This window comes from Lynx rufus, unplaced genomic scaffold, assembly GCF_022079265.1.
Source record: "Lynx rufus isolate CCGP_SWC_20201006 ecotype Redwood Valley unplaced genomic scaffold, mLynRuf1.p SCAF_1, whole genome shotgun sequence".
NCBI classification, from domain to species: Eukaryota; Metazoa; Chordata; class Mammalia; order Carnivora; family Felidae; genus Lynx; species Lynx rufus.
Window position 1 is genome coordinate 208,251,008 of NW_025814823.1, and position 71,725 is coordinate 208,322,732.

Sequence of the window (71,725 nt, forward strand, 5' to 3'; positions counted from 1 at the left end):
AATGAAGACAGTGAGGGTATTTTCTTGACCCAGACCATTGCAAAGACCAAAGGGTGCCAAATGAGAACAGGTCATTTCTGTATAGTAGTTCTTGAAAAAAAGAGGAAACAGAAAATGTGAATGGAATTAATAACATTTTCTCGTTTCTATTCGGAGGTAGTTGTCAAAAATCACGGTCAAAGACTGATGTCTACCAAGTAGGAGTGCTGTTATCCTGACAGTAAGTTAAGAGTCCCTGCCAGTCCCGCTCTTGCCTCGCATGCAGTAAGCTCAGTGGAAAGGCAGTTGGGATCTTCCTGATCATTCACGTGTCTACCTTTCTAAGGTCTGTGCCCCCAGAAGAGTTCATTTTACTGCATCGGCGAACTACAGATTATCATCGCTTCAAGGCAAGTCTAAAATCTGTTTTACCCTCAAACGTCTGTGATTTTTTTCATTAAACACACCCGGAATAACATTGACACTTCATGCTCTAGTATCGAATCTTCTGTGGCCTTTATTAAAACCTTAAATCTAGTTCCTTTACCCTAAAGATACTGGACGTGGGGGTAAAGCTTAATGGAAAATTTCCTCACTAAAAACTGAACTTGTGGGACCACAGCCCCCCTGTCCAGTACTGAGGGTCTGGGGTCTCTCTATGTCAGGTTCCAGGCCTGCTGTTCGAAAGGTGGGCCTCGAGCACACCAGCAAGGGAGCCTGTCCCCAGGAGCCTGCCATGTCTACGGCAAGCCTGCTCCAAGGAGGAGTGCTAAGTTCCATAGCTCCTGACCTCTCAAACCGAGCCGGACCGTAGTGGTCTCACACGCCCCCCCCCGTGACCACTCGGTGGGTTTACGTACCGAGGCATCTGGTGACAGAATGGTGCCGCCGAGCCTCCTGTTCGTGTCTGTGTAGCAGAAAGGCATGCGACGGGTACATACTGATTAGTGGTCATGCTCACCTTCATCTAAGAGGGTAATCGAGGGAGGAGAGGCCAGACCCATGGGAATGGCCATTTGCGTTTTGTACTCTGAACACAGTGCTGGCTCTGGTGGATTTGTGGGGAGACTGGACTTGTCTCCACACATGGGTGAGGCCAACTGGGACACATAATTCAAATTAGTTTCTCCAGCTGGTATTTCTCCCAGGGAGTTGACGTAGTTTTTTCCTAGTGCCTTCGGTACATTTTCAGATGATGTCAACAGTCCCAGCTGACTTGGCTGGGCTTTAGGGGTTACTGGGACGTGGCCACAAGAAACGGAGTCAGAAGCCGCCTGATTATAGGTAAAGTTCTCAAAACAGATGCAGGGACCAGGCCCGGAGTGGCTCTTCTCTGTTGGGAGGAGGTAAAGGTAGGTGGGCTTGGTGGGTTCAGTTTCTGTCAGTGACTTCCTAGTGCCTTCCTGCTTGTTTATGACTTCAATAGCATCTGGAATACAGTCCTTGACATTCATTATTGTTAGGCGGGGGTTCTCCTGGAACAAACAAAAGAAATGCAAATAGTGTGTGTGTGTGTGTGTGTGTGTGTGTGTGTGTGTGTGTCAGAGTACATAAAGTATATGCGAAACGCACTCAGGGCTTCAGGTTTTGTGTGTGTGTTCTCCTAGTCACAAGTTAACTGCATGTGCTGTTGCAAACCAAAGGATTTCCCCTGACGGAAGAAATCTCAAGGCTCCATTCACCCATTTCACAGCCCTGGGAGACGAGGTGGCCGTCGCTGTTATATCTTCTAAGGAAGTCTAGAAAAGTACTATCACAGCCCTAACCTTCGATTAGTCTTTAACAGATACATGGTATACGTACAATCTCCCAGCATTTACCTTGGATTTTATTAATGACAGAACGCTGCTCTTGTAAGGATCTGGAATGTCAGGGTAACACTTCTCCTTCATCCTAGAAAACAGTGAAAATTAGACTGAATTTTGCAATATAGTGAATAGTTTAGAGAAGTCTGCAGTCAGCTTCCTGGGTGCTCACCCTCGCTCTATCACTGACTGTGGGACCTTGCCCAGGCTATTTAACTCCGCTATGTTTACATCTTCTCATCCATTCAACGGAGATAAGGCTCTTACAAGTGGCGTGGAGAGGATTAAATGAGCCGGAGGCAAAGTACTCAGAATCACTTAGAATACTGCCAAGCACACACTACATGAAATACCATAATCTTAACTAGTGTTACTGAACAGGCTTTGCAATCTTTTCAAACGGCTATTGTCTTCCTTATGTCTTGACCTGAAAAGCAAAAATGTTAACAGAATTTTCACATTTTCATCGAAGTCTCTGTCCTTCACCTTTGTAGCACCTTCTCTCATTTTATTCCATGTGATTTCTATCTTATTAAACTCTTTTCTAGATATTTCTCTTTCTTCTCAGATAAAATCTTCCCCACGCACTTACCATTGACTTTTCAAGTAGCATAAGATCATGATGAGCAAAATGGAGAAAATCATGGGGAGTATGATACGTATCAGTATATGGGCTGGAGAAGAAAACAGAGAAAATTTTCCTGAGTACTTTTCCCTCCTCAAAGGAACAAAGGTAAGTTTGAGAGTAATTTTACATAGTTATTAATCCTCAAAGGTCTAGTTATGCAAGATTCGATCTGAATTCTGGCTAATGGGGTGGGGGGTTCCACCTCCCAACCAACACAGGGACCGTTCACCGTCAACACCTAGACTTGTACTTGGTCCCTCCTCTATGAGACCGGATCACTACTCCCAATTCTTCACCCCCTCCCGCCCCCATATCAGACTTATTACCCCCCCCCCACCCTTGCCAAAGCTTCACAGTGAGCGTACTTCCCTGTGTCCTGACTTGGGGCTCAGCCACGTGACTAGGTTTGGCCAATGGGCTGGTAGTAGCTGTAACATGAGCAGCTGCTTTAAGTGCACACACACAGCCTGCCTTGCCCTCTAGGCCCCTGTGATCCACCAGGAGAAGGATCTGTCTCTCACAACTGCTGCCCTTTTAGCCTGAGCCCCAGAGTGAAGCCATGGAACCAACCCAAACCTGACGGAAGCCTCGAGTCCAGCCTGGCACGGCCCCGCTGAGATCAGTTAAGCCAAGAGCATGAACAGAAATATTCGTTTTTGTATGCCACGGAGATTTTGAGGGATTCCGTTACACTTCAGAAATGAACTAATGCACCCCCCACTTTTAGTCAGTCTAGGACAAAATGACCTGAATGTGCCTTAACCTGGAATAATTATCCATTTTGATTCCTCAGATAGGTCATTTTCTTAAACACCCATCTTTTCTGTTCCCACTGCCTGCAAGCCCAACAAATAGTAATTCCACTGGGCCAGTAAACACCGTCTTTTGCAGATGCAAATTGCACGGGAGGGGGGTTGGTGGGCTAACGGTCATTCACACGTACACATGTACGTATATTTCTGTTCAATATATCTGCTTCCCTGCTCCCCCACCCCAGCCTCCCCCCCACCCCACCTGCTCACCAGCCCTGACACCTGGCTGTCCTGGAAGGAATGAGGTTTGATTTTGGGCTGGGAATATGGTGGGAAATGTTGGCATTTTGTAAGGGAGGACGGGCCTGGGTAGATGCCCAGCTCAGTGCTATGAGGCAGCACAGGGGTCTGAAGAAAAGGACACACAGAGAGGTAAGACGATGCCGGAGCAAACACCTCACCAACTGGCCTGAAGTTAAACCTGATGGCAGAAAGGGGGAAGAAACTCTCTTCCTGACTCCACTAAAGAATACTTTGCTCTCAAGTCAGTACTTTGGACTACTATAACTGGTTTTAAGATTCGGTTAAGTTATAGACTTCTAACTTACTTAAGAAGCCCGGGGACCTAGCCATGGTAGTTTCCAAGTTTCAGACTGGTTTTGCTAAACTTTTTTAGCAAAATGCATGATGAAATGCATTATATGCATTCAGAAAAGTGCTCATAAGAGCACAGCTCAATGCATTTTCACAAGTGCCAACACACGTGGCCAGTACCCAGAGCAAGAAAAGGAACATCAGCTCCCCAGAAAGCCCCCCTGGTGTCCCCATCCAATCATCGTCCCATCCCAAGGTAACCACCATCTTGCCTTCTAATAACACACATGGCATTTGCCTCTTTCTGTAGCGGACTCTTACAGCAAGGGTCAGGGCTGGCTTCTGTCACTCGGTATGGCAGTTGTGACATTCGCCCGTATTATTTTTGTAACTGCAGAATGTCATTCTGATTGCTCTAATTACACACTTTATTTTCCTTCTTAATAATAGTCAATAAGCCAATAAAGAGTCACAGCTGAGGCTAAGGAGGTTTATCATGAATAAGGGAGATAGATGAAATCTAGAAAATATACTTGAGGTAAAGATAGTTATTTGTATTATGATGTATGTGTACACACACACACACACACACACCCTCTACCAGCTAAATAAATACCAAGGCTGGAATAACAACAGCCTGAATATAAATTAAAATTTTTTGAATTTACCCTAAAACAGTTAAGAGTGCTCAAATAATATAAATCCTTGACTGACATCTGAGAGTTCTGACCTTCAATTTGGAAACCTGGGGCCACGTTGCAGCTGACAAGTGAGCAGCCCTGAGTGCCCCGATCTGCCGGCATAGACACAGATGTCCTCACCCCTGGTCAGCAGCTCTACCTGCTGTGGCCACCATGTCCCTACGGCTCCGCCACCAGCAAAGGGACCCTGCACCGAGGACCTAGGATCGCTGGTAACTTGAGGCAGACTTTTCAGCCTGTTTCCCAGAGAGGAGTGTCTGCAAAGGTCCCTTCCAGTGGGGACCTTCCATGATACACAATTTGATACTTGCTTTTCCTCTTCTTCTCCATCAGTATCTTCCTCCCCCTGCACCCCCACCCCCACCTTCCTGTTTATTGGAGGTCAGTGTTTACCACCAGAATCTGATTTACCATTAACTGGTTCCTGCTGCCCTTCTCCCTGCCCTCTTCTTTCTCCTTCTTTCAAGCCAAATGCATTTTGAAAAGTGGATCTCTTTGTCTTGTTTTTCCCCCAGCAATCGGCAAACAGCAGGTTCATGAAGGAACCTGCCTGATCCCAGCAGACCCCACCCCATCTCTCTCAACTGCCCCCCAGAAAGGCAAAGTCAGGAAGCGGCTGGTTTGCCACTGAGGGAAACCAGCCAGGGAGCCGGCTGCCGAGGGCAGCTCTGCTGAGAAAACCACCCGCCCTCCTCTAGACAGTGGGCCTGGGGCCCCGGGGGCCCTTCTGAAGTTGACAGGAAACTGCCATCTGTGATTTTCCAGCCATTTTGGGACTGAGTTTAAGTCATTTTGGGCCCGAGTGGCTCAGGGACCACTGCGACAGACAGGCCAGAGGAAGGTTCCAGGCCATAAGTCAGTCAGACTCTTGTCTGTTTAACGTAGTTGGATTCTGTGTGACATTTTTTGTGTGTGTGTGACACAGAATCCCATCTAGAGAAAGAGAAAGAGAGACAGAGAAGAAAGGTTTAAAAATTCCTGATCTCGACAACTCACAGTATTCATCTGGAGTTGTGACCTTTGTGAAAGCGCCCTGGGGGCCCTCGCCGACACTGGTGTATGGAGTGAGGAAAAACTCATAGAAAGACGCTGGCTGCAGGTTTTCCACGACAAATGTCTTCTGTTTGGGGTTGTCAATTTTGTATTTGCAACATATTGAATCATCTGTAATTTAAAAGAAAAAACAAATTTTTTTCAAGAAAAAAAAAGAGCATGAGAGAGATCTTATGACAGGGTTGGGCACCAATAATCGTCTTGTTGACTCAGCACCATCAACATCCTACACCAATCAAATACTAAATCATCATTTCATCACTCTGGGTCATGGGTGAAATCTTGAAAACATGGCAAGAAAAGTTGGTGATCCAGAGAGAGCACACAAGTATGGGAGAGACAGTAAGAGCTGGGGAGAGACTTAAAAATACATTGTAATAACCTTTAACAAAGTCAAAGGGAAAAAAAGAAAAAGGGCTTAGCGAGGAAGCTTCGTAACCGGCAGGTTTTCCCAAGCAGCTGATGGTATTTCAAATGCTTCCCAAAATACCGGGCACTCTGTTTTAAGTAAGTCAAAACACTGACCCCCTGCCGTCTGGCCCACTAGTTTGCTGAAGAACACTCCGGATCAAAAAGCATGCGAGAACAGGATTCGGTGTGGCCGGGCTCAGACATGGCCGCCTCGCTGGCGGTTTTGAAGAGTGAAGTCTTGAAAGAGTAAACCAACCAACAAACACACGCGTCACCTGAGAGGACTGCCTTTTCAGATCCCGGGAGGCACCGCGCGGCCTTGGACTTCAGATAGAGGGAGTACCCTCGTACAAAACCGGGCTGGGACTCGGCGGCATAGTCCTTCCAGCTCAGAGTAAAGGAGTAGGAGGTCAGGTTACTCATGAGCACTTGAGGGTTGTCTGAAGGCACTAGGAAAGGAAGTTGGGGTAAGAAGAGTCATTACTCGGAAATCTTCTCAGAGGGCTCACGTGAACTAAAAGTAGGGCCACAGCCAACCCCAGAGCCTGTGGGCACTTACATGCCTCATTCGGGAGTTTTCTCCACTTCCCCGGGGGGATTTATGCCCTGACACAGTTTGTGAGGCCTGGGAAGGAGGGGACCCATCTTCCTGTCCAAGTCTTGCCTTTCACAGATGAAGACAAGGACGGCCAGAGAGACTCAACAGCTTGCGCGAGGTCACGCAGCAAAAAGGAGAATGAAGGCCTTCTTAGACTTCATTCTGCTCTTGGATTCTAAACAGTGCTTGACGGAAGACCCTGCCAGGGGACGGACTGAAGGGGGTTTTGGCGGGACTCTAGATCCCGGGTTGTGACAGCACCAAGCTACGCAAGCGTCACTGAAGCAACCCAGGAGTGTTTGTTCTGGAGGTTTCCTGAACCTGTTTCACACGCACGTGCGCGCACACCCTGCCAGTCTCAGCCCCCTCCCACCCATGAAGGGGTGGGAAGAGGTGACCTGATCGGTGCAAGGGAGGAGAGGTCCCAAAGGGCCCAGATTTCAGTGGGATCAAAATTGCCTTCTGTGGCTGGTGGAACCACAGGAAAATTTCCAGAGGACGATTTCACGGCATGTGTCAAAAGTCTTAAAAATTGTAAAAGAAATGAGAAACTATGTAAATTCAAGCCTTGATTCAAGTATTCTAAGACCTCATTTAAAAACCATTATTGTGGATATGGACAAAGATTTCACTAGAATGATGGTGACTCGGGGCATAAGAGGTTGGGCTAAGGATAAAAGAGACTGAGCACTGCAGAGAGAAATCACTGGAAGATGCGTTTCATAGTTTATAGTTGAAAAACTTGTAATCCTCAATGTCCGACGACAGGCGATTTGACATATGCAAACAATTATTTGCAATGATATAGTTAAATAATACTTAGTGACATGCGTCAAAAAAGCACTTTATAAACTGGATAAAGTCCCATTTTTACTTAAAAATGTTTATCTGTACAGGGAGAGAAATACCTGGATATACATCAAATATTAACTCGGGATATTTGTTTTCTGGGGTGGCAAAATTAGCAATGAGTTTGTCTTCTTTTGCCATACACTGTCTTTAATGAAAATGGTTTATAGTTTATGATTAAAAATATTTTTTAAATCCAATTACCAGAACAAATGGGACCCTGAAAATCAGGAAGAGTGTTGAAATATTCCTGAACCCACAGCTCGGATCTCTGGATTGTTCTGAACAAGTCTGCCCACGGACATGTTAAGCGCTGTAGACTTACCCAGTTCCTGGGAGTATCCCGTTTTTTTCTCTAATAAATAAGGAATCCTTTCTGTAGAAATTCCATAAATTCTGAAGTTGTATCGAACCCCTGGTCTAAAAGCATCTACGGAAGAAAGGTCAACAGGTTTTCAATAACACAGAGTGACATTCTCTTTATATCTGCAAAGGAACAAATGAAAAATGAATTGGCGTCTCCTAAATGCCTTCCTCCTCGGGATTTCTGCACTTCATCTCCACCGTCTTCCCTGCTTCCGCTGGCCTTAGAGTCCACTGTCTCCAACTAAGCCTGCGGGAGCTGTCCTCTACGCCGTCCTCTCCAACAAGGGCTCTCGAACACCATCTTGTCCACGTGCAGGAAAGTGGGTGCAGAATTCAATCACGCACAGAAAACCATTTCATTTTACTTTTTAATGTTTATTTAGTTTTTGAGAGAGAGAGACTGACAGAGTGTGAGCAGGAGAGGGGCAGAGAGAGAGAGGGGAAGACACAGAATCGGAAGCAGGCTCCAGGCTCGGAGCTGTCAGCACAGAGCCCGACACGGGGCTCGAACCCACGAGCCGTGAGGTCATGACCTGAGCCGAAGTCGGAAGCTCGACCGACTGGGCCACCCAGGCGTCCCCAGAAAACCATTTTAAAGTCTCTTCTGACTCCAAGTCCCCTGCAGCGACTTGTCTTCTCTCGCCACCCCCCACCCCACCAAGCTGAGCACTGGAAGGCTTTGCTTTCACTTCCTCATTTTCCCCTCACACCCGCACCTCTGCAATCCACCTTCGGCACCCGCCATGCCACTGACACCGCCCCGGCCGAGGGCAGCCTCATTCCCTCACTGAATGCCCTCCCTGGCCTCCGTCACCCTCTGCAGGTCGACGATTCCCCACATCTTTACCTCGAGCCCAGCAGATGGCGCTACCGACACCTCTACTCCAGTGGCAAACCTAGGCTTCTGGGACTCCACTAAACTGCCAATCCTGAAATTACAACTCCAACGTGGGAGGTAAGAGATCAAATTCTACATTTGCCACCGAAAGTGAAGGAGCTGATGATTGACTCCGACAACGCTATGTCCTAAATGTGTCCCAAATCCATACACCTCTCTAGAGGGGGAGGGTTATAATGTCCCTTTGCCGTTCATTTGAGAGAACTGATTTCAAGGCACAAATTTATAAAATTGTGAAAACCTATCCCAGCCTCAGGTCCAGAGCGTGTCTGTGAAAGTATGTTTCAGGCCAAATCTTAGACCACATCATTGCAAAATGTGAACTCCTACCCCCGGGCCTGATGTCGTCATTTCAAAATGATTAGTTTAGCACCAAGTATCCATGAGATGGTCCAGAGGTCCTGGTTGAAGTTGCTGCAAGGTGCAGGGAACAAGATGGTAACACGGAGGACTCTTCTTACCTGAGCTGACAACTGTGCTTGTGGTATTGGGACCTAGGTTTTTCCACCGGAGATCACAGAGCGGGTCCCCTGGACGTTCACACCACTCCACGACGTAGCCCGTGACGTCTCCGGGTTGGGGTTTCCAAGACAGACAGAATCCGTCCTCTGTGCCCTTGACTCTTTCTTCTTCAACCTCTTCTGCACATTACAAATACAGCCATGCTTCAGATGGAATTCATTGTACATTTTCGAAAAAGTGTTTGAAGAAGAAAATAAACTTGAACACGTACTGTCTCTGACAGTTAAGGGCCCCATCACTTGAGTGGCTACAGAAGCTCGGGGATGGGGTAATGTTTTCACAGGTGATTTCCTGCCTCTCACCTCCCAGCAAATATTTACATCTGCCCTTAGGATACCTCTGTTCTAATCTTCTGAGACCCAACGAGACTTCAGCCCCAAGACAAGCGTCAGTGAACGACTTGCCATCAGGCCAAATCCAGCCTCCAAAGCTTGTTTTATGACCCTTGAGCTAAGAAGGGGTTTAAGATTTTTAAAGAGCTGCCAAAAACAAAGAATACAGAATATTGAACAGAGGCCGATCATACGATCATACGATCGTACGATACTGAACAGAGGCAGATCTGTGAAGCCTGAAATATTTCCTATCTTCCCCTTTACTCGAAAAACTGTCTGACCCCATGTTTGGCACTTGATCTACCTTTTTTTTTTTCTTTAAAGTTTATTTATTTATTTATTTTGAGAGAGAGAGAGAAGCAGAGCACACAAGAGAGGGAGGGGCAGGGAGAGAGAGAGAGAGAGAGAGAGAGAGAGAGAGAGAATCCCAAGCAGGCTCTGTGCTGTTGGTGCAGAGCCTGACGTGGGGCTCGAACTCATGAACCGTGAGACTATGACCTGAGCCGAAGTCAAGAGTCAGACACTTAATCGACATAGCCATACAGGCACCCCTTGGTACTCGATCTGCTTTAAAAAAAATTTTTTTTAACGTTTATTTATTTTTGAGACAGAGAAAGACACAGCATGAACGGGGGAGGGGCAGAGAGAGAGGGAGACACAGAATCGGAAGCAGGCTCCAGGCTCTGAGCCATCAGCGCAGAGCCTGACGCGGGGCTCAAACCCGCGGACCGCGAGATCGTGACCTGAGCTGAAGTCGGACGCTCAACTGACTGAGCCACCCAGGCGCCCCTCGATCTGCTTTTAAAAAATATCTGTTGAACAGATAAATAATGCGCCTTAATCCCCCTACATGATGCTGGCTGCTCCTGAACTATTACGTCTGTGATGTTAGGGGTAGAAAGCGAGTGAGAACAACAAAGGACAGAGTTCAGATACGTACTAAGTTGGACTATGCAGGGACGTGCACACTGCTCATGACCAATCTCAACACACTTTATAAGCCACGATAGGTTTAAATTGGAAAAAAGCGATACGATCTCAACGGACGACAGTTCTAGTGATTTCAAGCAGACTCCCCCTGCGCCTTCAGGGATGAGAATTTCTCCTAGTTCCCGAGGCTGACCTCACAGCCTGCCACTGTTGACAGGGCAGTGGTCCCAGCCAGTCAAGTGAGACAGACCCAGACCAGGAGTGGCCTGCAGACAGCTGCTCAGAAAAGCAGTATTTGCTCTGAAAGGAGCAAACATGGCTTGGTATAGACTTCTGCTAAAACTTGACTCGTTGTTCACCTGCAATTTGAATTTAACTGGGCATCCTGTATTTTATTGGGCAATCCTAATTACACCTGAACATTGATGTGAAAGCACAGTGCTATTAATTTTTCTAGTTATTATCCAGTGGGGGACACCCAAAGGGATGTGTAGCTCTAGGTATAAGATAAAGGGTTCCCCATGAAGGCCTTTGTATACCCCACCTATGTGGCTTCCCTGTCTTCTTCCGTTAAAGAAATAAATCTCGTTTGCATCAAAGTTGACATTTTTCACTCTTATTCACACTGGCTAAAATTTCATCCCAAACTTAGAACCGTAACTCTTATCAAGCTGCTGTTTGAAAGCTGCAAATACGTTTTAAGAAGTGGAGATAGAGGCAGGGAGAAAGGGCATCTTTTTTCAGTCATTCACACTCTAGTATGAATTGGCTTAACCTTAACAGTCGGCCTCATAGCACATTGGTGATTTTATCCACTGAACTGATTTAAGAATGTGGGCCACTGGGTGGCACCTAGGTGGCTCAGTCAGTTGAGCGTCTGACTTCGGCTCAGGTCATGATCCCACAGCTCGTGGGTCTGAGCCCCGTGTTGGGCTCTGTGTTGACAGCTCAGAGCCTGGAGCCTGCCCCTCCCCCACTCACACGTTCACTCTCCCTCTCTCTCCCTCAAATATAAATAAATATTAAGAAAAAAAAAAAAAGAATGTGGGCCACTTAAGGAAGACTGGATACCCTCACGGGGGAAGGCATGGAGGTCTGAGAGGAGGGCATAGGGAAGGAAGGTTCCGTAGGCACCCACAGATACAGAAGACCCCCAAACAGGTTACAGTGCTTAGTGTTGTTTGGACCGGGACCCATTCAAGGCCGTCTTCTTTTATCTATCAGCTCCCCCAGGGTGAATGAAATGCCCACTCTTCCTGCTTTGTCCTAATGAAGACAGAATACAGCTTTTCACTTCCTTCTCTAATGCAGTTCTTGAGAAGCAAAGGTCACGTTAAGTAACTCCTTAGTTTTTCTTCTGTGCCCAAGCTTAATTTCTTTTTCTTACTTGACACACCGGATTGTTCTTTAAAAATAAATAAAATAAAACCAAGCAACACTTCTCTCTCATCGAGCCTACTTAACCTAAATTGAAGCCTAGCTTGAGTAAGAGGTATAACACAACGTGCTGTAGCCCCATGAGCAGGACCTGAAAGTGTCACAGCAGAGCCTGAAGAAGAGCATGATCGACAGGTGCACAAATTAGTACACGACGTCGACTACTTTGTGCCCAAGCGTGCATTGTCTCCTACGCGTTCCTGTGCGTGCGTGTGTTGGCAGGAGGGTAGTATATCCAACCTCTTTCTACAGCTCTCCCAAGAAGGTAATTCATATGGCTACTGACTGTCCATGTAAGGTCACCTCTACCTTGTCTGGTCTCTCACAGGCTGAGGGATTAGCCAGTTGCCATCTTTCATTCTACTTCAGCAAAGCCTTCCAGAAAGATGATGCCAGTCAGTTCTCCCTCTCACCTCTGGCAATGCTAATGGGCTCTTTCTGGGTGGCAAGGACTGACAAATATTTTACAGTACGATAAATGCGACCCGCGATTTCATAAGCTACAAAGCACGTTTACACCAACCCCAGCTCTCAGCGAAGACTGCTTATTGGTGTTGCATTTACTTGAGCAAATGTGAGATAATTCTCTGAATTTCTTGGAGAACCTCAGGGCAGCAGTGTCCTGAGCTGTAGCTGAACTCTCACACCAAGGAGGGCTGTCCCGGGAAACACACAGCCATGCCTGGACCAAAAGAAAAGACTAATGGCGTTCAGGAGCTAGCTCTTTTGTCCCGCCAGGTTACTGCCTTTCCAATGTGTCCGTTGCTACTTAATAACATCACCTGGGCCACAGAATAAAAACAAAACAAAACTCACTGTTTCCAGGGTCTCCGGACACGGCGATGACCGAAGCGGGGGACGTGCCCACACTGTTGTTAGCTGTGACGTGGATTTGGTAAGAACACCGGTCGAGGGTTAGTTCTGTGCCATTGGCCGGAGCAGGAATGGAGAGGAGTTTCAAGGTGGATGGTCTGTCTAGATTTTCTAGAACTACATTATAGAAGAGAATCTTCCCATTGGCCTGCAATTTTGATAGTGGCTGAGAGAAAATACGGATAATCATTTCAAAATGGGTTTTCGGGGCACCTGGGTGGCTCAGGCAGTTAAGCGGCCGACTCTTGATTTCGGCTCAGGCAATGATCTTACAGCTTGTTGAGTTCGAGCCCCACATTGGGGTCTACACTCATAGCGGGGGCCTGCTTGGGATCCTGTCTTCCGCTCTCTGCCCCTCCCCCACTCTCTCAAAAATAAATGTTAAAAAATTCAAAATGGGTTTTTCTTTGAAAGGAGTTTGCATCATTACTTTTTCATCTTTCCTGGCCCCCAACTGCTTTACACACACACACACACACACACACACACACACACACACACACCAGCAAATTAAAAAACAGTTTAATAGAGAAAATAACCATCTAAAGCAAGCTTGAAATCAGGCATTCCGCGGTAACTGAAGTGGAGTACAGAACAGGACTACTTGAGCTCCTCAAGAGCATGTTGTATCTAGAGAAGCATGACCAAGTCAGGAGAGGAAGGGGCTCCTTCAGCCTGGATAAGAAGGGACTCAGAGGGCACCGAGGGGAGAAGACACGAGCAGACCTGGGCAGGAGGGGCCTGGCCCCTGGCCTCCCTTCCCCCTCCAGCCATCTTTCCCTGCGCAGTTGTGCCCTGAGCCATTCACGGAGCACGCGGTTCCCTCTAGACCATCCTCCAGGTCGAAGAGAATTCCCTGCCCACAAGGTCCCAAGCCTGGTGCCAGGGGCCGTCCCCCCCCAGCCTGCCCTCTCAAGAACAGCCGGTGCCCCTGGTGTGAGCACCCCCAGGTCTGAGAATGGGTGCAGAGAGCAGCTGTCTGTGGGGCTGTGCCCATGTGTGAGTGCCTGGGCTCCCTGCGGAGACGGCCAGTGTGGAGGTGGGAAGGACAGCCAGGTGGGCGGTGGCTGGGGGCCAAGCCATCCGGTACGGTCATGTTTGATACAAAAACACGAGCTGAGGAATCCGGGAGTTTCAAGCACAATCCTGGACTTCCAGGTTGCCATGGAGGCCTTAATAGACAAGGCACAATGACAAAATGGATTTTAGTTTACTTTTTTCAAAATACATGTAAAGTATTTTTTAGCTTGACCCCTAACTCCTACATGTAAGTTACTGTACGTAAATAGTCGTATCTTTCAAATATGGTATGTGCTTTTCCACTTACACCGGTGCCCTGGGCCTTGCAAAACTTAGAGCAAGGCTGGACAGAAGTTACAGAGCTACAGCTTCCAACAGTCAGAACCCGCCATCTGCGCCACCGGCTGTCCAGGAGGGAACAGTCTGAGCATCAAGGAGACGGGTGGGGCGGGGATTCCCCCACTGGGTAAGACGTTCTGCTGGACTCATGTTAAGATCCCTGCCAGCTGGAGCCCTGCGCCGGCAGCCAGCGTCCCACGGAGGGACAGTGCCAAGCCAACGTGTCTGGTGGGATCTGTGCATCTTACCTTCCAGAATAAAGTCACGACACAATGTCCCTGCACTGACTTCACATTCCGCCAGACATCAGGAGCCTCTGAGGGAGCTGAAATCAACCAAAGAAAAGATCGTGGGTTGCGATATGTACGGAGAACGGTACGTTCACCCTTTTTCTACTCTGGTCAAAGGAGGCGAAGATGTCCCGTCCTACCTGAGGCTTGTTTCTCATTTTCTCACTCTCTGTGACTTCCACCCACGTGACCACGGCCGCATTGTTCCCTCCTCACCCAGTGCACATGCTAGGTGCCATACAAAAGGTCTGCTGCATCAAACTGAAAAGCTCTTATCAAGCCTGAGCTCTTGGAAGCCATCGGAACATTTTGGAACCATCCATCACCTAGACCAACTCTAGGAGGTTAGTTAGGTAAATTTCCCATTTGTTGAATTTCTAGGAGCAGCAGACCATTGCTACAGCCTTGCTCCCTTCGCAAAGGTTGTAACGGAAGCGTGCTAATGGACAGCCCGGAGGCTGGCTGTACCCTTCCACACCTTCACAATTCACATTGGCTGGTCTTCTCACCGGGTCCTAGCCTGGGCGCCTCTCATCGATCCCCCTCCACCGGGAAGGCCACATCCCCCGCCTCCCCACGCTGCTCTCTCCCCCAGCTCCTGGCCTGCCTGGGTCAGCTGCCCGCCCGACAGACACTCAGGGCACCCGTTCACTGCTCTTGCTACATTGTTCTGGAAAAGTGTGCATCCTTGTCTTTACCTCCAATCAACTGTAGGACAAGTGATCTGATTCCAAACATCCCCATGGAGGAAGAATTACTTTGGAACATAACACATAAAGAGCCGTTTTATAAAAATAACACATTTAGCCGTTTTATAAAAATATAGTTTACTGCCCCCGATAACTGAAATTTAAGTCCTTTTTTAGTTGCGGACACTTTCTCCTCAATTTAAAGATGACCGTGTATTTTCTTAAAAAATGTATTGAAGCAGATTTCAATTTGCTAAATAGCCCACTGGAGAAGCCAGTATTAAATCAAAAACGTATTGAAACAACATGGGACTCTAAGCTTAATGCAAAGTCTTCAGCTGGTTTATAAATTAGTCCTTGTCAGAACAGTGCCCCACAGCACAGCTGATAGTGCTCCATATTTGTGTCACATAGTCTCTACCCTGGTGCCATTTAAGTCTGCTCACTACAATTCTACTTAAGTATGGTTATAATACACATAGGCATCGACTTTTCCAGCATCAAGCAAAGTGTTATCAGAGGCAAAAAAAAAATCTATAGATTCATCACTAGCAAATTCATCTCATTTTCTTGTTCTCATCAAAAGCAACATTAATTATTTTAAGGTTTACGGTACTATAACCTAAAAGTATATACAATTTACTAAACACTCTATCCGTTTGCCACTTTCCTTTTGCACTTAACTTTCATTATAGTGTTGGAATAAACTTCCAAAAAAAAAAAAAACCAAACAAACAAACCCAAAGCCAAGCAGTAACAAAGTAAAAATTCTTTAATAAGACAAAACTGGGGAGTGACATTACCGTCAGGAACAGGGCTCTCTGCGGCAGATTCTCGAGGGGTCTATGCTCCCAGTGAGGGGAGGGGTGGGTACATCAGACAAGGAGAGGGAGCCTGCCAAGTACAACTGGTGATCAACCCTTGCGTAGGACCCGATCAGCTGTCCCTGTCACCTCTCATCTCGAGTCACTGCTTTAATGGTCCTCAAGGGGGAGTGCCTGGGTGGCTCAGTCGGTTAAGCTTCTGACTCTTGGTTTTCGGCTCAGATCATGGTCTCAAGGTTTGTGAGATCGAGAGCCCATACAGGGCTCTGCACTGACAATGTGGAGCCTGCTTGGGATTCTCTCTCTCTCTGCCTCTCTCTCTGTCCCTCTCCCACATGTGCAAGCATGTGCATTTGCTCTCTCTCTTTCAAAATGAATAAATAATCTTAAAAATAAAATAAAATAAAATAAAATGGTCCTCATGGAGAGACACAGAAAGAGCCCTGCCAGCCTATACACATAAATATAAGCAAGAATAAAATATATACATATAATCCTTCCTTTGGCAGCCAAAGAACAAGACCTGAATCAACAAGATCTCAAGGCTGTAATAACATCAAGAGACAGAACACATAGAATCCAGCTCTGGTTAAGGGTGGAGCTCTGGAGTCAGGTGGCCTGGGTGTGGGTCACAGTCAACAGGCTGACGGGCTAAGCCAATTAAGTCACTTAGCTTCTCTGTGCCTCCTGTCCTCATCTAGGAAGTGAGGATAATTACTCATAGTGTCTCCTGCGTGCTGTGAGGAGGAAAAGGGAAAAACACAGCAAGCGCCTCAAGCTGTCTGGAGCTCAATGTTAGCTGCTATTACAATTATTAATACTGTTATGTCTCTGCCATTCATTAACTTTGCAAACTAGGTGAGTCTCTCCAATCTATGGGCCCAAACTGCCTCATCTGTAAACTGGTCAACAACAGTAACTTATTATTTTGAATTGGGAGGAGAGGAAAGCAGGGCTGGGCCATCCAGTCTCCTGAGGCCTATGTGAACTGAAAGATAATGGTTATTTGTCAGAAAAACCCACCCACTGTTCCGTCAGTGGTGAGGAACCTCCCACCGCAACAGTGATCGAGAACGCTCACAGTTTGCTGTTGTTGAACAAATGATGTATCAATAATTGTTAAGTTTCCAAACACCATTACATTTCCAAACATAGCCTGAAGTTGTTTGGTATGAGATCAATGCCTTCCTCGGCAGCAACACTACTGTTTGTCCCCAGTCCTTAATTTAAAAACCTATCCTAATTTATGGAGCCCCAGATCCGATGGGAATCCAGCAACGCCAGGAGCTTATAAGCCGTTCTGGCAAAACCAAAGACGAGAGAGAAAATGTACAAAAGAAATAATGCTGAATGACCTAGGTTTGAGGTGAATGTCTTCCTGTTTACATCTAAGCATTTAATTCAGTTCTTTTTTTAAAAGATGGTATTCAGGGGCGCCTGGGTGGTTCAGTCCATTAAGCGTCTGACTCCTAATTTCGGCTCAGGTCACAATCCCAGGCTGTGGGATCAAGTCCCAAGGTGGTCTCCTCACTAGGTGTGGAGCCTGCTTAAGGTTGTCTATTTCCTCTCCCTCTGCCTGCCCCCCCTCCAACCCGCCCCCAGCTCACGTTCGCAAGTGCTCTCTCTAAAAAACAATAAATGAACAAAACAAAACAACCACAAAAAGATGATATTCAGCCTCTGTTGTAATAGTTTTTCCTTAGTTTTTGTTACAACTGAAAGCTCTCGGGGAAACCAACCCATCTCTCATGAGTCAGTTTAGATCCTTGGGTTAAAGAGCAGGGAACTGAACATACCAGCTTCAGCCGTGGTAAAGTTGCGACGAGTCCATTCACTCCATTTCCAGAAGTGGTGGGCATTAGCACAGCGCACTTGGGCCGTGTACTCTGTGGAAGGCTCCAGTTTCTTCATGAGGTGCTTACCATTCACCTTGACAGAAACATTTTGCTTCTTCGAAGAAAGGAAGGAAGGGAGGAAGGAAAAGAAGAAAATCAATGAAATGAAATGAAAAAAGGAGACAGGAAGAAAGAAGAAAGAAGACAGGAGGACAGCGAGCACACTTCATGGCAAAGTCCAATCACAGCCTGGTCCATTCTGAGGTGGGGTACGACTACTACTTCTTTGTGAAAAAATCTCGAAGGCCCTCTGCCCAATGCTAAAGCTTGTGATTAATTTCAGGGCTGTTTTTAAACAGATGACCCATATCATCTGAACCCACACAGAAATAAGATTTTAAAGAGGTTTTATTCATTAGTCTCTCTGTTCAGGACATAAAGAGATTTTTGAAAATAGAAAGTGAAGCAGTATTCTTACTTGTATCACTTTTCCTTCACCATAGAGTTCAATCTGACACAATAGTGTGGAATAATTCCCAATGGAGTGGACCTTCCAGGTCATGGTGGCATTTGTGGCACTTACATTTTTGACAAATACGTTAAAGGGAGCCATTGGGTGAACTGCCAAAAAAAAAAAGGAAACAAAATTAAAAAAAAATTCAAGCATAAATCCAAAGACTTTGGTAAATAGGCAGCTCATTTCTTATTTATTTTTGTTTAATTTTGAAAAAATGGCAACAAAACCAGACTTAGAGCACAGATGGAGTAAGCCAACTATAGCCTTTCTCTCTCACCAATTATATTAGAAACTCTGAACAAAACATAAAAAGAAACTACTGAGGACTCTTAAAATTAAACAAAAGCAGGCAGATTATGAAGGAGAATCAAAACTTGGAGAAGGGGCTCATGGGGAGAATATAACAGAACCCAAAATCTAGATAAAATAACGTCAGTAATATCAAAGGTACAATCTAGAATTATTCTACCTACAAAACTCCAGAACATGTCACCAATTTCCAAGAGAAAAGACAGTCAAAGGATGCCAACCTCACGGTGACCGGCCCATAAGAATGCAATTCGTACGGACTTTAAGGCAGATTTGTGACATAAAAGTAAACACATTTGAAATGAATAGAAGAAAAACACTTCTCAGCAGAGAAATAGAAACTATTAAAAAAAAAAAAAGAATCAAATGGAAATTTTGGAGCCAAAAAATATAATATCTGAAACGAAAAACTGACTGGATGAGGTTCAGGTCTTGAAAAAATAAAGAAAGCCCCTCCCATCCTGTCTATCCCCCTGAATCCAATTAAATATATCACATGGAGCATTCTCGAATATTCTATTTGAGAACTCTGATAGTGGCAGGCAGAGAAGACCAGAAATTCAAGTATTGCTGCATTGGTAGTGAGAGGGTAAAGGAAGGCTTCTATGTTTTACTTAAAGTGAAAAATACTAACTCTTGTGAAAGATTAATAACACATTGTAATCTCCGGGGGGGGGGGGGCGGGGAAAGGAATACAAATATATGTAGGCAAAAGCCAGTAGATAAGTTGAAGTGGAATACTAAAAAAGTATTCAAATAATCCAAAGGTGGCAGGCTGGGAAGAGATACTCAATTTTAGGGAGGTGTAGATCAAAAACAGAGGGAACAAATAGAAAATAACTAATAAAATGGTAGGCGTGCGTCCAACCCTATTAATAATTATGTTAAATATAAATGGTCCAAACATACCAATAAAAACAGAAATTGTCAGATGGGAGAGAAAACAAAAGCTGGCACGGCCCTCGCTTTCAAAGGGCAACAGAGGAGCAAGCACGAATCGACAACTACAAAATAAATGTAACATTGCAAGTGGGGTCATGACAGTGAAAGTGTAAAAGGAGTTTTGGCCAAAAAGATGGAGTTCTAGAAGTCCCTATCCTGAGCCTTCATTTTTTATCTCCTTTTCAGTCACTATCCACAGGCTGATGACTCACTCACAAGTCTAACTCTCCATCCCAGACTTGTTTGATGCGCTCCAAACTCTATATCCAACTGTCTCCTCAACATTTCCCCTGAGATATCTGAAAGACATCTCAATCTTGACTTGGTAAACACGGAAGTCTGTGCTCCTGCTCGGAGCTGCTCTTCCCCAGTACCTCCCCATTTCAGGGGATAGTTCCAATACTGGCCCAATTGCTTAGGCCAAAACCCTTGCAATCATCCTAAGGAACCATCTTAAATTCCTCTTCCCCTTACCATGCACATGCCTTCCCTCAGTAAGTGCTACCAACTCCATCCCAAAGTGAATTCACAATATGACCGCTTCCCCACCAACTTCATCACCCCATCTGGTCCAAAGTCTCTGCCTGACAACCGCAGCGGCCTCCTAACCAGCTCTCCATCTCCACCCCTGCCCCTGATGGTCCAGCCTGAGTGATCTTTTCCCACAGTGTGAGTCACATCATTTATCTGTCCTGATGAACACCTGTCAACACAACTAGGTAAGACCATCCAGTTCCACAGTTGTCACATGACCAGGACACTGCCTGCCACCCAAATCTCCTTTATCTCTGGTATGGGCATGAGGACATTCTTTCTGTCTCTCCAACAACCCAGAGTTTGGTCTTATCCCATGACCTTTTCAAATCCTATTCTTTTTGCTTCAAATGCTCTTCCCCTAGACGTCTTCTACTTCTTTCTTTCTTCAACTCCCTCATCCTGATACAGGCATTATCTCCCCTAAACCTGAATTTTACCTTCTCCATAGCACGTATCAGTACTTGAAGTACGCTATGTTTACTGTATGTCTCCACTCCCCACTCTCAACCCCTCCTACACACACTAGCAGACAAGCTCACAAGGGGCAGCTATCCAGTTTTGTTCACTGCCAGGTCCCCAGTGCCTGCCACACTGGAGGCGCTCTGTAATTACCCAGCTGACTGAGTGGTGATGAATCTAAAAGATGTGCAGGAATTAAGAAGGTGAAAGGGGAAGGAAGAACATTCCAGAAAAAGTGAACAACACGTGTAAAGATTCTGCGTTTCATAAAAGAGAAAACAGGTGGTCAAACATTGTAGATCGAAACTACCATAAAATACCACGGTGTAGCCATTAAACTGACAAAAATGAAAAGGGTGACCGACCATACCACCTTGGAAAGGCTACATGAATTCAAGGGCAAGGGTATAATTGGTACAGCCACTTTGGAAAGCCATGTGGCACTGTCTCCTACGTGGCACATTCAAATTCTCTATGTCCTCACCAATCCCACTCTTAGGTATACACTCAAGAAAAACAACTGGAGATGAGTCCTGCATACACAATGCTCATATTAACACCACACCCAAGAGCAAAACCTTGATACAACCTGAAAAACCAACAAATGAGATGCCTGGACAAAATACTGTACACTTACACAATGAAATACTTGATAACAGTGAGAATCAATAGACTATAACAACACTCAATAATATGGGTCAATATTAGCAATTCAATATTATCTACATAGTAATTACTAAATTACTACATATAGCTTGATGTCTTTTACATACATTAAAACCAAACAAAATAAAAATACAGTCTTTTTAGAATTGCATTAGAAGTGAGAATACGTACTCCCATACAGGCACACACACGTGCACGATTTAAATGATCTCAGTGGAGGAACAGGGTGTGGGGGGCTGTGGGGCAGGAGATGAAGTGAGTTACTGTTAGAATTCTAGTCTAAAGGTGAGTAGTAAGCATACAGGTGCTGATTGCATCTTCAAAACAAATCATAGGGGACCAGGGGCCATGCATGCATCCGTGAAGTGTGGCGTCGACAAGAGATATAGATTAAAACGTCCACGTAGGATGTGACTTAGGCTAACATCTACAGCACATTTCCTTGATCACACAGTGTGTGACACAACAACGAGTCAGTAACCACAGCACGCTCTGACGCTGGTCTCACCTCGATGAGTCAGGTTGAAAAGAAGATGAACACTTCTCTTTCTTAAGTAGTTTTCAGCTGTGAGTGTGAAGTTGTACATTTCTTGGGAGTCTGGAGATACTTGCCAGTTACACCAGCTTTTGTGTTTACAAAGTGTCTTTTTCCCAGAAAACCTTAAAAGAAAAACACACCCAAAACAATAATTTCAGGGTTTCCACTTCTGTCAACGCAGATCTGCAACCCTGTACCCTTGGGGCACACTTGGTGGCTTTCAAACTGTGTTGCACACAATGGCACTGATCCACTTGCATCAACAAATACCACCAAGGAAGATGTTGTTTGAACAACTTCCATTTATGTGGTTAAAGGTTTATTTGGTTTATGTAGCGATGAATTGCTGACTGCCCACCCCCAACATGGGTGGTGAGAGTACTCCTCAATTTACTTTGAGTATTCTTAAACAGTTAGAAATTAGATATACCCAGATCACCAGATGGAACAATTTATACCTCAAGATTCACCATTAACTGTTTTTATCATTTTTATGCTACGTTTTCCTTTCACGGAACTCAGGTGAAAAGCATTATACAGTTGTGACCGCTTAAAGACTTCTTTCTGACTCTGGTAGGGTGGTTGTAAACTATTTCTTCACATTGTCTGTAACATCTAAATGTGACCCTTATTGTTGGCACAAGAAGGGACCTGTCAAGAACGTAATCAGAGCCGACTTACGATTCAAACAAAGTGTAGCTTTGGGAAAGCTGTGTGAGCAAGCCAGCGTCGCTCCCGGGAGCCCAAGTACAGTTCAAAGTCTTCAAGTCCCGGGTTTCACAAGAAAAATCCTTGGGCTCTTCAAATACTTCTGGCCACACAAAGAAAACAGATGAAAGATCAGTCAAATCCCTTTATTGAGAGACAAGGAAAATAGGAAAAGCTCCCTTTGAGTCTGAGGCCACAGGGCTGAATGACAGAAGGATCACACTGGCAGCTCCAGAAGGTCACGTGTCAGGTGCCTCATCTTGGCCCCTTCTCTTCCTTTCCTTGTTCTTTTCTGAGGCATCACCGGGACGGGGACCGATGGTAGTTCTGCGGTGAGCTGTGCTGTGTCCATGTGATGGAAGTTGGACCCCCAGTGCCTGCTAGTAGGCGCTCAACAAGTCGCCAAGTGTCAGAGTCAGTGAGCGAAAGAAAGAATGAATGAATGGAGTCAGTGTTGCCTGCTGCCTCACTGTGGAAGCTGGGGCTTGCAGAGAGCCTCAGGGCTATTATGCTTGGGATGCCGGGAAGTCAGATTTGGGAAGCCATTAAACTCAGCAGCAGGGAGTGGGAGTTCTAAGGACCCGGCAGCACCACCAAGCTGCCGGAGCCACTGAGGCTCTCAGAGGCTGTTCCAAAGGGAACAGCTGCACCAGGTGTCTGGGAGCCTGGAGTCGGCCCCTGGCAGCAGAAGCAGGGACCCGGCAGTCGCAGATATTGGCCTACCTAGCGAGCAGGGGAAGGGAGGCCTCCACACAAAACACAGGAGGCCAGCGGGCATGTATGTTCACACAGACCTACATAAACAATAAAACGTTCCCTCTCCACTGGCTGCCACCGACGGAGGCACCTGACACTTTCTGCACCCACCTCAGAACAGGGATGGCCTCCATTTGCCGAATTCCTACTATGTGCAGCTACAGTGTCGGGGCCAGGCCCCGTCCGTGTTCATTCACCCTCAAACAACCATTACTGGGCCCATTCACAGAGGAGGAAACTGGCCCAGAGAAGCTAGGAAACTTAGCCAAGGTGACACGCCCAGGTGTGGGAAGATTTAAAGCCAGGTCTCCTGGGCACAGCACTGGCTGCCTCTCCGGAGTCGTCTGACCTGCCATCTCTCTCCCCACTGTCCGACTGCAGCACGGCTAAGGCGAGGCAGGACCCTTCCCAGTGGCCCCGGCCATGACCTGAACTTTCCCCCCTTTAATACTCTTGGTTTCTAGGAAGAAAATGGTTCATAAGGGCAAGAAAACAACAGGAAATCCTGCAAGTACTGCTTCAGAGGATCTTTGCCAGAGTCTCTCCTGAAAGATTCGGGAGACAAAAGAACATCCAGACCACGAGTGGAAATGTTTACTTGTCTTCTGGTAAAGGACATTCCAGCTACTCCATAGAAATGGGAAGAGAGAGCAGAGAGAACGTACATACTTACTGGATACAAAGAGAACGATGCCTTTTATAACGTCTCCTTGGTCTGCCTTACAATAGATATTTGTCCCAGTTTCTCTAATGAAAGGAACGTTCTTCAAGTGGAACACACAGACGTTTGGATCAAGTTGTTCTCCATGCATCCGTACGCCTTCCAAATAACAGGATATGTTGTTTTGATGGCTCCTAGAAACGTAACAAATGGTGACATTGGAGCCTTCTTCCACCAGCTTATCCTTAGGGAAAACGAACAATGGATCATGTCCAAGAGAACTCTGTACTACAAGACAAAAAAAAGACAGCTCAGTTAGAACATCACTCAAGTCAAACCAGCCCCTCTGTTCTCCCTTCTCAACAGATAAATTTACCTCCTCTACCTCCTCGAGAAATAGGAGCCTAAATTTCTAGGCAAACCATTAAACTTGGGAGCCTGCAGAAACAATCCTTCCCAAGATGGCTCCTGTGGTCACACGAAAGCTGCTGCTGGACAAAGACAGCACGTCCTGTCACACTGGGATTACTGGGTCATGGCTAGAATCTGGCTAGGACAGCGGTAGCTGCCCTCTACGGACTGCAGCCACGAGGGAGGATCTGCATTCAGTGGGCTGCACATGATCTCATGCCATCCTTCCCCCCTCTCGTCACCGCCACAGCTAGGTCTGAGCCCAAGCTCAGCAAATGTGGCAAAGCCACATTCACACCTGCCAGTTCTGCCCATCTCCCCGGCCATGTGTCCCTCTTCATCTCTTCTCACCTTCTCGGAAATGCCAGTCACTCAAATATCTCCTGTTCCATTGTGCCCCTTCTGTATGACCACCAGTGTATAAAAATCCTCAGGTGTCCCGCATTGTAAGCCAACTCGCCATCCTCCAGCCCACTCTGGACCTGCTCCTCCACGGTCAGCCTCCCTGAAGGAGCTGCCCCTTTCTAAGCGCTCGGCCCCATTGCTCCTGCTCACTTGGCCCACTGCTGTCACTGAACCTGCCACCAGCAACGTCACCCACACCGTGTAGCCTGGGCATAGGAGCGCTCTTAAAGGTCCTCAGGTGATTCTAATGTGTAACCATGGTTGAGAACCAGCGTTTGGGGGTTAGGAACCATCAGTTAGGCTTTCCATTTGTTCCTGAGTAGTTTGGAGGTTATAGTTTTGAGAAATCTAGTCTATCTTATCAAAGTTGTTACTAATGTTGTTCTCTCTCTCTCTCTCTCTCTTACTATCTTTTTATTTTAATCTCTGTTTTTCTTGTGTGTGTTCTCTTTCAACAGTTGGATGTGATGTGAAGAGGGCGGTCCCTGGAGCCATGCTGTCAGGTTGGAATTCTGGCTCTATCGCTAACTGGCTTGATGACCTTGCGTGGGTTCTTTAAACGAAATGTGCCTCAGGTTCCTCATCTGTGAAGTGGGAATAAGACTAATACACATTTCAAAGGACTGAGTTGAGGGCTAAATGAATATGTAGACTTAGAATATGACTAAAATGCAGATTTAATTCTATTACCAGTATTAAACTAATCACTAGGCTACTCACGGGTTAATGTGTTATCAGTTTGACTTAATAAATTTGCATAAACACTTAACATTCCTGTTCTATTGGCAGGAATTTCAGATACTCTGGCAGGGTATATAGGTTGAGAGAGAGCCAAATGCCTTTGCTTTAGAACCTGCCTATAGTTCAAATGAAGCATAAGAAACTGGAGGAATCTACTCTAAATCTTAATTAGAAAAAAAATAATTTATCAAAATTAAGAGATATTGAAGACATATTTATCTATAATCTCATTACTCAAATGAAGACCCGATTTTACTTTTCCATATTTCACCCCCTTCTCTCTACATCAGGCATCTTCGGACTATAGCCCCGGGCCAACTCCAGCCTGCCATCTGTTTTTGTAAATAAAGTTTTATTAGAACACAACCATTCTCATTTGTCTACATATTGCTTAGGACTGCTTTCATGTTAAAATACACAGCTGAATAGTCCTAAGACCACCAAGGGCTGTAAAGCCTAAAATATTTCCTATTTTGCCCTTTACAGAAAAGCTTCCCAACCTCTGTTCTAGATGCATACACATTTTGTCCTATTCTAATAACAACATGTGCAATTTATGTCCTGCCGTGTTTTCTTAGCATTGCCTGTGTCACATGTTTGGAAAATGAATATAAAGGTGTCTGAACTTGCCTAATTACCTCAATGAGCAAATTCTGAGGCAAAACCATAGATGTCTATCTCCTGGTGGCAAGTTTCACACCCACAGTTTTTAGTTCCAAGGGAAGACAAAGAAAAACAATGTCCTTTTTCTACCCAGTCTCCTCAAAAGAGACTTCCACTATTTGACTATTGATCCCCAAATAATATTAAATATGAAACACTTTAATTCTTTTATCACCTCACTCCTTACCATCTACCTCCTCCCACGAAGTCCAATTGCTCCAGAACCTCAGCTCGGGGACCTGGGCGTCATCCACCGCACCCCTCATTCTTACAGAGTGTTTTGCACATTCCAAAGGAAGCTTGGATTCCCAGCTCCAACGCAGAACTTGGTTCCGCTTCACAGTGGTGCTATAGTTCTCCTAGAAATAAAGAGAAAAACTTGGAAACATGGAGCGATGCTGCCCTGGAAAATGGCTTGACCAGTTACCCCAAAGCGCACACCTGAGAGCCCACCGAAGCTCCCAACACGCGCAAGCGTAATTCATTCCCAATCAGCCAGTCACCCCTGCTCCAATGTCTCAGCAGCACCTGCCACAGCCTCCTGTCCTTTGAGAACTCAGCTCCCGTGCGCTATGGCTCATGTGGAGGAAGTGAGAGAAAACTGAAGCTACTTACGTCTTAGGGGAAGAGAGCAGAGTCAGAAGGTAGGCACCGTGCTTGTCACACAGGCCTGCTGAGAAAAATTTTTGCAAACTAGAGAATTGAGTCATTCTTTAAAAATAAGGAAGACCAGGGGCGCCTGGGAGGCTCAGTCAGTTAAGCTTCCGACTTCGGCTCAGGTCATGTCATAGCTTGTGAGTTCGAGACTCCCCCCCCCCCCCCACCCCGCCGTCAGGCTCTGTTCTGACAGCTCAGAGCCTGGACCCTGTTTCGGGTTCTGTGTCTCCTCTCTCTCTGCTCCTCCCCCACTCACACACTCTCTCTCTGTCTCAAAAATAAAATAAACAATACAAAATTAAAAAGTATAATTAAAAAGTATAAGCAAGACTAATGAGTATTTTTTTAACATTCATTTTTAGCCAGGGTCGGATCATGTTGGCCAAATCTCAGTAGAGAGGGCAGCCCTTCATGGCACCCAGGAGTTCCACTGTCAGAAGCCGGTAGATGGATCTCCATGAGGCCCGTGGGCTTTGTTTGTCTGTTTTCTGTTTCGTTTGGTTTGGTCCCTTATCTTTGTAGACCTGGTGGCCACAGGGACTGGATCCTCTTCTTTGAGCTCCATCTGTCAGAATGTCAACCACACAGGAATGTCTTCCACTGTGGGAAGCTTGCCCACGTGGAACTACAACTGGTCTTCCCCCACAGCCTTTAATCTTGACCTTTCTAAATTACTGGTATTTTCATTCTCTAATTCCATAGGCTTCTATGGCTCCTGTAAACCATCTACAGCCATGTATATTCTGACCCCAACCTACCTCTCCCTTGCAGGAATCTCTCTGGACACAGTGCTCTACCTCGCACTTCGGGAATAGCTTTATGCTTTTCCACCTCAGCGTTTCCTCACACAGGGCCCCTGGCTCAGGTCCCCACTCTCCCTGCACACTGTGCAGGCGCAGGACGCACCCAACCCCGCCTCTCCTGAAGCCCTCCTGTACACTGTGTGTAGCTGCTGGTACTTCATCTGTCCTTGTGTCCCTGGCTCGAGCATGGCCCCAAGACCGCAGGGACTGGGCTTTATTCTTGTTCACGTCCCACACGGCTCTGGGCACGCATGCTCCTCGGTAGGCCCCTCCAGGACACCGGCTCTCGGCCCCCACAGCTGGGTGACGGGACAACAAACAACTGTGCTTCCTGCAGAAAACTGAGTCTGAACCCCCAACTCTAAGGGCCAAGTGCAAGCCCTACAATCAAGAGGATGGGGCAACATGCATGTCACACACAACCTGGAGCTGGCAAACCTTGAGGCCTGCCCTCCACTGATGCCTTCTTCTCTTCCCAGGCTGCCAACCTTAACCATCACCCTGGGCAGAAGCCAACCCAGCCCTGGGGTGAGAGTACCTCAGTCCACCTGGGTGGCACCCGAGGGTGACCGTGCTCATCCTCTATGCAGGACTGGTGAGTTACGGAATGTTTCTATCTCGGTTTATTGGATTGTTTTATCTCTAAACTACAAAATATATTTTTTATTTTTATTTTTTTGTGATTTATTTATTTTTCAGAGACAGAGACAGAGTGTGAAGGGGAAGGGGCAGAGAGAGAGGGAGACACAGAATCTGAAGCAGGTTCCAGGCTCTGAGCTGTCAGCACAGAGCCCGACACGGGGCTTGAACTCACAAACCGTGAGATCATGACCTGAGCTGAAGTTGGACGCTTAACGGACTGAGCCACCCAGACACCCCTATTTTTTATTTTTTTCTAAAGTTTATTTATGTATTTGGCGGAGGGGCAGATAGAGAGAGGGAAAGAGAGAATCCCAAGCAGTCTCTGCTCTGTCAGCACAGAGCCAGACATGGGCCTCAAACTCACGAACCACAAGATCATGACCTTAACTGATTGAACCATCCAGGAGCCCCTAAAAAAATATTTTTTAAGTATAACTTTTCAGGTCCTGATCTATGCAACTTCTACTATTTAATATGAGCAGTCTTGAGTATATTTTGATTAAATATTGTTTAAGAGCAAATACCAAAAACAAAACAACAAGATTGTATCCATAATGGAGACCCTGCTGTCAACAGGCCACAGTCTGGATTTTACCTCCTTCTCTTTGAGATTTAGCCTCTTTTGTCGTCTCCACTGTCCCCAGCCACTCCACGCACCTCTCTGCTGGACCCACCCCACAGCCCGCTTCATACGGGTCACACTCCGCCTCTTCCAGCTTCCCCACCCGCAGCCAGAGTGGACTTTTCAAACACGTCCAACCAGATCCTGTCATTCCTCTCCTTATGGCTGTCAGGATAAAACAGGAGAAGTGACCATGACCCCCAGCGTCCGGTGAGGCTCACCCCTGGGTCATGCCCGCCCCCAAGTGCTCAGTGTTTTCAGGCCTGGGAGCTCACAGCCCTTCCCTCTGGGCCTTGGCTCAGACCTGTAGGTTCTTCCCAGAACATTCTTCTCCACCCTCCCTTCTACACTAGCTTCTAATCCTGTCTCTTATTTTGGCTCAAACCATCCTTTTTCAAGTTGCTGGAGAAGGTCCGGCCTAATCCCAACCCCTCAGCGACCTTGTCAGCTGCCAGCATGGCGCTTCCCACATTTAGGACACCCTTGTTCCTGCGTTTACCTCCTCATTCCCGCTCAGCACTCACAGACCTGTGCCTTGAATTAATGGCTGGACCCAGGCTCCCAGTCTCCAACAACGCGCTGAATGATCTCATCACTTCATTAACATGCTGTGGGCTCTATTTCTTTCAGACGCTACTTGTGTGGGTTCTGTCTAACCACAATTTGTGCTGTGTGCTGTTTAAAGACTCGCAATGCAGGAGATAAAATTTTCCTTGAATGCATCAATTCAGTGATTACAAAAAAAAAAAAAAAAAAGTGATGAACTGTGTTTGGGCTGTTTTCACCAATTGAAGTGGCAAGTTTCATTCGGCCCCGGCAGACACCAGTAAGTCACAAGAAACTGGCACACGCATCGATACGGAAGTCCAACTGAGGCCACCGACTGGCTCCTGAGGTGCTCGCGGAGCCCCGGCTGACGGCTCCGGGCCTCCTTCTGGGCTGGAGCTACCACCCGACTCTGCCTTCTGCCACTGCCGGGACCATAAAGCAAGTGGCTGGACGGGCCGAGGGCAGAGCCCGGCCCAGGGGAGACCGTGTAGAGCCCGTGGCCGCCAGCAAGGCTCTGAGTGGCCTGCGCCCTCTGGGAGGTGGCTCAGGGGCCCTGGCCCAGCTGTGAGCACTTGGGGCAGGGGGCTCTTGCTAGGCCTGTTTAGGAACAGGATCATCTGAGGCACGAGTCCTAAAAGCTACTCCTTCTGCGCATGAATGAAAGTGTCCCGTCAGGCTTGCATTACAGGGAACGGCCTTACGAAAGGGAGATGGCGCTCAAGACAGAAGCAGACCCCCTTGGCTGACTTTCTTCCCTTGCACTGGAGGGGGAACCTCATGTCTTTCCTTGACTTTAGGCCTGCGAGGTTCAGACAAGGGCTTCTCACGGTACTGTTGTGGGACACACGGCCACTGACGTCCTGGGGACTGTGTGTGGCCATCATCGCTGACTGGGCATGTGGGTGAAGGAGGGCACTGCACTGACTCTGTCACCTTGAGTAGCACAACAGACCTCTCTAGGCCTTGGTTTTCTCCTTTCCCCCCATCAGGCTGAGCTGGGTGATATGGGGACAATACCTTGGACAAAGATCTTGAGTCTTAGTAGTTACAGAAGTAGGTTTCACAAGGTGCTTTACCCTGAGAAAAGAACTCTTACACGAATCAAAGGTGAAAACAGATATGAACAACTGCCTGTTAGGAAAATAGAAAATGGAACCCAGTCCATCTATGGTCAGTGTCACTTCTACTAGTAGTGTGAGGTACTAGTTTTCCATAGATTCTTCCAGCATTTCTCCCGAATTTCTTTTTCTTAGACAATTAGTCTCAATATGACCTTTGCGTAATATTTTACTGGGTCCAAATCAACAATGAGTGAGTGTATCCATCAAAGATATACAAATACAAAAATGATTAGCATGAGGTACAATAGTGGGAAGATGTACCAACGGTGGGCAGTGAGCAGCTGTCCATGAGCATTACTGCTGTTTAAAATCAGAACACCAACGAGCTTTCATTCTTGGTAGTTTCCCATGGACGTGTGGAATTGCAGACCTGGTATCAATCCTAAATTCACAGAGTCAGAGTTCTATTTAATTTAGGCCTCTCACTCAGCTCTCAAATGCAATCACGAATATGGAAAGTAACTGGAGGCTTCAAAATTAGTGGCATTTATGGGGCACCTGGGTGGCTCAGTCAGTTAAGTGTCCAACTTCAGCTCAGGTCATGATCTTGCGGTCTGTGGGTTCGAGCCCCGCGTCGGGCTCTGTGCTGACAGCTCAGAGCCTGAAGCCTGCTTCGGATTCTGTGTCTCCCTCTCTCTCTGCCCCTCCCCCCGCTCGGGCTCTGTCTCTGTCTCTCAAAAAAATAAGTGTAAAAAATTTTTTTTTTTAAATAACATAAAATTAGTGGCATTTATACCTTACTAAAGGAACTAACCATTCTGTACCCTGTACCCATGCCTCCACTGCCTGAGAGAAGATTGTCCTTCCACTGAGCAAATGGAGGTCCCCAGCAATGACACATCCCTGTGTTTCCCTTCAATTCAGGCAAATTCTCTGTTCCCCTTCAATGAGACAACATTCCATTGTACTGTCTTTCAACATCCCATGATAATGAACGAGCATGATGTATGTATAGATTAATTAAGATTCCCTGGACCACAAATGGAAATTGAAAGAAACCACCAAAGTCTCACAGTGCACTAGATGGAGAAGCATCAGCTAAATGGACACAACCATGATTTGAACCAAGGCAAGTGAAAAATCTATTCCAAAGAATTCAAAGGGAAAGAGATTGTGAAAATAAGGATTTTCACAATTTAATCTGTTGTAGAAAAAGCCCCAAGTGAGGCAACAAAGAACATCCTGTGCTACTCTCCAACATGGTAGGTCCATGAAGAACCTCTTTCTTTTTTTTTTTTTTTTAAATTTTTTTTTCAACGTTTATTTATTTTTGGGACAGAGAGAGACAGAGCATGAATGGGGGAGGGGCAGAGAGAGAGAGGGAGACACAGAATCGGAAACAGGCTCCAGGCTCTGAGCCATCAGCCCAGAGCCTGACGCGGGGCTCGAACTCACGGACCGCGAGATTGTGACCTGGCTGAAGTCGGACGCTTAACCGACTGCGCCACCCAGGCGCCCCAAGAACCTCTTTCTTTACTGGATAGAAATGTATTTCAGCATGGTATGAGCAAAGAAACTGACAAGAAGAATGTTGCCAAAAAATTATACCTTATTTAGGAAAATCTCTGGTGGACAGGGAAGAGGAAAGAGGTTGACCTTCATGGATTTTTGGAATCTAGGACTCATAAGGACAGCCCCAAGAGCCTTCTTAGGGGACAGGGCAGAAATGAAGAAATAATCTATTTTCTTAACACATCTCATCCAACCTACTGAACCGAAGATGTCATGTTACTTTGTCCTCTATCCTCTTAACTAAAAACACAGAAAGGTAATTGTTTAGGAAAACCATTTTGTGTTGCTAAGTGTTTCCATATTGGGATTTTTGCAAATGTTATAAAAGACAAATCACGGTGTCAGAAAAGGAGTTTTAAAATGTTGAGCCAAAAAGACCAAAAAATACTTACCACCCAGATGACATTAGATGTTTTAATTCTACTGATTTCTATCTGAAAAACCATTTTTAATTCCTGATGATAAGCAAGGTTGTGGACACTCCATTGTAAATGCAAACACTGACGTGCAGAATCGATGGAAACTTCCAGTGATTCAGGGGCCAATGACAAGGGTTCAGACAAGACTGAAAGACCAAAACCAAGACATTTAATACAAACAATGAAATTTAATAGGAGCACAACTGAACAGTCACAGATAATAAACTGGTCAATATCACCATTGTTTAGTTTTGGAAAATACTGCTCACACGTGCACCTTAGAATCAGACATCTTAAAAATCTGTAAGGGAATTTAGAAGCCAGTTGGTAGATGAAGAAATTAAGATCTAGATAAATGAAATGGCTTGCTCAAGAAGACACAGCGAGTTACTAAACTGATAAACAGTAAAACAAAAGGATATTTTATTGGGCAATCCAACTTGTTTAGAAACTTCTAGCAAGGCCAAATAAAGCAAGAGGACTCTTGGCTATAAATGTCATATTTCTGGAAATCAAAAAGAATTATCTCTCTGAAAGTCAATATTTTATAGTTTATTAAAAGACTATGAAGTGGGAGCACATCCTATCTCTAGACATGATTACTTATGTGTCAATGCACTAAACTTAAAACACCTCTGGCAAGAATTTACTAAACTCTTTGGATGAGACCAGCAAGGCAGTTAGTGTGATGTAAAATAGTTGTGACAACATTCTTAGCTCAAGGAGGGAACACAGCTGGAGAGGCACAAGGGGCTCAGAATAAGTAAATCCATGGAGAGATAAAGCAGATTGGCGATTGCTGGGGCTGAGGAAGGGAGGAATGTGAAATAACCGCTTAATGATTATAAGGCTTCCTTAGGAGGTGATAAAAATGTTCTCAAATTACAGAGGTGATGGTTGCATATTCTGAATATATTAAATATCACTGATTTGTTCATTTTAACCATAAAATAATTAATTTTATCTTACGTGAATTTCACTTCAATAAATTTTTTTTAATATATGTGATCATGATGATGTTCAAATAATACAGAAATTGAGTCCCCACCAGGTCCATCCTACCAAATCCCTTCTCTCTCCATTGCCAAGTTTGAATCCTATGTTTTTCTTGACCTTTTTCATACACTTTTTAAAAATACACTGAACTATACATTCCATTTTGTACTTTTCAAAGTACTTATGTTATTTTTTACAAAGCTATAGAGGGGGGTGCCTGGGTAGCTCAGTCAGTTGAGCGTCCAACTCTGATTTTGACTCAGGTCATGATCCCGGGGTCGTGGGATCAAGCTCTGTGTCGGGCTCTGTGCTGACAGCACAGAGCCTGCTTGGGATTCTCGTTCTCCTCTCTCTCTGCCCCTCTCCTCTGTCCACACACACACACACACACACACTCTCTCTCTCTCTCTAATAAAAAATAAAATAAATAAATAAAAAATTTTTAAAGAAAGCTATAAAGGGAGGTAAAACTACTCTATTTCTGGACAGAGAGGTTGAGTGATTTTAACTTGCTTTTTTATACTTTTCTGTATTTTGTAAATGTTCTTCAGAAATATGCATTATTTTCAGCGCCATATGTTAGGTTTTAAAAGAAATATTTCTCTAGGATAACGGGTTCACTTCACTATGATGACACTTTCAGAATGCATAATTTAGTCCTGTAAGTCACTTTGCACCAAAAGGCTGGGCACCAGTCACTTTTCCAGTTTTATTTCCCACTGAAAATTAATAAATTGGTATTCTGATTCTTCTTTTTTAATGTTTATTTTTGAGAGAGAGAGAGAGAGACAGATAGACAGAGTGTGAATGGGGGAGGGGCAGAGAGAGAGAGAGAGAGAGAGAGAGAGAGAGGAAGACACGGAATCCGAAGCAGGCTCCAGGCTCTGAGCCATCAGCACAGAGCCTGAGCCTGACGTGGGACTTGAACTCACAAACCATGAGATCATGACCTGAGCCAAAGTTGGACGCTTAACTGAGTGAGCCACCCAGGTGCCCCAGGAAGGACTATTTTTCATAACTGTGGCACCAGTAGCCCCGGGGAATGCCGGTGCCTGCTAAATCACCCCGTCTTTCCCAGCCCTCATCGCATCCTGTCTGCATAGTGGTTTGTTGCCGTCGGTCTCACACTCTAGATTCAAACTTCCTTGCGGGGGGGAGAGGCTGAGGCGTAGGCATCTCTGAATGGACTCTTGTCCCCAGCACTTGGCACAACATCTTCTCCACAGCAGACGCTGACCTCAAATTAGAGAGACCCAGGATCTCCACAAGGGCTCAGGAGCATGACAAGCACTGGCTCACTAACACCTCTACTCGGCCTTGGCGTTCTCTTCTCCCCAGGGCTGCTTTTCTAAGCCCTTGTTTGAACACTGATCGCAGCATGCGGAAATAGCCTCTCCTGTGTCCCCGCCAAGGACTGGGAGCTAAAGAAGGGTGTAACTGAGTCTTACTCAGCTCACTGAAACCAAGACCAGTAACGCACCTGTCACAGTGTAGACACCATGACCGCCTGCTGAATGAATGAGTCAACCACCAGCATCGACTCTTTTTCTGGAAGCTCTAGGAAGCTATCGCATGATGCTTTAGGCAAAAGAGGAACACTATATGGATGTATGCTATCAGTGAGTGTTGAGTGACTCAGGTAGTTGAGAGACATCAGTCAGAAATAATTTGGTCAGAAGCAATTGAGGACTTCCTTGGGAAAGAGTGGGAAATGTCAAGGTAAAGTCAGAGAGATTAAGGGACCTCAGAGATTCTTAAATCCAACCCCATTATTTTCCAGATGAGGAAACTGAGGTTAAAAAAAGGGAAGGGACTTTCCCAAGGTCACACAACTAGAACAGAACTCAGAGTTCTTGGCCCTTGGCCCAGCTCTCTCTCTATAATGTGCACTGGAATGGGGCCAAGAAGGGCAGACTTGGCGATCAGACAGGCCCGGGTTTCATCACAGACTCTCCTCCCACTTTCCCCACCCAGCTTCTCTGTCTGGCCCCAACACTACTTAAGAAAATAAACCATCATCCACTTACAAGTTGGGACATCACACAGCCATTAAATATAATGCTATTTCAGAAGAATATTTACCCTCAAAGGTAAAAACCCTCATCATAATGTTGTATTGTGTGAATAAGTATATAATAAAGTATGTATTACTAAAGTATACATACTTCACCCATACATACTTTCATACTTTTCCTATATTTAAGAAATTATAGAACTTCCCAGCATACATACTTATACTATACACAATATACATACTTTATACATAGTTTAATAAGTATCTATATAGTATAAATACTCCCAGTATATATAGTACCAGTTTACTCCCATAAAAAATCTATGTATTTGCATCTCCATGTTGGTCTGTATATACTTGCACGAGAGAAAAGAAGAAAATACAACCAAACGCTAGAGTCGCGATCTCTGACTGAACTGAAGCAGACATAACCCAGGGCTAACTGGAAGTGAGTCTGGGCTCTGTCTCATTGTTCAGGAGAAGCTAGGTCGTCTGCACCGGAGTCTCGGACCCGAGCCTGGCTGGGTCATCGGGTGGGAGATTTAGCAGGTACTTGGCAGATGCTGCAAAAACCGAGACAAGAAATCCAAGCAGTGTAGGCGGGGACAGGAGCAGGAAGCTGGCAGAGCAGGCGAGCTGAGCTGAGAAAGCTGGAAACACAAATAAAGACTGGTGGAGAGAGAAAGAGGTACATGCACGTCTGATCTAAATAAAAGAGGCTGGAAGTGTGTTTCCTTCACCAGAGTTCCCTCTGAGAACAGAGTGTGTTGTAAATGGAAGGCACACAGTCTGTTGTCGTTGGATCAGATAATGAGACTTCACTAGGGAAGTGAGCTGTGCCAAAAGCCTGGAATTAAATGCCTAGGATTTCCTGGAGAGCCTGGAGTGGGGGTGTGGTTCTGTCTGGGAATCAGGGGCTCTAGCTGGGCCTGAACCTTCCTATGGTACGGACCACCCACTCAGTCCAGTTGTGTCACGTTTAGCAAGTAAGATAGAGTGAGGGGGACACAGACTACAAATGAGAAGTCCTAATTCCCGTCTTTGAGCTCCAGATTATGGGGGATTATCAATAAACTATGAATTTTAAGAAGTCAGAAAAGTAGCATCTTCTCATGTAGCGTGAACCTAAAAGAAACAGACCCAGACCCAAAGAATATCAGAGAACTGAGCTATTATAAGAACAAAATCTCCTTTTTATTTCTAAACATCTTTTCATGGAGTTTTAAAGGAATAGAAAAATTCTATGGGTATTTCTTGCAAACATCATTTTCATGAATCGATGGAAAGGAACTGTGTGAATAATCACTCAGAGCATATGCTTGTACTTTGTGTTACGAAGGGAGTATAGCAAATAAACCCAGAATGAGGAAAATGTAAAGCTTTGTAAAATACAGGTGAAAGCAACACAATTTTTTTTAATGTTTATTTATTTTTGAGAGAGGGAGACAGAGAGAGAGAGAAACAGAGAGAGAGACAGAGCATGAGCAGGGAAGGGACAGAGAGAGGAAACACAGAATCCAAACCAGGCTCCAGGCTCTGAGCTGTCAGCACAGAGCCCAACACGGCTCAAGAAGTTGGATGGATGCTTAACTGACTGAACCCCTCAGGCACCCCAACTAATGTTATAAACCAATAGACTCGCTCACGCTTGACTGTCAAGCTAGTTCAAAGTAATATACGAAGTATTTATAAACATCCTACAAGTGTTGAATTCTTACTGACGAGATTTACAAAGTTGGTATTTTGCAAAACCCCTTCATTGGGAGATTAGCTAAGTAACAAACACCATTTCTTCATCCATAAACAGAATCTCTTTACTTAGCATACTGTCTTGCAGCAAAGAGCTGCTCCGTGAATGCAGCTGAAGGACATCACAACTTGTTCTAACCTGGTGGCCAACACTGGGCTAGTGTGCCCCGTCTCCACATGGCAAGGCGCAGAAGGAATTTTTCTGGCAATGGCCACGTAGAGTGTCTATACCATGAAGTTCTGCCAGATTAGATCCACTCACAAGTGCCTCGATGACCAGTGCACTGACCAGGAAATCAGGGTCACAGTGTGGCTGATTACAATGAGCAATGAAGACCAGGATAGTCAAGACTAAGGAAACCATTACTCCTCACCAATTCCAAGTGATGGAGTGAACGCCTCACCAATTCCAGGTAATTGTCAAAGAAAAGAAGACTTGTTCCACTTTTCTCCAAAGCACCAATTACCTTGGTTTTTTTTTTTCTTTACCATTCTTTCCACTTCTTACCTTCACTCTGGTAAGTTTTCAAGGACAGCAATGCCAAGAGGAATGTTGTCTGAAAGGCTGAAAAGAGAGCCATAGGTTCTGGTTTTCTGAAAAAGATAAATTATACACAAGGAAAATTTTATTCAATTTTAGCTCTGAGCAGGTTTCTTTGACCCAATTGTGGTAGACGATGGTATTAAGGGCTCCCACTCTCCTCTCCTCCCTACGTCCATACCCCTTGTCAGGTGAGTCTGGAGTTCCCCCTACCCCGCAAAATAAGAGTGTAGTTCCCTGCTCCGTGTGACTGACCCATAATAAAACAGAAGCAGTGGGGTGCCAGCTTGGAGCCTCGACCTCAAAATGCCTTGTGTAATTCTGCTTGCTCTTCTGTGTTTCTTTGGCACGAAAAGAGCATTTCTGGGCTCCCCTCCTGGACCCAGGAGGAGAAGGAGCAACACGGGAGGCAGAACTGAGTCACCACGGCTGCTCCCCCAGGGGCCAGCCGAGCTCAGCCAGCAGCCGGCCAACAGCAGCCGATCCCTGGTGCAGGAGCAATGACTGTTCACAGTGAGTGTGCCACCGAGGCTGTGTGCCAGTAGACAAGTGACCTACCAATTTCTTCAGGCCAAGCGAAGGTTGGTAAAGAAGGGTAAAGCAAAGAAACGAAGTTAAATCTTAAAAAAAAAAAGGACCATGGTCAGAGAAGAGCTGTATTTGAATTGATTACTTACAGAGGAGTCATCTCCCTCAATAAAATTTCACCGAGGAAAAACAAGCACATTCCACCTAGAGAGATAGGCAGTGTCTCATTGTTCAAAATAGTTTCCGGCTTTCCTTGCTTTAGAGGAGGCCTGTAAACGGCAGGTCAAAGAACTGCACTGATTCATCGGGTCCTTTGACCACAGGCCAACCTGAGGGCACAAAGAATGAACCTCGGTGACCTCAAGAAGGCCAACATGTTCTTAATTTATAATAAGAGGGTTAGTCCACGGAAGCCTTGAGTTTCACTTTTTTACTTCAAAGTCTGACTCATCCCAGAGAGAGGCAATTAAACAGTTCAGAGCCCGTTTTGCCTCTGTCTAGCCACCTGGACTTCATCAAAAGCCAGAAAATCAGTGAACCACATCACCCGTTTTCACTACCCCCAACTAAATGGGAACAGCAGTGAAGACAGAAAAAGACTACACCAAACCATTCCATTCTTCTAGGGTAGTCAAATCTGCTTACACACGAGCCCGCCTGCAAACAGAAGCAAAAGTCTGCAAACGACGGCTTTTAGTCACAGTCCTTTAAGCACCACCTTCCACTACTTCTACTTTTGGCAGATGGGTCATGCGTCCCCCTCTAACATCCCTACTTACAACTTCAAACAGGTTCCTGTTACAATTAAATATCAAAGCCAGGGAGAAAACCAAATTCAAGAGAAAATCGTTTCTGCTCAGAGCCAAAGGCAAGGCAAAGGAAAATGCTGGCACGAAGCCTCTGGCGCTCAGTGTGCAACTGAAGCATCCTTCCAGTCCTAGTCTACGGGTACAGGATCTTCCCGTCCCAACACCGACATCACCTGAGGAACGCAGGGTGCCGTGCTGTGAGGAAATCTCATCCCATAAATCGAAGACCAAATGGCTCAGGGAGTGAGGTAGGCTGCCTGATGTTCTCTGTACGAAAGGGCTCTTTGAAGTGTTTTTAGAATTTTGGAGTTCTGGTAAGTCAAACAGTTCACATGTTGCAAAATGTAAACAAATTATAGAGACAGAGAAACTTAAAACCAGAAGTTAGAAGCCACCTACCCATCGAAGGTAACCAGAAATTAAAGAATAAAGTTTTCATGTAACAAAGCCAAAAATATGAGCATTTACAAAGGACTTGTTTCTATGGTCTGATGATCACAGGAAAGTCTTTGAGAAGCACCAGGACGGTCCCGTCTGGAAGTCCCGCCCTCCCCCACCGTCTCACACATGGCAGGTTGTGAATCCCGAGGAGGCTGGCTTCAGCAGCCATTCAGATCCACGGTTTTTCCTTTCATCTGTTCTGACGTGCACCGTTTTAGACGTGCTGGACAGGTGGCAAACGGGACACAGCAGTCACTGCCTGCACCTGGGCGAAGTGCTTATTTCCCGTGGTGTGACTGGACAGCCCCCATCCCAACACTTCAGGCCCCAGACCACGCCAGGACCACTTGCAGAGGGATTACGGGTCCTGGCTGTCGTCTGAATACTCTGGCAAAATCAGTAAAGTTCACCAAAACTTGCAGAGTGACAGTCAGCAGCTGGAAGAACATCCCAGAGACACCGGTGTCAGCCTTTGGGAAACGCCGCATGAACAGTTTTCCCGACACTTGATGCCGTGCGAAGGACACAGACACCCAGGGCTCTGAGTCAGCTGCTCCCAGGCCCCAGGTGACCCTGCACAGCCCATGTGGCCCCCACCCCTCCTCCTCTGTAAACCTGCCTCCAAAGACCCTGTGCCTACTCCGAGGGCACCAGCTCTTGGCTGGTGAGCTCCCCACAACCACAGGGAAGAACCTGGAGGTGAAGGGGTGAGTGGCACCCAGACGCTGAGGTGGGAGAGTGCTGGGCTCATTCAAGGAACAGCAGGAGCTCCTGCTGCAGTGAGAGGTGAGAAGCAGGAGGTGAAAACAGAGGGTCCACAGAGGGAGAGCAGACAGGGAAGCATTTTCCCAACTGTGGCTTCTACCCTGAGCCAGGTGAGAGCCACTGGGGAGTTTCGGGACAGGAATAGCCTATCTCACTCACCAGAACAGGAAGAGACTGGTGGGGACAGGAGGGGGCAGGAGCGGTGGGAGGGACAGCAGTTAGGAAGGTCTGCAGTAGTCCAGGGACAATGGCACTGGCTCAGGCCACGGTCACGGCAGTGGAGGCGGAAACAGCAGTGGAACTCAGGAGAGATCTGACAGACAGAGCTGGCAGGATGTGACAGGGGCTGACAAAGTCAGACATCACGGGCGGCCCCCAAAATGGCCTGAGCTCTTGGCAGAAGGGAGGCTGCTATCAACAGAGAAGAGACGAACAGATGTAGTGGGCTCTATCGAGGGCTCGGTTTGCAGCTTGCTACATTGGAGATGCTTATGTGACAGCCACGTGAGCTGGCTGGACACACAAAGTGGGGTCCATGGGAGGGGTCCGGGCAGGGGTAGAAATCATCCTCGGTGCATGCATGTGGTACTTAAGCCACAGGACTGGATGATCGCCTGCAGACTCCATACAGACAGAGAAGAGAGGTCAGCACACGAGCTCTGGGGCGCCCTGCGCCCTAGACTGGACCCCTGATGCAGATCAACGACACTGCAGGATTAGGCCAGGCCTTCCTACGGCACCTGGAGGATAAGGGCTGAGTGTGAGTTGGGCCGGCGAGCCCCTTCCGAGGCAGTCAGTGCTCCGCCTGTTCTCCTAGGGACTGCTGTTCCGGAAAAGCCCACCGTGCCCTCTGGTTCTTTCATCAGGCTTTCTCTTGCCATGTCCGTGGGGAGTATTGCCACTTCCAGTGTCCAGTAAGAAAAGGAAGTCAGGAAGAATTCAGAAAGGCAAAACCACTTTCCTGCCTCACCCACAGTACTTAGTTCTTTGCCCAAATCTGTTCTTTATTTCTATTTTTCAGATCTCCATCATTCCCAGCCAGACTATGTGCTGCCTGAGGACAGGCCTGGACCCGAGTCCCCACTGTCTATCATAGTCCCAGGACGTGGTTGTTACCCAGTAAATATCCAGTAAATGAATAAACGTTTGTACTAATTTTCTCACATTCTTTCTTCTTTGCTTTCAATTTTATTTTATTAAGGAGATTCTTTTTCAGGCCCTTCTACTTTTCCTGTTGCCAAACATTGCCTAATTCATAGTCTTTCATTGACATTTCTTCTCTGGGGAGACAAAGGGAGAAAAGAAAAGAAAAATTACCCACTCATTTTGTAGAACTTCTCATTCAAATCTTGTCTCTGTGCAAAACGAAGATGCCTTTGAACGTCCCTCAGTACAAACACTACAGGCACAGCTTTTGCAAAGGGTGTGAGTCTGCCCTTCTTTGCTAGGACTTCTTGTACCGTCATTACTAAAATATTTATTCCTGGGAAGTTTCCTCACCATAAATAATCCCCATGAGAAGCAACATGACCAGTCATTTGCTTCCCAAGAACGGGGGTGTGTTGCCAAACTCTTCAGAACTGGCTGGGTGCCCAGTGATGTCATATGCAAATTCTATTTTAAAGAAAGAAGCTGTTCATCCAGGAAGTGTGCTTGGGTGTGTGCTCCCTGTGAAAGAGTTCTGTGCGGCAGCACCAAGAGCTGCATGGCATGTTCCCCACATTTCCCAAGTTCATCTACTTTGTTCTTTTCTTTGATTGGGAGCCCTTTTGAAAGGGCCTCCACCATTATAGCACAGGATGCATTACTTGTAAGGTTTCACTGCAATTCCACCCCCCTTTCCTCCTAAAGTATCCACCACCCAGGGGCACCTGGGTGGCTCAGTCGGTTAAGCGTTGGACTTTTGGCTCAGGTCATGATCTCGCAGTTCATGGGCTCGAGCCCCGCGTTGGACTCTGTGCTGACAGCTTGGAGCCTGGAGCCTGATTTGGATTCTGTGTCTCCCTCTCTCTGCCCCTCGCATGCTCGCACTCTGTCTCTTTCAAAAATAAATAAACATTAAAAAATTAATTAAATAAAATAAAGTATCCAGCACCTGGAGGTGGTGCCCAAAGAAAGGTTTAAGCACTCCTTGTCCTCTCTTTAAACCTGCCTGGTTAAGTGTTTCTACTAGTTTTGTAAGATCATCCCTTATTTATGAGACTGAATTGGCTTATGCACACTTTTCTTTTTTTTTCTTTTCAAAATCTTTTTCATGTTTATTTATTTTTGAGAGAGAGAGAGAGAGAGAGAGAGAGAGAGAGAGAGAGAGGCAGAGCATGAGCAGGGGAGGGGCAGAGAGAGAGAAAGGGAGACACAGAATCAGAAGCAGGCTCCAGGCTCCGAGCTGTCAGTACAGAGCCCGGTGCGGGGCTTGAACTCACAAACTGCAAGATCATGACCTGAGCCAAAGTCGGACGCTTAACCGACTGAGCCACCCAGGTGCCCCTTGCTTTTCTTTTTTAAATCAACATTCAGTTAAAGATTCTTGGAACTTGTGACTGATTAAAGCTGGATCTTTGAGTGGTAAGTAAAGACAAAGAAAGGAATAGAAAACCTAGATCCAAGGAGTATTCTGGACCTAAAGAAGATGTAGGAATTTAGTACATGCTAACAATATATTTTAAATCACTGGAGACATGGAGTTAAATCACATGGAGATTATTCCCCAGAATCGTACTGGAACAATAACCTAGACCTTTGTGAGAAAAGGAAGCTGTAATAGTCAAGTGCATGGGCTCTGACATAAGAATGCTGAGGGTCCAATCACTGCTCTGGCACTTAATAACTATATCACTGTGGACATGTTACTTAAATTAAAGCCATTAAGTAACTGGGTGGCTCAGTCAGTTAAGCATCCGACTTCAGCTCAGGTCATGATCTCATGGTTCATGAGTTCGAACCCAGCGTCCAACTCCGGACTCACAGCCTGGAGTCTAGAGCCTGCTTTGATTTTGTCTCCCTTTCTCAATGCCCCTCCCTTGCTTGTGTGCTCTCTCTCAAAAATAAATATTAAAAAAAAAAAGAAACCAATCAAAAACAGATAAGCTACCCTGTAAAAAAAACGGATAGATGATATGAATATGTAATTCACGAAAAAACGAAATACCAATAGCCACAAGAGAATAAAGAAAAACAGGGCAATATCATTATTAATTAAATACATGCAAATTAAAAAAGTAATTGTGTATGTCTGTATGTGGGTCTGCGTGGTATCCAACTGGCAAAGCCTAAAAAGGTCTTAATACCTAGCATTGATAAGAGTTTGAAGAAGCAGGCATTGTTACTCACTGATGGTCAAACAGCACAACTTTGCCAAGGTCATTTTGAAAATACCTATTAAAATTCCAGGGTACATTCCCTTTGATCCAGAAATTCTATTTCTGGAATTTTGTCCTCTAAATAGTATGCTTGTATACGTGTGTCTGTATACAAAACCGATGTATTTTAAAGAGGGTTCATTGTGGTATTGTTAATATTTAGGAAAAATGAAAACGTGAAATGTTTTCCGTGAAGTGACCAAATGTCCGTGAAAAAGAATCAGAAAATTCAATCGTTGTGCATTTCCACAAAGGAGTACTATGAAACTGTGAAAAGGATAAGATAGATCTATGTGCTGCCATGGAAGAATATCCAAAAAATACTGAGTGAAAAAGCCCATTTCAGAATAGCGCGTGCGCACAAACACCTCTGGAAGACGGGTGTGCGAGCGTGCAACCGTGCCACTCTGCACTCCCTTTAGAAGGCTCTGCCTCAGGACCGTAGCTGACTGACAGCCTCCGCTGCTGCCCCTTTCCATCCGCTGCACATTCAAACCCCAGCCCACAGTCCCTGCAGGCTGCTCCCAGCAGATGATCGGGCCAAACTTTTTCTGCTCAACAGGGGACTCCTCCAATAGGCAACATTGATCGACGTCTCCCCACTGGCCTGGGCAAAACATTCTCAGAACTGCATTGTAGGTGGATGCCCTTCCCTCTCAATCTTCCTTCTTCCCTGTCACCTTGCATGGGGTTTGCAGGCTTTCTCTGCCTCTTCCCGCTCCCTTGTCCCTTTATCTCTCACCAGGGCATTTCCCCCAAATCTCTTGCACATCCATTTCTGTCTTGCTGTCTTCTACTTCAAGGATCCAAACTGGCCCCCAAAGACACACCCAACTAGTAACACTTACAAATTTAGAGCTGGGATAGAGTAAAGGAGGTGAGCAGGATGGAAATTATGGTCAATGCTCTCAAGTTATGTAATTCTGCAACATAAAGCATTCTTTACAACATGTGCGTGTTTTACACATATTTACATATGCAAGTAGTGGCAATTCCATTACTTTCAGATTTGAACCATATATCCCAACAGGGTTAAACCAGTTGACAATAGTTTTTGATTCAAATCCAAACCATACTTGTCAAATAGACCTAAAAAAGGTGGTGGTGGTGGTTGTTGTTTTTAAGTTTATTTATCTTGAGAGAGAGAAAAGGGGAGAAAGAGAGTGCGAGCAGGGGTGGGGCAGAGAGAGATGGAGAAAGAGAATCCCAAGCAGGTTCTGTGCTGTTAGCGCAGAGCCCAACAAGGGGCTTAATCCCAAGAACTGTGAGATCATGACCCAAGCCAACAGTCATATGCTTAACTGACTGAGCCACCCAGGGGCCCCAAAAAAGATTGGTATTTTTTAAGTACTGGATCAGCCTACAAGCGTGTCGTGTGTTTCTGTACAAAAACGTGATCTCTCAGGTCCTGAGAGAATATAGGGGCTTTGAAAATGCATTTTCAATTACAGAAAGTAATCAATGTCCTGGGTAGAAAAACATACTGCCATTCCCTTCTGACAGACCAGCATACTAAGGAATGTGAAGTGACCTTGCTCAAAGCCCCCCATTGGACAGATGGAGAACAGAAAGAGGTGACCATGAGATCACATGACATATGAAAAGTTTACTCACATGACAGCATAGCTTCTGTTGACGTACAACATCTACTGTTCTCACACAGTAGGAGCTAATTCCATGTTTTCCAAGGGTTCTTTTTATCCTACATTTTTCCAAGTGTTACTTACATCTTATATTTTTCTATTTGGTAAGACACTTGAAATTATGGCTTTTTAGTTGACTTTAGATTTCATACTCAGACTGGATGTATTTTATGTGGCAATCGTCATCTTAAGACAACAGTTTTAAATAATCCAGAGAGTTGATTGCCTCAGTGATTTCAGATCTAAGACTAGAACTTGGTATTATATTTAGTGCCCTATTAACCCTCTGTCCTTAAAAAAAAGAAGAAGAAGAAAGGAAGGAAGGGAGGGAGGGAAGAAACAACACAACAATAATTCAGTTCAAGTTCTCTTACGTGCAGGTTCTCTAGCATATAATATTAAAAGAAAGCAATTTACAAGTCCTGTCAACCACATTTAATCCAATAGGAAATACTATCACCAGCAGTATGATTTTAAATACCAGTGAAAGATTATATACTCAAAGCGTGGAGGAAGACCCGTAGCACTGACATCACCGAAGAGACTAGAAATGTAAAATCAGCCACACATTAGAGCTACCGAATAAAAATTTGTATTTAAAAAAGAATTCCTAGCGGATGTCACATGCACACCCAAGTTGGAGAAATACTACCATATTCAATAACTATTACATATTTTTGTCTCCCAGGATACTACTGATACAGAAAGGAAACATTTACTGGTTCCTTCTACGATGAGGTGCACTGCAGAGGCCATACTAGGATATGAAAGTAAATGTGAAAATGATCCTAGCCAGCACGAAGTGGACCCCAGCTCCCTGCCAGGTGCTGTGCTATGTGATCTGCATGAGTTTATTAACTGAATCTTCACAAGAGTCTTAGGAAAGAAATTCAGTTATCATCCACTTACACAGGTGAGGAAACAAAAGCTCACAAGGTTAAAAGTTAACTTTGACACAGGGCGACATCGTTCTTCCAGAACTTGAAGTCCAGGTGAGTCAGTCCCCGGATCACAGTGCTTTTCCAAACACACTGCTTCCTCCAGAGTTGGAGCTCAGACCAGAATGGACATTAAGGCATAAAGAATTATTAACAATTATAAACCCTTAGAAACCCAAGAAAATCCAAAGAGAAATTCCAACAGGAATTTTTTTTTTTTTTTTTTTTTAGCTTGGCAAGCTATTTGTAAAGTTTATACAAAAGAGAAAATGACATGGGGTGCCTGGGTGGCTCAGTCGGTTAAGCGTCTGACTTCGGCTCAGGTCATGATCTCAGGCTTGTGGGTTCGAGCCCCGCGTCGAGCCCCGTGTTGGGCTCTGTGCTGACAGCTCAGCGCCAGGAGCCTGCTTCCAAATCTGTGTCTCCCCCTCTCTCTGCACCTCCCCTGCTTGTGCTGTGTCTCTCTCTGTCTCTCAAAAAATAAATGTTAAAAAAAATTTTTTTTAAAACTTCTGTGTAGCAAAAGATAGTTAAAAACAAAAGCATTATGAATGGATAAGTAAAAGTGGTGTATGCATACAACAGAATATTATCTATTCTTAAAAAGGAAAAAAAAAATCTGTTACTTGCTACAACATGGATGGTCTTGGGGACATTTTGCTAAGTGAATTAAGTCAGTCACGAAAAGACAAATGCTATACGATTCCTCCAATCCCTGTGAGGTGCCTGGAGTAGTCGAATTCATAGAGACAGAAAGTAGAATGCTGCTTACAGGGGGCCGGGGTCGGGAGAAATGGGAGTTACTGTTTAATGGGCATAGAGTGTCAGTTTTGCAAGGTGGAAAGAATTCCAAAGATGAACAGTGCCAATGGGTGCACAACAATAAGGGTGTACTTAGTAACACTGACCTGTACACTTAAAAATGATTAAAATGGTAAATTTTATATTATGTATTTTACGACCAAAAAATTGGGGGTTGGGGAGAGAATCACACAGAAGAAATATTGAAATAATTTACAACAGACAAAGGGTTAAGATCCTGAATAGGTAGAGAGCTTCTGAGATTCATAGGAATAGGAAAAAGCAACTCAATAGAAAAATGAGAGGGGCGCCTGGGTGGCTCAGGCAGTTAAGCATCTGAGTTTGGCTCAGGTCATGATCTCACGGTTTGTGAGTTTGAGCCCCATGTTGGGCTCTGTGCTGACAGCTCAGAGCCTGGAGCCCGCTTCGGATTCTGTGTCTCCCTTTCTCCCTGCCTCTCCCATGCTCACGCTCTGTCTCTCTCTCTCAAAAAAATAAACATTTATTTTATTTTTTTTTAACATTTTATTTATTTTTGGGACAGAGAGAGACAGAGCATGAACGGGGGAGGGGCAGAGAGAGAGGGAGACACAGAATCGGAAACAGGCTCCAGGCTCTGAGCCATCAGCCCAGAGCCTGACGCGGGGCTCGAACTCACGGACCGCGAGATCGTGACCTGAGCTGAAGTCGGATGCTTAACCGACTGAGCCACCCAGGCGCCCCTAAACATTTAAAAAAATAGAAGAAAAATGAGCAAAGGACATGAACAGAAGACACACATGACCATAAATATTAAGAGAAATAAAATTGCAGTAGTAATAAGCAAAATACAAATTAAAATGCCATATTCATTCATTTACCAGATTTGCAAATTTAAATGGAAAAAAAAAAAGACAATGGCTGATGTTAGGAAGGATGAGGGAAGCAGATTCTCATGCACTGAATTTAAATCAGTACCTGGGGTGGGAGGCAGTGCTATGACTTGAAGAACTGTATCAAGTGAAAAAATGGACAAACCCTTGGACCCTAGAACTCTATTTCACAGAAATATTCAGGTTTACACACAAAGATGAATGCAGTCTTTCCTAAAGTACTGCTGCTAATGTTGAATAATTTGAAATCATCCAAATATCCATCAAGAAGGGAAAAAATGGATAAATTATGTTTCTTTTTTTTTTTTTTAATTTTTTTTTCAACGTTTATTTATTTTTGGGACAGAGAGAGACAGAGCATGAATGGGGGAGGGGCAGAGAGAGAGGGAGACACAGAATCGGAAACAGGCTCCAGGCTCTGAGGTATCAGCCCAGAGCCTGACGCGGGGCTCGAACTCACGGACCGCGAGATCGTGACCTGGCTGAAGTCGGACGCTTAACCGACTGCGCCACCCAGGCGCCCCGGATAAATTATGTTTCTAATTTAGAATAACATGTAGTCTTTAACAAAAGGTTTGTACTGACATGGAAAGATCCCTAAGACCTGGATAATGAAAAAGTAAGCTACACAATATATAGTAAGATCTCATTTACATACATTAAGACATATGTCTGTGTACATATTATGCAAATGCACAGAAAAGAAAACAAAATCATGGAATGGTATTTACCAAATGTAACCATCCCTCTTCTGAGAATAAGAGTGATCATGGTAGTTCCACATTTCATTCCATATACTTCTCTATTTTTAATTTTGTTTAATTTTTAATGTTTATTTATTTTTGAGAGGAAGAGAGACCGAGCATGAGTGGAGGAGGGTCAGAGAGAGAGGGAGACACAGAATCCGAAGCAGGCTCTAGGCTCCTAGCTGTCAGCACAGAGCTGGACACGGGGCTCGAACCCAAGAACCACAAGATCATGACCTGAGCTGAAGTCAGATGCTTATCCGACTGAGCCACCCAGGTGCCCCTACACTTCTCTATTTTTTTGAATAAGAATATAGTCAGTTATTACTTAATTTACTTTTAAAACATAAAAATGAAATTCGGACAACCTGGAATATATAAATGTTGAAAAGCCAGTACGGTTGATGCTTGAACAATGCCAGTTTAAACTGCATGGGTCCACATACACACAGATTTTTTTCAATAAATACAGCACAGAACTGTAAATGTAGTTTCACTTCCTTATGATGTTCTTAAGAACATCTCCCTTTCTCTAACCTACTTCATTGTAAAAACATAGTATATATAACATGCACAATGTGTTAATCAACTGTGTTATCGGGTCAACAGTAGGCTATTGGCAGTTAAGTTTTGGGGGACACAAAAGTTCTATGTGGATTTTTAGGCACCCCTACCGCCCGCGCTGTTCAAGGGCCAACTGCAGAACTAAAATGAGAAGGGAAGGAAGGCTGTGAAGCCAATAACACAGCTGTTGGGAAAGAAACTCACTTTATGCAGCTACAAAGAAGCCTGCTTGGAGGGAAGGATATTTCTCACAATATTCTATTTGTTTGATTTTTCCCCATTTTACTTTTTTTTTTAAATCAAGGAGGACTTCCTTTTCCAGGGAAAAGAGGGCCAAGTCTCCCTGTTCCTGTAATTGAGCAAGATGACACTCAGGAAGATTTCCTTCTACCCGAGCCAACAGTGCCCCAGCCCAGTTCCCACAGGAAAACATCTCCTTCCTCTTGTGGAAGGATATTACCACTGATTTCTCTTTCAAAGCCATAGTTTTCCTGACTCGGTTCCTTTTCTAAGACAAAAGTGCTATAAGAATCATTAGAGACTCTGGCACACCTACATGTGCATCTCTGTAGGTGTTCCTGGCCCTTCAGGTTAAAGAAAGGGGTAGAAGGAGAGACCCAGTGCGTAAGTACTTTCCCCAATGTGGCCTGAGTGGGACACTGTCAAGGTGACCTTTGATACAAAAGGCTCAGACATATTTGCTGGGACAACATGAGGCAGAAGCAGGACCAAGATGTAAGTCATAAGGAGACAAGTTACGGCTGAGAATTAACTTTGTCTGGCAATGAAATATTAGGTGGTGAGCTCCCCAGCACGATTAGCTTCTAATAGTACTGAATGCTACCAGGGCAGATACAAATTGAGCACAACCTGAAGATTCTAAACAGGCAGCTGAAGTTGGAGTCCAGTGCTTTTAATAAGCTCCAAGGATTGGGGCCCTTCAGCCTCCAGGGTACATTTTAAAGCAGCCCAGGAGGGAGACAAACGAGGACAGTAATGAAGCACCACCCCAGAACCACTCCAAAAAGAGTCCTAGAGTTTGAGGCACAGCATAGTGGTTATAAGGAGACTCCAAGCCAATACCTGACTCTCACCTGTTAGCTGTGTGACCACAGACAAATTACAGAACTTCTCTGGGCCTTGGTTTCCTCACTGATAAAACGAGAATGACAGAGCAAAGCTTAAATGAGCTGGCATATGTAAAGTACTCAGAACAGTGCCTGGTCCGTCGTATGAACCATTATTATTTTGCAGAGGAGGAAACTGAGGCTGAGGCGATGATTAACTTCACCCCAGTCCCAATGTCAGCTTTAGACTTGGGCATAACACCCAAAGCTTCTTTCCTTCCTGTTCAAATCAAATATACCATCTTTATTTCTATGGGATCCTCTACATGGACCCCCACTTTTACTCCTCTTGAGTTGGAGCATAAGCTCAGTCCCAAAGAGTCTTGGAGCCTGTCGGTTACCAAGTGGCCTTTCTCAGTGGCACCTCCGTGGCACTCAGTGGCGCCTCTCACCGCAGGCAGGCAGGCAGGATGCATGCGTGCATGGCTGGGCTGATGAAAGGCCAAGGACCATCAAGAAAGGACTCATGGTGTCAGGGCCAAAGCCCTGGGCTACGGGATTTTGGAGTCACCGCAGCCAGTTTTTCGGTCTTGGACAAGTTACTGAACCCCTCCATGCGGGGTGGGGAGGAGGGGCGTTTGCGTTTGCAAGTTTCTCGCCGCTCAACCGGCCAGCTCCGCGCCCCCTCCATTCGAGTGGAGGAGAATAGGTGTCTGTCCCGCGCTCCCGCACCACCGCACCCCCGGGATGGCCTCGCTGCACACCGGGGTGAGCGCCGCCCACTTCCAGGTGTAAACAGAGGCCAGCAGGAGGGACACCACCGACAACTCCGAGTGGAGGGAACTTTGGCGGGGGTGGGGGTGGGGGTGGGGGTGGGTTGGGGAATACAATTAACTTCCGTGGTGATGTGTTGGGAGAGAAGCAAAGGTGGATTAAAGTGGGAATTTTAATTCATCACACATTCCCGACTACTGAGAAAGAAGCGACGGAACTGTGAACTTCCAAGCAGGGAAGGAAACGCCGCGACGGACCCAGCATTGTGCGCTCTGGAAAGAATTACTCTTTACAAGTTACGCACCAGGCAGGCGGGCCAGAGGCGGGGAGCCCTCAAAGCACCGGCTCGGAGCGGGTCGAACGGTGAGCCAAAGCAAACGCCGGGCGGAGGCGGCGCGGGGCGGGTCAGGCAGGCGGCCGTGCGCCGGGCAGCGTCCAGGCGGGCAGACCCCGGGAAGGGGCTTGCAAAGCCGTCCGATCCTTCCGGACGCCGCGCCGGGTCCGCTCGCGGGCAGGGCTGGCGGGGCGCGGGGAAGGCTGCCGCGGGGCGCGGAGGAGAGCGAGCGGGCGGCGGGGTGGCAGGGCGGCCGGGGTACTCACCCCGCGGGCGGGCGGACGGCTCCAGGCCGGGTCCTGGGCGGCGCGGGGCCGCGGGTGCGGACGCCGGTGTGGACGTGCAGGGGCGGCCCCGCGCCGGGGCTATGAATCAGCTGCGGGGCGAGCGCCGAGGGGCGGGAGTTACGGGAAAGCCGCGGGGGAGGGCAGAGGGCTGAGGACTTTTGCAATTTCCCGTCCTGCTGCGCACTCTTGGCACTCCTGGGACCCACAGGAATTCTCCCCCTTTTGGTCCCGGGGGGGGGGGGGGGAAGCGGCCGGGACCCTGCGGGAGGCGGCCGGGACCCCGCGGAGGTGCGGCCCCGGGCCTCGGCGGGCGGGCGGGCGGGGAGCGGTGGGAAAGGAAGTGGGAGAGGCCTGGGAAGGAACAGGGGAACCCACGGCTCCGCGGGAGGCGTCGCGCGCCCTACACTCCTGCCCCGGCCGGCGGGCCCCGCAGCGGCGGGACGCCGAGGCCTGCCGAGGGCCCCGGGACCTGGTGTGACCGCGCGAGGCCACTTGTTATCCCAAGCGAGGGGGCGGAACCCTGGGCTCCCCGGCAGAAAATCTTTGGGCAGAAGACGAGTGCTTCAGCCAAACTTCGGGCTGTGTTTCCACTAGGCGGTCAGAGAGACGAAAAGGTGTTTGGACAGTTAGTCCTAGGACCCTGGTTCTGGTCCGGGTTTTGAAACGCGCCGAGTTTCATCTGTAGCAACAGTCCTGAAGCTTTTGTGTCACAGAAAGCTGTGTCTGCTACAACTTGCTTTTCCTCTTAAAAATGCCATCCAGGGGCGCCTGGGTGGCTCAGTCGGTTAAGCGTCCGACTTCGGCTCAGGTCATGATCTCACGTTCCGTGAGTTCGAGCCCCGCGTCGGGCTCTGTGCTGACAGCTTAGAGCCTGGAGCCTGTTTCAGATTCTGTGTCTCCCTCTCTCTGACCCTCCCCCGTTCATGCTCTCTCTCTGTCTCAAAAATAAATAAATGTTAAAAAATATTTAAAAAAATGCCATCCAGTCTTTGAAATTCACATTTCAAATACTGGGCCTTTGAAATACCTATGGGGCCTCTCTTTATGATGGGACTATGGAGAGCCCCTGTGGTCTTTGGAGCTGTTGTGGAGATCATCCTAAACACTGCCCTGTTGGGGAAGGTCAGGGAAGAGACACGACCTCCAGTTGACCCTTGAGCTGCGCTTGGGCAATCTGCGCTTCTCATCCCTTCCCCTGTCCTTGGAAAGTGGGTTCTGCTTGCCTTTTGGGCTCTTAGGGGATGCTCCATGGACACAACCTTGAGATAGTGACATAGTGTTGAGAACACCTGCAGGGTACACGTGACTAAACCTAGTTAAGATCTCTGCATAAACTTTTAAGGTTTGGCAGAGGGGTGCAGGGATGGCTCATCTTGTTACCACTCAAGTCTCCTATATAAGTTCCCTTTGCTTGTTAGAACTGTACCTAAATACAGGGTCGCTTCGGTGGCTCAGTCAAGCATCTGACTCTTCAGCTCAGCTCAGGTCTTGATCTCAGGGTTGTGAGTTCAAACCCCACCAGCTGGGACCCACACTGGGCCCTACTTTAAAAAAAAAAAAAAAAAAAGATAGCATCTACCAGCTTGAGTGGCCAGTGTCTCTCATAGGTCTCTCCCTGCCCTCCAAGTACTGGCCGGTTTCAGATTTCACCTGGGAAGCTCCCAAGAGGGTCTGGGATCCACATGCTGCTTCTGTGACCAGCTAGGACCCAGAGAAGAGAGCAGTGAGGCTCTGGGGTCTGGAGGACTCACCTGGATGCCTGACAGTTTGCAGGATTATTCGTGGGGCCTTGCTAGGCCTGTTCTGGTCGGTTTTAGGGACCCTGGGAAGTGTCATGATTGCCAAGGACTGTAGGAGGGGAAGAAACCCAAGAATGATTAAGAAGGATTGCGCATACATCATATCTTATCTTAGAATCACTTCTTGATTGGGTGGCTCAAAATGTTGTCAGAATCAGCCTAAATGTTACTTCTGTGTTTGCGCGCAGTTTTTACTCCTCCCCAGTGGCACCCCAGGGAAAGAATTTTGTTTTAGGCCCAAATACATTTACTGCCTAATAGTGCCACAAAGACCATGGTACACAGTAAATATTTGATGATAATGAAGAGAAGGTACTTTTGTCTAAATAAACATACGGTCCTTTGCCACACCTCAGTACTTCCGAGTCCATTAGTTTTGCCATCTGCATGGCTCTGGAAACTACCAGTCCAGATCCCAAAGGGCTGGAAAAGCTTTCTGATTCTATATTTCAGTGAGTGAGGGAAAAAAAAAAAAAGTTAATTTCTTCTTTACAGAAACTATTCACAATCTCTTAGGAGCAGATGAGATGCCAACTTAAAAAAATACTGTGTGAACATTTCTGCAAAGTGAGTCTTATCTTACTTTGAGCTCCTATTACAAAGGAAGGAAACCAAGTTGCAAAAAATTCCAGGCTGTTGGTTCCATGCTTGGGAGTGCCTGTGAATTTCAAAGCAGGGCCCCATTAGGGGAGGGCAAGGAAAGACCAAAGAAAGAGGAAGACCATTCCAGGATGGCACGTAGCAGATTTTATAAGCAAAGGGGCTCACGCACTAGGCTTGTCTTGGGTGGCTACAAGACGAGTAGGTCTCCACACCCGCCAGCCAGAATCTTAAGAGTTAGAAGCCTTGCCTGGGTTCAGTCGGTGTAGAGGCCAGATGATCTCAGTAACACATTGCTGTCTTAAGGCAGTGTCCTTGAAGTGGCCTCACTGTGGGCAGAACATACATTTCAAGGACAGAGAAGGGGATAGGAGCCTCTGCTTCCCTAGGTCCAGTTCGTGGGTCAACCGGACGTCACGTCTTCTCTTTGACCTCCTCCTACAGGTGCCCACATATAATTCATTTATTTTGAGTACCATTCTGATATCTTAAATTTACCCCTTTCTAGAGTCTCATTGCTATAGCACCTGTAAATTTGTGATTGTACCCTTAGGATGATATATTAGGTTGAATAGTGTCCTCCAAAAATTCATGTCGAGCCAGAACCTCAGAATATGACCCTATGTGGAAATATTTTTGTAGGTTAAATCAAGTTAAGATGAGGTCCTATTAATCCAATGACTGCTGTTCTTATGGGAAGAGAGAAAGTTGGACACAGACAGCCAGAAAGAACACCATGTGAGTACTGACGCAGAGACTGGAGTTATCCTGCCACAGGCCAAAGAGGGCCAAGACTTGGTGGCCACGGCTGAAGATAGGACAAGGGTACACAACACATTCTCGCTCTGAGCCCCTAAGAGGGAACTCACCCTGCCAGCACCTTGATTTCAGACGTCTGGGCTCTAGAATTGGGAGAGAACGAGTTGTTCTAAGCCACTAAATTTGTGGTCATTTGTTATAGCTGCCCTAGAAACTGATACATAAGTATACATGACATACATATCCCAAAGGTTAGTTTGGAAAGTTGGCCTAAACACAGCTGAAATGAGAAAAGATTAAAAAAATACCAAAGGCATATTGAGCCAAGGGCTGAAATACCCTTCCCTGTTGAGCGTTGACAAGATTTGGTTGGGAAAATACGTATTTATTCGGCTCCATTTGACTCTGCTGTTCCCTCTTCCTTCTGATTTCAGTAGCACAACACACTCCACAGCCCCCCCTTTCCCAGACTTTCTTCCCCGTCACTTTCTCGGGCTTCTTGTGTCCGGGGCTCCATCCTTGACATTCTTCTCTGAATCTAGTCTCCCAAATGAACACATCTGTGCTCCTGAATTCAGTGATCACTTGTGCATCGAGAACCCTGGATCTTTCTTCCTGTTGCAGTAATTTCAGTAATTTCATCTGAATTCCAGGCCATCTTATTCGTATGTCAAAATCAATTTGTCCAAGTTAAACTCTTGACTTTTCCCCATGTGATTCTCTTATACTGAGGGAACAGCCCAACCTTTAATTTAGATACTACATTGAAAGACCTATGAATGACCTTTGATCTGTCCTCCCTCATCATCCATCATCCACCAGGTCTCACCTGTGTAACCATCATTGGAGAGGCACAAGGGGGATGTATCCCTACTCTATCCAACTTCTCAAAGGAAAAATAGTCCCATAACTGTCAGGAACACTATATAGACACCAATATGGGTATAGATATATGAAATCAGCTATGTCAGTTGTGAAATATAATCATGATTCTGTTGTTCAACTACTATAAATATCTAAAATTACATGCTTGGCAGTGTTGGTAGCCAAACTAATGGAGTTGGAAAGAGCCGGGAATTTTCTGAAGAAAGTAGCTTCATCCGGTAAGCAGTAGATGCGAATTTGTAATTGCCCTCACGGACAAGAATTCTCTGTTTGGGGGGCAATATTTCACATTTGATATTTTAAAGATACACTTAAAATTTTTTTAATGTTTATTTATTTTGAGAAAGAACGTAAGCATGAGCAGGGAAGGATTAGAGAGTGAGAGAAGGGGAGCGTAAGCAGGCTTCGCGCTGTCAGCACAGAGCCCAGTGCGGGGCTCCAACCCACAAACCATGAGATCATGACCTGAGCAGAAATCAAGTCTGATGCCTAACTGACTGAGCCACCGAGGCGCCCCAAAAGATTCACTTTTAGGTCTGAAAGTATGCTGCTGTCATGATTCTGCTTAAGACATGATTGTGGATGATGCCAACATCACTTCTAAGGAAACTCAGTGGAAATTAAAGTGTTCTTTTGTAAACGTATTCCCGTGAAAAACCGAATAGGCCTCCAGAAAAAAATTTTTAATCTACAATATGTCATAAAGTTTGATTAGTTAAGGGACAGCTATCACTTCCAACTTTATATACATAAAATAGAGCCAGCAACGATGAAGCAAGGTGTTGAGTGTTCAAGAACCACATGGAACTTTCACAGTTTATAATTCAGGGGATTATAAGGGGATTCCTTATAATGAATTCCTAATTATGAATTGCTTTCCTTTCAATATCTGCTAAGTGAATTTCAGTGAGGGATAACGTTATCCTTAATAGTTCTAAAGGAGTTTTTTTGTTTGAACTACATATTACTTGAAGATTGATGGATGGATTAATTGACCAATTTCACACAATCTACCCTCTCCTGGTAACGTGTTCACACTGTGTTCTAGAAATCATCAGCAATCAGATAATGGGAGAACTTTTCTTTTTTTCCCATGGGCTTTAGGGAGAATGTTGAATATGTGTTTGTTTCGATATCTGCTTTTATCCTCTTGGCTTGTGTTTATGAGAATTAATAAATATGAGAGCAGTCATTAAGGATAGAACACTAATACGACGGCAGGAGTGCTTAGAGAGAATTTGATGGGGATTTTTGGGACTTTCGAAAACTGTTTGCCAACCTTAAGCCAAAATAAGTCTATAGTCACATCTATATTTTGAACAGCATCTCTTACAGACAGTGTGTAGTTGGGACTTTTGAAAAAAAATTCATTCTGGTAGTCTCTACGTTTCAATTTGATAGAGAGTGGTTAGCATATTTACATTTAAGGCATTCATTGATATGATTGGGTTTAGCCTACCATTTTACTGTATGTTTTCAGCTTTGTTCCCTCTGGTTTTTATCCTCGTATTTGTCATTTTCTGCCTTATTTTACGTTAGTCGAATATTTTTTAGTTCTATTTTATTTGCCTTTGTTTTTTTGTTCTTCCTCTTTGCGTGATTTTTTTCATGTTTTCTCTGTGAATCACAATGTATATACCCTTAACTCTCAGTGTCTACTTGAGATAATATTGTACTACTTCCCTTCATTTAACCACACCACCTGCCCTTTACATTGTAGTCATAAATTGTATTATATCTTTGACAGAATGAAGCCTGCAACATGATATATATGTTAAAGAAATCAAGAGGACAAATAGTCTTGTGTATTTACCCACGTATTTATTTCCCAACATTCTTCAGTCCTTATCCCAAAGATTTAAGTTTCCCTCTGACCTCATTTTCTTAATCCTGAAGAACTTTCTTTAGCATTTTTGTTTTAGTTCAGGTCCATTGGAGTCCATTCTCTTAGTTTTCTTTTAAAATGTCTTCACCTCATTTCATCCTTGAGGGATATTTTTGCTGGATATAGGATTTGGGCTTGACGACTTCTTTATTCCAACAATTTAAAGATGTTGTTCTATGGTTTTCTGGCCTTCACTGTTTCTGATGCATCATCAGTTATTCAAATCACTGGGTATATAATGTATTGGTTTCCATTATTCATCCTGCCTGGCATTTATTGAGTGTCTCGAATTTGAAAACTTGTCTCTTACCAAATTTGAGCAATTTTCAGTATTTCTTCAAATGTTTTTTCTGCTTCATTTTCTTTCCTCATCTCCTCCTGAGAATCCAGTTATGAATATGTGAGGCTTCTTCATATGATCCCAAATGCCCGTGTGGCTCTATTAATTTTTTTAAAGAAGGCTCCACGCCCAACATGGGCTCAAACTCACAACCCTGAGATCAAGTGTCAGTCACGTGCTCTACCAGCTGAGCCAGCCATGTGCCCCTCTATTAATTGTTTTAAATATTTTTCGTCTGAATTTTTCAGACTAGATCATTTCTGTTGAGCTATTTTTAAGTTTGCTGACTCCTTTCCCACCATCCTCATTCTACTGTTAAATCTATGCAGTAAATTTTGTTGAAAAGATGTATATTTCAGGGTGCCTGGGTGGCTCAGTTGGTTGAGTGTCTGACTCTTGATTTCATCTTGGGTCCTGATACCAGGGTGGTGGGATTGAGACCTGTGTTGGGCTCTGTGCTGGCTGTGAAGCCTACTTGAGATTCTTGCTCTCTCTCTCTCTCTCTCTCTCTCTCACTCTCTTTCTCTCTCTCTCCCTCTGCCCCTTCCCTGCTGTCTTTCTCTCTGTCTCTGAAAAAAAAAATGCATATTTCAGGGGCAGCTGGCTGGCTCAGTCAGTTGAGCATTAGACTCTTGATTCAGCTCAGGTCATGATCTCACGGTTTGTGGTTTCGGACCCCACACTGGGCTCTGCACTGGTGGTGCGGAGCCTGCTTGGGATTCTCTCTCTCTCCCCCTGTCTCTCTCTGCCTCTCCCCTGCTGGCACTTGCATGCTCTCTCTTTCTCAAAATAAATAAACTTAAACAAAAAAGATGTACATTTCAGTGCTAGAATTTTTATTTATTTATTCTTTTAAAAAATATTTTCTGTTTCCTTACTGATACTTCCTATTTTTTAGTTCATTACAGGCATTATTTTCTTTACCTCATTGAGCATAGATATAATTATTGCTTTTTTAAAGCATTGCTTGATTATTCTATTATTTAGATAATAGTGGAATCAATCTGCGTTGATTGTTTCTCTTATGAGGACAGATCACATTTTCCTGGTTTGTTTGTATGTTTGTTTATTTATTGGTTGTCAAATAATTTTGGATTATAACCTGGACATTGTAAATATTATGTGATGAAGACTGGATTCTGTTATATTCCAATGGCATTCTTTTTAGAATGTTCCATTCTTTTTAAATGGACAAATCACATGGTTAGACTCAAGCTGCAAACTTGATGCTACTTACCATGAGTAGTAGCTCTAGTCTGAGTTCAGTTTTTGGGGGCTGAGCTGGGCTGTTTTGAGTTTGCCTTGCATAAGCATGGCTCAGACAGTATGCATGATGTAGGCTTTAAACACAGCTTCTTCCTGTCTAGCTCTCTCTTTTCTGTGATTTCCCTCCTTTCCAAAAGGTATGGTTGCCCCAAACTCTGACCTCTGGTTCTTCTAGCCAGAAATATTATGTATCTTCTAACAGTGAGGGGTCAATTGCACAGACTTGGGCCAGTCTGAGACTAAGGGTTATAAAACCGGGGAAACTGCATCTTTCCCCTCCTCCCAAGTGTTGCTGCCCTCCTCCCCACCCTGAATCTTTCTGCTGTAGATTATTCTCCACTGCATTTATGAAGTTTATTTATTTATTTTGAAAGAGAGAATGCGCGAGCAGGGCAAGGTGCAGAGAGAGAGAGAGAGAGAGAGAGAGAGAGAGAGAATCCCAGCCCAGAGTCCAGCCTGATGAATGGCTCGATCCCAGGAACCATTAGATCATGACCTGGGCTGAAATCAAGAGTCAGACACTTAACCGACTAAGCCACCCAGGCGCTTCAATGTCCTCTGCACTTAAATGTGTTTTTTAAAAATATATTTTCTTTCAAAAAAATTTTTGAGGGGTTTATTTATTTTTGAGAGAGAGAGAGACAGACAGAAGAGTGCAAGTGGGGGAGGGGCAGAGAGAGAGGGAGACACAGAATCTGAAGCAGGCTCCAGGCTCCGAGCGGTCAGCACAGAGCCCGACGCAGGGTTTGAACTCATGAACCACAAGATCATGACCTGAGCTAAAGTTGGTTGCTTAACAGACTGAACCACCCAGGCGCCCCTAAAAATATATTTTCTAGTGCTTTATACTGTTATGTGCAGGAGGATCAGTTTAATAGGAGTTACTCAGCTATGACAGAAAGTGGCACTCCCACAGTTGTATTTTCACCTGCTATTTCACCTGTATTCCTTCCTTTTGAACTTTGTTCAAATGCCAAAAACAAATTTATGTGAGGGAGCTACAGTAAGCCATATCTTTATCTTCGTGACTCCATTGTGCTTAAATTCATTTCATCCTGATTGAAACGAAAGCTCCCCAAAGGCGCTCACTTCTGTATTCAGTCTTGTCAGTTTCTCAGATGTCACCATCTTCATCCAATTGTAACACAACGGCAATTATTTTGTGCATTACCAAACAGCGGATGCTTAGTCACTTTGGAATAACGCTCAGATAATTTCCACACACCCGAGGCATTTTAGGAGAAAGATTCACTGAAATTCACCGCCAAATAACCGAGCTGAACTAGAATAAGCTGAAACACCCAAGAGGGAGGGAAATGTTATTCAATTTTGTTAAATCTTGTAGTAAAAATAATAAGAATTTGTCTTCCTCAAAATGTTTGGAAGATGCTGCTTAGGATGAAGGTGCAAACATTCTGAACAAGAATGATAATAGACAATTTCTTTTGAAACTCTCCCGTTCTTAGGAAGAAAGAATAGTCTACGTGACTGAAAATTTAGGCTTACAAATGTTCATAGTTGCAAAATTGTAATACACACACCCCCCAACACTTGTTAGAAAGACATTGTGTGAATAATGGGGACAAGGGAAAACAGGGACGTTGTTTGTAATAGCAGCAAACTCGGAACAGCCTGAAGATCTTCCGGTAGAAGACTGAAAACTTCACGATTTATTCTTTCAAAAGAAAGAAGATTATCCGTATGTACGGCTATGGACATACAGCCAAGACACATAATTATGTGAAAAAAGTGAGAGTCAAAAATGTGTATTTGGTACGTCCATACGCCTATTTAATTTGCTAATGTTTCTGGGATAGATACATAAGAATGTTTTGAGTGCATTACGAGAAATTGGTAACTGTGGTTGTTCCTGGGGGAGAAGGTCTAAGAATGAGGGGTGGTGTGTAATGTAAAGCCAGTATAGACTCGCTTTTTGTCCTGAATGTTTTCACTTTTAAAAAGCAATAATTTCAGGGGCGCCTGGGTGGCTTGGTCGGTTAAGCGTCCGACTTTGGCTCAGGTCATGATCTCACGGTCTGTGAGTTCAAGCCCCGTGTCGGGCTCTGTGCTGACCGCTCAGAGCCTGGAGCCTGTTTCAGATTCTGTGTCTCCCTCTCTCTCTGCCCCATCCCCACTCATGCTCTGTCTCTTTCTGTCTCAAAAATAAATAAAACGTTAAAAAAAATTTAAAAAAAATAAAAAGCAATAATTTCAAAAATCAAAAGATGCCTTCCTTGATCAAGAAGGAACGTCATTTGTTACTTACTTTGGTTGTCGCACACAAGTTATAATCACTTATAACCTCTCTGTGGACACAGAAGAAACCAAATCAATTGCCTTTGGGGAAGAAAACAGGGTGACTGAGGAGCAGAGGGGAGAGTTTTAACTCTACCCTTTTCTATCTTTTGAATTTTTATATACAATAAAAAGAAGCATTAAAGCTTTAATAAGAAGCATTAAAATGAAAAATGCTATGACGGCACCCCCCCGTAAAATGGAACACACTGAACTGAAGGTTGTGCGCCTAGGGGCCAAGCGTGGCAACTACGGGCTTTACCCATCATGAAGACCTGAGGTTCCAGGCGGTCTGCGTTGAGATGCAGGCTAGGTAGCGGCAGCCTGAGAATGCCACTCCTGGAACCTGGCAGCTAGATGTTGGCCTCGTAGAGTTGGGGGAAGAAGCCCCACAGGGGCCTGGGTCTTGGCACAGAGCTTCCCATGGGGAAGAGGGAGCCCTTGTTCCAGGCAGTCCGTCACGGGACAACCTCAACCTCAAGGTTCATCTTCCAGACAATTCTGCTTGTAGTTGTCTGGAAGATGAACCTTGAGGTCGAGGTTGTCCTGAGACAGACTGCCTGGAACCAAACAGAAGACTATGGGGGAAGGGAAGGGAGGGAAAAAAAAAGTTACAGAGAGGGAGAGAGGCAAACCATAAGAGACTTAAATACAGAGAACAATCTGAGGGTTGATGGGGGAGCGGGAGGGCGGGAAAATGGGTGACGGGCATTGAGGGAACTTGGCTGGGATGAGCACCGACTGTTATATGTAAACGATGAACCACGGAATCTACCCAAAACCCAAGAGCACACTTCACACACTGTATGTTAGCCAATTTGACAATAAATTATATTAAAAAATAGTCCTTTGTAGAAAACTGTAAAGTTATATAAACATATAAAGAAGGAAATAGTAACAATTTGTTTATTTAAAAGGGAGGAAATCCTAACACTTCTTACTTATTATAGCAGCATAATTGGCAAGGAGCAAAATGTTGCCACTTACAACAATGGAAAGTTGGAAAGAACTGGCAGGTCTGACATTATCTTTACCTCAGGCATCACTAGGCTGTGTGCAGGAACACACCCAGGCTTGTTTTCTACTGGGTCCTATCTGATGCCAGTCTGATGCTCTTCCCTCTTCCAAGTGGTGCCTGTAGGACGGAGGCTGCTTCCGTGTTATAACCATGTGCCATCTGAACACATGGCTGGCAGACTGGCTGCGGTAGCAGAAGAGAGGGCGGGAGGATGGCATGGGTTGGCTTTAAGGTCAGGGCCGCTCTCACCCATATTCCGTTGGCTGGCTCTCAGTCACTGCGTCCCCACCAGCTGCAAGGGAGGCTGGGAAATGGAAGCATCTTGTGTGCCCAAGAAGAGAAAGCAGTAGCGGGAAGCCATGAAGACGTTGTCTGGGCACAGAAGGAACTTGGTTAATAAATTAATGATACGCCTTTGGAAGGAAATATTCAGCCATTAAAAATCAGGTTTCAAAGAGTATTTAATGGCAGGAAATGTCAATGTTCAATGGAAAGAGCAAGATACAGAATCTTTACTAATTTTGGAAAACATAACATTTATATGTATGTATGTATGCTTATACAGACAAGAAGGAAGTACAAGATATGTTATTTGTAGTTATCGTTAAAATGATAGGGTTATAAGTCTTTGTTTAATACTTTTTTTTTTTAGTTTTTTTTTCAACGTTTTTATTTATTTTTGGGACAGAGAGAGACAGAGCATGAACGGGGGAGGGGCAGAGAGAGAGGGAGACACAGAATCGGAAACAGGCTCCAGGCTCTGAGCCATCAGCCCAGAGCCTGACGCGGGGCTCGAACTCACGGACCGTGAGATCGTGACCTGGCTGAAGTCGGATGCTCAACCGACTGCGCCACCCAGGCGCCCCTGTTTAATACTTTTTAAAATGTTTATTTGGAGAGACAGAGAGAGGGAGAAAGCAGGTGCGTGGGGGGAGGGGCAGAGAGACGGAGGGAGAGAGAGAATCCCAAGCAGGCTCTACGCTGTCAGTGCAGAGCCCGACACAGGGCTCCATCTCATAAACTGCAGGATCATGACTTGAGCCGAGATCAAGAGTCAGAGCTTAACTGACTGAGGTTAAGCCGCCCAGGTGCCCCCAGTTTTTTATACTTTTGAAGAAATTGCTGATTTTCTTCAGTAATCATATATTTCTTTGAAAAGAAATATCTATAATCTTAAAAACAGGGCTTTTTTGTTTTTATAAGTATTTTTTTTTTCAACGTTTATTTATTTTTGGGACAGAGAGAGACAGAGCATGAACGGGGGAGGGGCAGAGAGAGAGGGAGACATAGAATCGGAAACAGGCTCCAGGCTCTGAGCCATCAGCCCAGAGCCTGACGCGGGGCTCGAACTCACGGACCGCGAGATCGTGACCTGGCTGAAGTCGGACGCTTATCCGACTGTGCCACCCAGGCGCCCCGGCTTTTTTGTTTTTAAGTGGAGAAGAAATCCTCAGAACATCTGAAACCAGAGCTGACACTTCAAATTCCTTTATAAATTGCTACAGACCATGCATTTGAAGTTATGCTACTAAGCTTTTTTTTTTCTTTTCATCAGCAGAGGGCAGCTCTCTGCTTATTGCTTCTTTTTCCTCCCAGCATAGATCCTAGCCAAATCCCCCGTTTTACATATTAACTGTGGTCAGAATCAGGTATTAGAAGCCAAGTCTGAAACCTATCCTTACCAAGTGCAACACTTATGGCATACTATACATGTTGCTGAACAGAGCGAAGAACTAAACGGGGTCTGCCCTTTAGGTGGGTTTAATCTAAAGCAGACAGTGCTAGGGGCGCCTGGGTGGCTTGTCAGTTAAGCCTCTGACTTGGGCTCAGGTTATGATCTCATGGTGAGTTTGAGCCCTGCCTCTAGCTCTTTGCTGACAGCTGGGAGCCTGGAACCTTCTCCAGATTCTGTGTCTCCCTCGCTCCCTGCCCCTCCCCAATTCGTGCCCCTTCTCTCTCTCTCTCTCTCTCTCTCTCTCTCCCAAAAATAAATAAACATTAAAAAAAATTTTAATAAATAAATAGACAGTGCTCACATATTGACAGGCTCAGTCACAAAACTATCACAGTAGAGTAGTCCCACAGTGAACATTGTCCTTGTAAACAGACAGCCACAGTGTGTTTGCGAGAGAATGAGGGCTAGGCCAAGGTGGCTGGATACTCTAGTAGGGAAGGCCTACATGGAAGTCATATTTCCTTTGCACAGGGAGATTTTGTGAATTAAAAAATATATATCATTTTTTATTATCCATATTGGGCAAAGACCTTTGAGAGGGTAGAAATAAGACAAAGGGGCACCTGAGTGTCCCAGTCAGTTAAGCGTCCAACTCTTGATTTCGGCCCAGGTCATGTTCTCATGGATTCTTGAGTTTGAGCCCTGAGTTGGGCTCTGCGCTGGCCCGTATGGGATTCTCTGTCTCCCTCCCTCTCTCTCTCTCTTTCTCTCTGCCCCTCCCCAGCTCATGCTCTCTCTGTATCTCTCAAAATCAATCAATAAACTTAAGAAAAAAAAGACAAAAGACAAAATACAGATGCTCATTAACAAGAACATTTATGTGTATTTTTAATGCATTGTGTTGGAAAATTTTATGGGATTGATCATGTCCAATGTTAATGAGAGTATGGGTCAACAGTTAATTCTTACATGCTGTTTGTAGGAGTTTAAGTTACTCAGCCTTTATATTATCAAAAATTTATTTTAAACATTTGTTTTCTTTTTTTAAATATTTATATTTGAGAGAGAAGGGAGAGACAGAGCTTGAACAGAGGAGGGGCAGAGAGATGGAGACAGAATCCAAAGCAGGCTCCAGGCTCTGAGCTGCATGCTATCAGCAGAGATCCTGACGTGGGGCTTGAACCCATGGGCTGTGAGATCATGACCTGAGCTAAAGTCAGACGCTTGACCGACTAAGCCACCCAGGAGCCCCTATATTTCAAAAATTTTAGTTGGTTAAGCGTCTAACTTCAGCTCAGATCATGATCTCATGGTTCGTGAGTTCAAGCCCCACGTCAGGCTCTGTGCTGACAGCTCAGAGCCTGGAGCCTGCTTCAGATTCTGTGTCTCCTTCCCTCTCTGCCCCTCCCCTGCTCACTCTCTCTCTCTCTCTCTCTCTCCAAAATAAATAAACATTTTTAAAAAATTTTAATGCGTGTTTACTTTGGAGAAATTGGGCTTCTAAGAAGGCCCCTTTGCCTCAGGGTAACTCCCTCAGCAGAAATAAAGTGGATGGGTGAGCAAGGGTTCGGTCTTCCTGCTGTCCACCTTCGTAATCTACCCTGTAAAATACAAGTATCCTTCTCGATCCCTTAGCAGGCCTGGTAAGGTCCAAAGCGACTCAATAAATCTCTCAGCTCCTAGCAGGACAAGCCGCAGAGAGGAGAGAGACAGACGCAGAGACAGAGACAGAGAAAACCTAAAGAGCCCTCTAGTGGCCACCAGGTTTTTAGAGAACAGGCTCCTTAAGGAATTAGTGTTGAGTCTTCCTTCCCTCCTTAGCACTGAAAGACAAGTCTGACATCACAGGGTGTGGAGGCTTGGCCACCCACTCCCCACCCCCAGGCTCTGATACTGGCCAGGAACAGCCCTCTGGCTCAGCTTTGCCATAAATGAAGTCTGGCTGTTCCCCAGGTGGTGCAGAATTTCTTCCCACCAGTGTGCCCATGCAGACAGCCCGGGAAGCTGGCAAAATCCCCCAAAGTGCGGTCTTATGTAGCACCTTCCTTAAAGCACAGGACACACCGGGAAAGCAATTCCCTGGAGCAACTTTCCAATTGCTTCCTCGAAAATGTGCAAATTTTAAACAGCCGTGAAGTATACAAGATGGCGCAAGTACGGAAAAGGTTCCTCTGGTAGGAAAGAATAGGGGGCCCAGAAGAGCACCTCCCATACTGCAGAGTGCCTCTTGAATGCCAGTGATCAGGATCGCCACGTGAGCGGTTGGGATGTGCTGGGCCACCCGCAACTCTAAGGCACCTCTGTGCTCATCAGCAAAAAGTGGGTGCAGGACCTGGCAGACAGACAGAGCCTTTGTGCGAAGCCAGAAATGCCCTCTCCTCAGGCACATGTACCTGCGTGCTGAGAGACACCAGTTGGTGAGAGAAGGGGACTTGAGTTTAGTTTCCACGCACTCCACGCTGTTGGCTGGACCCCTTGGTGCAACGCACCAGCCTCACAACGTGTCAGCAGCCTTGAGTTTCGCAATGCCAAATGCACCGAGCCAAGGGGAAGAGTGAGGGCTGAAATCGAGCCTTGTTCTGCTGACCAAGCCAAACAGTCCTGGTGGGGGGGGGGGTGTCACTCTTCTGTAATAAGCACAAATGTGCCTTATGTGTTAGTGGCCCTGGGTCTGTGTTGTATCATCCTCTAATGACCCTGCAAGGTAGGCAGAGAGGGGTTCACTGTGAAGCTGACGGCACAGACTTTTCCAAGATCCAGGGAGAGATTTAAGCACCGGTTCAAATGGTCCTATTTTGTCCTAAAGTATGCAAAAGTAAGATAATTTGACTATATTCCCTTAAAGCTATTATCATAGCCACTTTGGGAGATAGGTACAATCATAATCCCTATTTTGTAAGAGACGCAAACATTACATCGTACATTGTAAGAGACGCAAGCGTTACTATTAAGCAATTGTTGCAAGCTCAATGGTACCAATGCCAGAAGATCATGGGGAATATGTATATTGTTTCCAAGGGGATGAAGCTTCCAGAAGAATCCTACCAAGTACTCTTCATTCTTGCCCCCAAATCTCCAAATGTCATAACAGATGAGACGCATCTTTAAGATTATGTTTTAGTCAGAGGAGACTGATAAGAGGCAGAGAACAAATCGTGGAGGTCAGACCGGAAGACACAGTGGGCACTGTGAAGTCAGTCCTGCACATCATGTGGCAGCTGGACCACACAGCCATTGTCACCAAGGAGAGCGATGTGTCTCATAGCCATTGTATTATGTCAGGTACAGTCTAAAACACATTGCTGTGCTTTACTTAAAACCGAAATTTATCTCCTTCTCATCCAACAGCCTAGAGGTGAGTGGTCTGGGTAGGTGGGGAAGCTCAGACATGCTAAATACACGGCTTCCAGGAACATTCCAGCCAACACCTTTCTCCACCAGAAGGAAGGGGGAGCGAGACTCCCTTTGGTTCAGACATAATCGCCTTTCTGGTAGCTCCGTGAGAAGCCAAGAAATTAGTGTCTTTTTAGGCTCAGGCAGAACGTGGAGTGTTTTTGTTTGTTTGTTTGCTTTTTTTTTTTCTAAAGGGAGGATGGGAAGATGGGTATCGGGAGGTCATTGGTTGTGTGTACAAACGCTATGAGGCAATGGCTTGACTTGGAAGACTGAGGCCTGAGATCTGTGGCACAATGTGGGAATTAATGTGAATTTTAGGACAAAGAAAGCAAGCAAGAGAGAAGGACTCTGCCAGGAAGTAATGAGATGCAGGCTGCGGAGGGCAGAGAGCGAGTGGAGCACAGGTCTAGCACTGACAGCAGTTTCAGGGTCCTTTCCCACAGCTGTGGGCTGTGATAATTTGACAACGAGAAAACGCACAGGGAATTGGAGAGTCACATCTCTTGACTCACAAGAAGACTTGGGAGACCCAAGAAGATCCCTGATTCAGGGAACAGGGAGAGGACAAGTTCTTTTTTTTTTTTTTTTTTTTTTTTAATGGCAAAGAAAGATAAATTAAGACTCTTTCTAGTTAGTTCAGGGCAGACCAAGGTTACTAATCCCTTAGTGAGGAATGATTCACTGTTACACAAGAACACATGGATGGTAACCACATCCTTCCCCTCCCCTTCCCAACCGAAGTTCTGGAAAGAGGACTATTTTAGGACTCATTGTTTCTACCTTATCTTTTCCAGTGTCTCTAAGGACACTGTCGTTGCCCAATTCAGTAGATTCTTTACATTTCTACATGGTTTTCTGTATCATTTAATCTAAGTGATCAACTATTCACTTCTTCATATACTGTCTTGCCACAATTTCTCTGACACCAGGCTCTCCCAGTTCTCTCTAGCTTCATCTTTTCATTCTCCTCCCTAAACACCCCCTCCTCTCGGTGGTATATTAGAGTACTATGACTCACCCAAGTCCCACTGAAGCCTCCTTCTAGGTCATAAAGGCTGGAAAAGCTAAAAAGTTACGTATCCCAAACTTCCTTGCAGCTAGGGTTCCAGACATGGTTTAGGTGCTGTCAATCGGATGGACTCACGTGAAAACACGGGGAGGGACAGAGGGAATCGAGAAGCTTGGAGAAGAACCTAATCAAGGTATTGATTGGATTCTTAAGAAAGTCTGTAACTCTAAAGTTGGTGAAGAGTCACTGCTACCTACTGTCTGTCTAGAAAACACATCTCCTCCCGTGGTTCCGTTTCCTTGCATATTTAGATGATTTCTGTGTTAGCCAGCTACTGATGCAATAATGCTGCATTAAAAAAAAAAAAACAACAAAACACCAAAAGTTCAGTGGCTTGCAACAATTAGCTTTTATATTTTTTTGCTCACAGGTCTGTGTATCATTCAGGGTAGCTCTGCTCCAGGCTGCTGGTCCCCTGGGCTTGGCTTCAGGCTTCAGTGGGGTTCAGGCGTGCTCTGTGTGACCTCACAGTCTCCTTGATCAGCAGCTACCCAGGGCCTGTTCTTCCCACAACAGACCTTGGAAGCCCGAGAGAGAAGCCAAATACACAAGTACATTTAAAGCTGCTCTCAATCATGTCTTGCTCACATTTTGTTGGCCCGAACGAGATCCGTGGTCAAGCCCAAAGCCAGTGAGGGTAGGGAAGTATACTTGATTTCCAGGGGGAGGAGGAAGAGGGGGATTAATATTTTCTAAAAATTAATCAAACGTATTCCGCCTTCCATGGGAAGTCTCGAGGCTGGACTAGTTCTCTTGGGCTCCAGATGCTGGTTGCCAGGCATCGCCCGTGCTGGTGCTGCTTCCAAGGCTGCCTGCAAAGATGCGCGTGGATGGCCCGCGTATTGTGTAATACCTGCCAGTTTCGCAGACTAAAGAGACGGACTTGACTTCTGCAGAGAAAGGGCGTTCTTGAGAGAGACTGGGCTCCCGTGTGTGTGACTGAAGATTGCTTTAAATATTGACAGAAATGTAACCGTGAAAGGCTTCCTGCTGTAGCCTCTATCTAATTGTTCAGGTTTTCTCTCTCTCTCTCTCTCTTTTTAAGGTTTATTTATTTTTAAGAGTGCAAGCAGGGGAGGGGGAGAGAGAGGGAGACAGAGGATCCGAAGCAGGCTCCACGCTGACGGGCTGAGGGCAGCAAGCCTGATGCGAGGCTTGAACTCACGAACCGCGAGATCGTGACCTGAACCTAAGTCAGTAGCTCAATTGAGCCACCCGGCACCCCTCGGGTTGTTTTTTTTTTTTTTTTTCCTCACATTTCCCTCTCTTGAACCTTCTACTCAAACTACAACAAATGAAAACAAACCCCATTAGCAAGAAGGAAAGGTCTTGGGTGAATCCTCATGTACTGTTGGAAAGACAAATTCATTATCTTTTGCCGTTAAAAAAGATGTAAAGCCAACAAACAGCCTGAAGTTACTTTTATTGTATTACTAAGTTTTCAAATAAGTTAAATTGAATTTTTAAATGTTAAACTATCATTTAAGTCAAACGTTAATCAACATCTTGATGAAATTTTCATCTGGAAATGCATCTGATTTTGAGCACTTTTTTTCCCCCCGCAAAGAGGAGATTTGGGAGGTTCAGAAGCCTCCCACCAACCTTGACCAGGGCTTCTGCTAAAATATATGATTGCTTCAAGACAAAACCATGAAACCTTTAGACAAAGCTTTTTTTTTTTTTGAATAATCTGTTAAAAAATAGATGTATTCCCTTTTGCACAATGACTTCTTCCAAATCAGTCTTGCCACTTAAACGGAGTCAAGAAAACATGTGCCTCATAGGTGAAAGCAGTCCATGCCTAAGAAAGCTGATCGTGGAAGATCCACATGCCTGGACTTACTGGGAGCCACGGGTACATATACATACACGTAGGTTAAAGACCCCTTAATATGCACCCACGTTTTGTTTCTTTACCTTTTCAAGGGTTTGATGTATCATCCACCAGAAGGATGAATTTAATTCAATCCTCTGGAAACTATGACCATCAAAACCACCACACTCCCTACCCTCTCACCCTAGGGGGTTTAATCTTTTTTTCTTTTTTAATTTGTATTATGAAAAATTTCAAACCTATACAGAAGTAAGAAAAGGTAGCATAAGGAGTCCCACGTAATCATCACTCAGCTTCAGCAATGATCTATTCCTGGCCAGTGTTACACCATGTGTATGATTATCTGTTTTCTTTCATTCAACGGGACAATCTTGAAGCAAATTGGAAACATCGCATCACTTCATCTGTAAAGATCTCATCTCTAAAAGATAGGGATAGTTAAAAAAAAAATCCAGTATCATTATCAGGACCAATATTACATATTAAATGAATGTAATGTAAAATTTTCTATTAAAGAGAAAATTCAGTTGTTTTTTTGGCAAGACACTGTTTACAACTGTTTCAATTAACTACAATAAATAGTCCTCTCTGTGTGTCAGAATGCGTAAACCACAGAGGCATTAATCTTTAAAACCTGTCACTGAACCTGTCACTTTAGCTACTCACTTTAATTGGAACAGTTTGGTTCTGAATATTTTAAATAAATTAAAAACAAGAGATTTTCACATTCTGTTCAGCTGCCAGCTTGTTAAATGCTGCCAGTTACTGCTCTTGAATACTTTCCTGGAGAATTAACCGTCTTGACAAAATTATGTTTTTCTTAGCGTCTTAGTCAAAATTCCCTTTGAACCTCATATTTTCCTGCAAATCAACTTCCTTTTTCACTTGTAGAGTAAGAACCATTTGCAAAGTGGTTTCACTAGCTGGCATCGGTTGCCGTAGTAGTCTGTCATTGCCTCTCTGACAAGTGTCCAATGTTTAATATCTAAGACATTTAATATCGTACCCAAGTGGCTTATTGAAAATAAAAGGGTGGTGTTTGTGGAGTGTATAGTTGGAGAGGTTCAGGGTGATAAATAGCACTTCCATTTCAGCCAAAAGCATTGGTGGCTTGCTCACTAGTTCAGTGAACCACCAACACCGCAAATTTTCACTGCCATATGATACTTCTTTCTTGCTTTTCCTTACAGTTATTTGACCCTTTTTGCAATATCCTCTCAGAAACTAAAAAGTAGATATGTGCCTGCTCAATGAAGAAATATGTCTTTCTGAATCATTTCCATCTTGCCTGACTACTCTAAATGCCTTTT

General features: G+C 45.3%; 1 protein-coding gene across 3 annotated transcripts; it reads right to left on the reverse strand.

The window, feature by feature from the left end:
- Positions 1-637: 637 nt before the first annotated feature.
- Positions 638-37,706, reverse strand: OSMR (oncostatin M receptor). 3 transcript variants are annotated; one of them, XM_047073861.1, is made up of 17 exons: positions 37,634-37,706; positions 32,340-32,512; positions 26,229-26,400; positions 23,834-24,109; positions 22,378-22,507; positions 21,667-21,818; positions 18,207-18,349; positions 17,690-17,840; positions 14,339-14,415; positions 12,675-12,897; positions 9,096-9,275; positions 7,696-7,800; positions 6,199-6,372; positions 5,456-5,623; positions 2,377-2,458; positions 1,800-1,872; positions 638-1,454 (listed from the first exon to the last, which is right to left on the reverse strand). In XM_047073861.1, the coding sequence occupies exons 1-17, from the start codon at positions 37,704-37,706 to the stop codon at positions 924-926; spliced, it is 2,883 nt and encodes a 960-aa protein (XP_046929817.1). In that variant the 3' UTR covers positions 638-923. The 3 variants fall into 3 exon arrangements, with proteins under 3 accessions (XP_046929817.1, XP_046929814.1, XP_046929819.1); XM_047073858.1 differs by having other exon boundaries at positions 17,690-17,843; XM_047073863.1 differs by lacking the exons at positions 638-1,454; positions 1,800-1,872; positions 2,377-2,458; ... (2 more) ...; positions 7,696-7,800; positions 9,096-9,275 and adding an exon at positions 12,500-12,540.
- Between the last annotated feature and the right edge of the window lie 34,019 nt (positions 37,707-71,725).

Excerpts from the sequence above, each read along its gene's own strand:
- OSMR (XM_047073858.1), bottom strand. The coding sequence starts at position 37,706 with ATGGCTCTCTTTTCAGCCTTTCAGACAACATTCCTCTTGGCATTGCTG. Across the intron at positions 21,819-22,377 it reads AGCTACACTTTGTTTGAATC|GTTTTCTGGGAAAAAGACAC; the intron begins GTAAGTCGGCTC and ends TTTTCTTTTAAG. Across the intron at positions 9,276-12,674 it reads GTCCGGAGACCCTGGAAACA|AAGAGGTTGAAGAAGAAAGA; the intron begins GTGAGTTTTGTT and ends TGTAATGTGCAG.